At 37.5% G+C, this 67,165-nt stretch overlaps 2 pseudogenes; both read left to right on the top strand.

Annotated features, from left to right (window-relative positions):
- Nucleotides 1–21,120: 21,120 nt before the first annotated feature.
- Nucleotides 21,121–28,506, top strand: LOC122154933 (annotated as a pseudogene).
- A 641-nt stretch (nt 28,507–29,147) lies between these two features.
- LOC122153255 lies at nt 29,148–66,906 on the top strand (annotated as a pseudogene).
- The last annotated feature ends 259 nt before the right edge of the window (nt 66,907–67,165 follow it).

Below are 67,165 nucleotides of genomic sequence, written 5' to 3'. Positions count from 1 at the left end.
AATTCCATCCTTTCTCACTAACCTAGTGAGAGAGAGATTATACAAAGCCACAAAAAATGTGACTGAAAAATACTTCAGTACTAGCATTGCTAATAAATCACTGATAAAGACCCACATAAAATTTTCACATTGTTTTGTCCATGGATAAATACAAATCAATACACCAAATATATAGCCATATAGCTGCCTGCTGGTACACCACAGTTACTAATATATCACTGTGCACAACATTCAACACATGCTCTGAAACAATCAACGCAAGGTTCCAACCAAGTATCTGGCATAATCTTATTGCTGTTCTGATCAAGTTGAATTGAGGCTTGAAAATGTGAGGGAAAAGCCTAACTGCTAGTTTTCAAACACTTCAATTTCTTTGCATATTTCTTAAAGTCAAGAGGTGTTAGGCAGTCATTCAAATATGGAAATGAAATATGCAAAAAAAACCTGAGCAGAGATTAGGTACACTCTGCTTTGACATGCCAAGAGTCAAGCGGCTGGCTCTGGCTTAGGAGGCCTATTCTTTTGCTTATATTTTGCTTTTATTTAGTTCAAAGCCTGACAAATCTACTAAATAGATTATGCAATTTCCATGTCTAACACAAAGGAAAACTGATTTGGAAAAATAAGAAGCCAAAATGGTGTATTAACTTTATGTTCATGCTTGAAAGCATAATACAATCTGAAGTTGACAGTGCTTATTTGACACAATTTTAGTATGTCAAGGGGAGCACAGAAAGATAAATCAGTATATTGATTTTTCAAAATGTGTTAGATACCTGTCTGCTGCTAATTAGTTTCATGTGGCTTTTTAGCTGCTGGAAAACAGTGGTCTGCTCTCCTATCCCTCTGTACCCCAGCAAACCCCACAAAGACAACATGCAGTAAAAGATTAGTAACTTTTCATGAGTCTGGAACAAAGCTTACAAAACTATCACAATATCTCAGTACAATGTCCACAGACATATCTCTAGAAAACAAAAAAACAGCAATAAAACAGTTTTCCTAAGTCCCTGATTGTCAAGCACAGCAGCACAGGAGGAACAGAGAAAGCAGTAAATCAGGCTCAGTGGGTGAGGAGAAACACCTGGATCAGTTTAACACAGCTACTGACATTACCTACTCTTTGCTTTCAGTGGCATGCAACAATATTTTTAAGAACCAGACCTAGGGATGGTGGCAAAATGCTGCCATACCAATCCGATTTTGGCAAAAATATGGTTCATAGTTCTTTTCTTATAGACTTTGCCCAACATTCTTGAGACCCTTTCTCACAGGCTTTTTTATATTATCTTTCCAGCTTACCTACTGTTAAAGGCTCATCATATCTACAAGTTCCAGCTGAATCTCTCATTGAGTTCCATATGCCTAACACCATCATTGAATGTGAATTCATTAATAGGAGGTATGAGAAAGCAGCTAGTGTGTAATCACCAGCACTAACTGTATCTTGCAACACTACCATGTTTCTAGGTGACCTGACACCACTAATACAACACAAGTAACACCTTGTGTGGAGTCCAAAACCACACATCTGTGTGAAAGCAGCAAGCAATGGAATATGGTTTCTATTACTCCCATTTATACATATAGCTGATTTTAAAAGTACTGACAAATTAAAAAGGCTCTAGTCTACAGACAGAAAAAGACCTGTTGTGTTTATACATGCTCTTTTGATAAATTGCATATCTAAATTTGCAGATTTGATCAAACATCCTGCTAGCTTTACACAAGGAGATTTGGCAAGTACAGAACCTGAAAGCTGACAGCAGATAAAAGCACATTAGCATTATTTGGCATTTCACTGCTCTACTGAGAAAACTCATTTTGTATCTTCCTTGCCTCTCAGTAACATTCCATTTTATTTTGTGCCTAAAAACTACCAAAACCCATCAGATCTATTCAGGAGTCTCATTCTGGAAAACAAAACATTCATTTTTCAGAGTATTTTTAAGAGGGTGGGGGAGGTTGGTCTGGGCTGAAAGAGAGAGACAGAAAAACTGGATGACAGGCATGTTACTTATCAAGTTTTTTTTTTACACTGTTACCTAAGTTCCAGCCAAAACCAGATCTCAATTTGCTAGTGATTAGGAAATCGATACCTTTTACTTCCCTTCCTCCTCCCAAGGATGCTATGTGGCTAATTTTCTTCATGCTTCCAATTCTCCAACTAAGTGGCTATTCTATGCTAAGTAAACTACAAATGCATATTGTATGCAGCTCAAGAACAGTAAAGGTGACCTATATTTCCTGCTCTGGAGGAAAAGATGAAGTATAATATATAGTATAATGGATAACAACTACAATTTCCCTACAGCATTTATAGCTCAACGTAAGAAACAACAAAAACAATGATGAAGAATTGCCCAAGATTCCTTGTAACATAGGAAATACGGGGCTTTATTTGGATAGGTAGACTAACAACCAAGTACTGATAAAATTTTTAGCTCACCTCTCCTTTTGATGAATAACCACTTTTTGCAAAAAGGCTGACAGATTTACTTACAATAGGGAAGGAAGGAGAGAGTAAAACCCACACAAGCAAAATGAAGTAGTCACTGGAGAATAACCCTGCTGGGTCCAGTGTTCTTTATGACCACTCCAGTGAAACATTCAAAACCTATATTCATGGTGGCACATTACACGTTCATTGTAGTATGCTGCGTCAGTGGAATTATTGTTATGCTTAAATTTAAGTAAGTGAGGGGGTGTCTAACTGATCTCTCACAGGCTGACATTCTACCTGCTCTCTGGGCAGTTCTGCTTACATGCAGCCAATTGTAATATATGTAACTGTGTGGGTGCAGCTTTTGACCATAGGCAGTATACTCCTGAACAAGGGTTATTGGCTCAGGCTCAGAGCCACACTCATTGAAGTACATTGTTTTGGACAGCTTGAAGTGCACATGGGGAGAGATTACATCTCAAGGCAAATGATGCCATGGACAGCCTATTGTATTAGATTAAGATCAGAGCATTTAGCATCTTGCAGATCTGAACTCTAGATTTCATACATCTGGCTCCACAGCCCAAACTGTACATACATCTAGACTTTACAGATGCAAAGCCTTCCTTAAAAGTCTTGAAGAGTTATCTGTCACTCCTGAGGTGGAATTCATGATGCTATTAGCTTTCTTGCTATAAGTACTAATCATTCATTTGGCTGTAAACTACATTTTTTAAATTGCTACCTTTCAAAAAATGTTTGATGCTCTTCTGTGCTATTAAAAATTACATGCTGCACTGCCCTATGAGGAGCATTAAAACTATATCTCCAATATTAAAGGAAAGGAGCCAGAAGGACGAGAAGCTTATGAGCTGTTTGACTGAAGACTCACTATGATCTACCACCACTAAAAACCTGCTTGTGTAGTTTAGGGTAAATCTGAACTGTGGAAAAATCTATGACTACAATTTCCTTAAATTAAGGAGGAGACAACATAATGGACACAAAGTAAAATTTCAGAATTAAGAAAATCGAGAGTTTTAAATTATAAAAAACTGTGAAATCATAAAACAAGTAATCAAAAGAATTAGGATCCTGAAAGATTGAATTAGTGAATCTCAGGAAAATTTATGAATTGGTTTCTTTCAGCCAGCATTCTAACAAATCCAGTGTCTTTGTGAAGGATATCAGTATCCATAAAACCAAAAGAACAGATCTAAAATAAGGGCTCAGAACTAAAGTGTGAATAGAAAGAATTTAAACTATAGGTGAAAAAAATCACAGCAGACACGTAATGTTACTGCTGCCATTTCTCAGTGCAACTTTCAGGTTACTGTCCAATACGTGCAGAGAAATGAGCAAAGCAGTTCAAAACGTACCTTATACCAAGACCAACCAATAACCACACTTTTTCCCTCCACTGAAGTCCACCATGAAGTCTCACCTGGAAAAGTGTGAAAGAAAAAAGAACATATACAAAATGGATTCTTTTTTAAACAAAATATAGGAAGAGGGTACTTTCTTCTATATTGGTCTTCTGTCAGTGTTCTTGTATTCTGTGCCAATTCAGAATCAGAATCTGTTCTTAGCTATGCCAGAGTTGACTATAATGGAGTTACATTAAACTCACTGCTGAAATTCATAGGTGCAGATAGGGCCTGACATTTTAAAAGCTAAACAAAAGGTAAGTCTCTTCAAGTACAAAGGCTCCAGGATAGGCTTAGACTTCAGCCTAGACTCCAACACCCATAAAAGGTACAGAAAAACTGGGCAAGTACTTTTAATCATGCGATCCGTAGGTTAGAATATGGATTTAATGTTGTCATAAATTAACTTGATATGGCCGGAATCCTTGTCCCTGAATAAAATGAGCCCATTGCTCAGAGAGCCCTGAATGAACTTCAAATCCCCCATCATGAAAAAAAAAAAAAAAAAAAGGAAAAACATGGACAAATCTTCTCCAATATTTGACAGAAGGGGAAAAAAAAGATCCTTTGAATTACCTAGGAAAAGAATTACAGGTTACATCCCCAGAGAAAGAATTACAAGATTTACCTCCAGCCATATACACAGGTTAACTTTGCAATGGAAACATACCTTGCATTCCTAGATCATTCTCAGGGTAAAGAACTGCCCCCCACCATAAGTACACCGATGTAAGAGGAAAGACAGTAGGATCTCTCATATATAACAAGTTCTTTTCTTTCTTGCACCACCTCCATACTCACGACACTCCAGCGATTAGACTTCATTCAAAAGAATTACTCCAGATGAACATCTGGGCAGATAAATGTAGAACTGGACTTTAATATTTTAGGATCATCATATGGCTGACAAAAGTTATTTCCAACTCATCCTTGGATATATGAATGTACAGTTATGAAATTAGGTGTGGGTCTCAGTAATTTCAGAATTACTTGGTTTACTGAATACATTTAGGGGCTTTGTAATAGTTTCATAATTTTACCTAACAATCCTTCAAATTTTCTCATCATTTATTCTAACATAAGCAAAGCAGAGAAGCTGAATTTGCATTAGGATAAAAATGTGAAATATCTGCCTACAAGTTGATTTCCCACCCTCAATAAAATTTATCTCCTTGTCCCCCTTCTCTTCTTCTCAGCCTCAGCTCCTATGCAGAATTAGGGCTCTAAATTATGATGAGAGACTATAACCAGCACAGGTAATAGGAGGAAATAGTCAGATCATTCAAACTCAAAACTCAAAGCAATTGTAAATGTTAGAAGGCAGATGTTATCTAACCAGAGGACAGTTGTGGGCCAAAGAAAGGAAGACTAGGATGGAATCATCAAATACATTTTCATATAATAATGGTACAAATAAATAGCTTCTGACCACCCACACCTCTAGTTTTTGTGGAAGAAAAATATTTTCTTTTCCAATAATGTCCCCAGAAAGAACAGTGCTCATATCTCTTTTAATGCTGAACTGCTTCTTTCATGTTCTTGGACAGTACTCAATAGTCACAAACACAAGATCCTTAATATTGGATTAAGGGATTATGTGCAGTGGGTTTTGCAGCCTTTTTAATTCTCTCACTCCTATCACACCAGTATTTACTGAGCTGAAGTGTGCTGGAGGCAAGTTCAATTTCCATCTCTGCTCAGGGGGGTGATTAAATTTAGCTGATGCTGAGAAAAAGAAATTCAATGCAATGAACATAGCAAGACTTGACTGCCAATCCTATGAGAAAGAATTAGTACCACAAGCAAAGCAGAGCTACCAAAACACCTGCAAAAAAACTTACACATAGAAAAAGTAGGAAGGAAATAGAAAGTTAATCTTTTTCTAATAAAGCAAAACCAAAACACTATATACCCAGGACTTAAGCACATTAAACTCAGTTGTGTATTTCAATACCAAAGAGCATTCTAACAGTACAATTTCAGATTCATTTGAATAATTCTTAATTTTGAGAGAGTTGGAACATAATTTGAGATTAGGATTTTGTGGTTAATATGCATCTTCTAACAGTACTGAAACGGAATCCTAAATGTGAGTTTCACTGAAGTTTAGAGTTGATTCAAATTTTGCAGCATTTACTTATTCCTGACAAAAAGACTTTAAATGGCTACCTCTGTTAGGGAGAGCTATTTGAATATTTTCTTCTGGCAAACTGGAGTAACCTTTCCTATAATCTGAAACTTTCCCACAAACAGAAACCACATCCACCTCAAAGGCATGGTGTCCTCCCTCTTCTTAGAATGAAGGATTAGGATGTATTTTCCAAGACTAGTAAACATGTGATAAGAATTATTTTTTAAAAAAAACTGCTTTTCCGCAAGGAGGAAAACACAAAGGGGTTTTGGTTTTGTTTGGCTTTTTTGGATTATTTTTTTTTTTTTTAAGAAAGGAAGCAGATCCTCTAGAATTGAGGTCTGATAACTTGAATAAAAACTAAGGAATAACACAGGCCAAAAATTATCTAATCCCATTATTAAGGAAAATCCCAATTTTCATTAAATGGTGATTTTGAAAGCACTTCCATTTTGAATTTGGAAAAAAAAAACAAAACAAAAAAAAACAAAACAAAACAAAACAAAACAAAAAAAAAAAAAAAAAAAACTTCTAATTAGGTAGAATTACTTATAACACCTATATGAGATCCAAGCATTTCAATAACAACAAAAAAAATGTTCAACACCAATTGCACAGAACCATTTTTATTTAAAAGCAGTTCATTTTGATAAATTACCACCCACAACACGTGTGGTTTAATGTCTGCTTTAAAGAATGATTGCATACACAATTAATTTACCATTACCTCTGTGCACCTAGAAACCTTGGAGCTGGTATATAGATACTTTTGCTTTAGCAAGGCTTTTTGGATAATCTGTACTCCCAAGTGTGCTATTTGTACCAGCTCCTTTCAGAAGTTGTAAATAGTGAAAGCTACTACCTATCACTGCCATTCCATCTGCCTTGAACACTTAATGACTGGGAACCTATCCATTTCCTATGTCAAGTGGCTCATATTAAGTTTGGGATTGATTTGCCTAAAGATCACAGCCAAAATTGTAACAATGATGACCAGCGATTTACATACCTAACAGCCATAGTGATTCATGGCTTGTAGCAGAAAACAAAATATCTCACCATACCAAGGAAACTGGAAAGCTACAGACAACAGCCGTTCTTCATGGGCAAGAGTGCACTGCCACAGGAAATTGGTGCAGCTCTTGCCTGATATTTATGCAAGCTTTTCTATACATATAAAATTCTCAAAAACAGTTTTTACTAGTAAAAATGCACTATTGCGTGTCCCATCTGTCTAAAGCAGCATCATGGTTTGTCCTTTTTTCTGTTCATTTAAGCAAATTCAGATGGTATGGGAAGAAACAGTTAGCAGAGGGTACAGTCCAGCAGCCCCTTCCAGATGGACAATGCTAATAGCAGCATATGAATACAAAGACCTAAGAGGCCTCCAAACCCTGTATTACTTTGTTTTTCCCCATTAACACCCCTCTTGAGTTAAACTGAATATACTATTATGACCCTAAATTGCCACATCACTCTTAATATGACTAAGCAGCTTTGCATTACTATAACTGTGCAGGTAATTGTGTAATTGCTTATAAAAATAGTTCTATTGATTGAAAATAGTTCCCAGTGTTGGAAGTCAATGATTCAGTTTTACAATCTCTTGGATATTTGCCATGAGTAATATTTCATGCTTACTTTGTGAGTTTTAAAACGAAAAAAAGTTTTCAAAAAATGTTTTAAAGCTGGAAACCAAAGTCTTGATTCTTTCCCTTAAAAAAAAAAAAAAAAAGAAGAGTCAGGGGAGACGCTTGGACACTGTTAGGGAATGTTTTTATTACATCCTCAGCAGGAATACTAAAAATCTGGGATTCGACAGCCAAGAGACACTTCCTTCACCTGTGAAAGCCCAGCATGAGATCTATGCTCTTCTTTGCCACATAAGTGAGGAGTGGGAGTTTTACCTCCTTCCTGGCCTGACCACCTCATAAAAGACCAATCGCTGGAGCCAGCAGAAGGCATTCAGTACATTACCAGTTTTTGTAATCTTTGATCCAGTTCAAGAGGAGTTATATTGAAGCTTGCTACATTACCAGGGGCTCGTATCAAGGATGTCACTGAGAGACTACCCAGCCTCGTACAGTCCACTGTTATCTACTGCTGTTGTTTCAAGTGGGCACAAGGGATACAGCCAGGAGCAGGCTAAGGAGTATCAAGTAGGATTACAGAGTATGGGAATGGCAATAAGGGACTCTAGAGCACTGGAAGTTTTCTCATCAGTCCCAGTCAAAGGGGAGGGGTTTGAAAGGACCAGTCGACTCTGGCAAAACAACAATTGGTTACAGGACAGGTGCCACAGGTGGGGGTTCAGCTACTTAGACCATGAGACTTGCTTCGAGAAAGTTGGTCTACTGAGGGATGATGGGGTCCCTTTGTCAGGGAAGGGGAAGAGCATCTTTGATCATAGGCTTGCCAAGCTGGTGAAGAGGGATTTAAACTCAAGTTGCTGGGGGAGGAGAATCTGACTCCATTCCCGCCAGTTTGATGCCAGTGCCAGCAATAGATGCCCAGAGCCTGGAGAGGGGTCACAGGTCTGCAGAAGAGCACCTGAAGAGCAGCACAAAAGAATTCCAGCTACTCCAGCCAGTAAATCAGCTTCATCAGGGACCCAACTTACAGGTCTCTATGCAAATGCACATAGTATGGGGAACAAACAAGAGGAGCTAGAGATGTATGCACACTTACAGGGTACGATCTTACTGGCATCATGGAGACATGATGGGATGGCTCCTGTGACTGGAGTGTTGGAATGGAAGATACAGGCTCTTTAGGAAGGACATGCAGGGGAGACAAGAACAGGGGACACCCTCTGTGTCAGTGACCAGCTCCAGTGCCTGGAGCTCTGCCTGGGGATGGATGAGGAGCCAACAAAGAGCTTATGGGTCAGGATTAAAGGGAGGGCAAGGACAGGTAATGTTATAGTGGGGGTCTGCTACAGGTCACCCAACACAGAAGACCAAGCATGAGGCCCTCTACAGACAGATAAGAGCAGCCTCACGTGCACAAGCCCTGGTCCTCATGGGGGACTTCAACCACCCTGATATCTGTTGGAGGGTCAACACAGCAGGGCATAAGAAATCCAGGAGGTTCCTGGAATGCATTGATATCTTCCTTCGCCAAGTGATAGAGAAGCCAGTGCAGAGACAACCTACACTGGACCTCATTCTCACCAACAGGGAGGGGCTGGTAGTATATACGTAACTCACGAGCAGCCTTGGCTGCAGTAACCATGAAATGGTGGAGTTCAAGATCCTTAGGGCAGCAAGGAGAGTGCACAGCAAGCTCTCTACCCTGGATTTCAGGAGCACAGACTTTGGCCTCTTCAGGGACCTGCTTGACAGAGAACCATAGAATAAGGCCCTGGAGGGAAGAGGGGCCCAATGCAGCTGGTTAATATTCAAGGATCACCTCCTCCAAGCTCAGGAGTGATGCATCCCAACAAGGCAGAAGTCAGGCAAAAATGCCAGGAGGCCTGCGTGGATGAACAATTTGCTCCTGGACAAGCTCAAATACAAAAAGGAAGCCTACAGAAGGTAGAAGCAAGGACAGGTAACCTGGGAGGAATACAGAGAAATTGGCCAAGCAGACAGGGATCGGATTAGGGAGGCCAAAGCCCTGATAAAGTTCAATCTGACCAGGGACATCAAGAACAACAAAAAAAACTTCTATAGGTACATCAGTGATAAAAGGAAGCCTAGGGAAAATGTGGGCCCTCTCCAGAAGAAAACAGGAGACTTGGTCACCCAGGATATGAAAAGGGTTGAGGTACCCAGTGACTTTTGTCTCAGTCTTCACTGGCAAGTGCTCCAGCCATACCACCCAAGTTGCAGAAGGCAAAGGCAGGGACTGGGAGAATGAAGAACCATGAAGTAGGAGAAAATCAGGTTCAAGACCATCTAAGAAACCTGAACTAGAGTTAATCTTCTATAGGGCTTCATGTTTAGGGATTCAAATCTTCCATGCTTCTAAAACAGAAGGTTTTCTACCCTAGATACTCTTTCACCTAAAGCAAATGTGCAGTGCCCAACGTTAGAGAAACACAACATAGTGAATACAATGACGTCGTGGGTGAACAGTATGGGCAAACATTCTAATTGTCTAAAAATCTCAGACTTAATTAAAACAGTATATAAAAACTAAAAAAAGGCTGTTCTACAATCCATAACAAGCCAAACATTCTCTTATGTAACCCCTGTTATATTTATGTTGAGTGTATTAACTGAAAATTGAATACATCAAATTGATTTGTGGTTTTGAATTTCAGGATTCATATGATTTATTTACTATGCATTTGATAAGTATTTTTTATTCTATCCTCCAAAGGTATTAGCAGTAAAATCTTTCAAGAATTAAGAGGCCCTTCTTACAGATGACATGGAAAGGCTCCATCAGAACAAGTATTTGATAAATAGAAATTAATTAACTATTATTTAACTTCATCATGAGTGTCAGAGGCCCAAAACAATACTTAAAGATTATGTGTGCCCCCAGACTTCTCCCAGGAAACTGGTGAATCACAGTAGATTCCCTTCATTGACAAATATATTCATAGAATTATCTGAACACATCTGTTAAAAACATTTGAATGACATGAAGTCTCCTGCTGTTAATTCAGACTGATCACTTGTTAAACATAATTAAATGAGACAGGAGGGAGGTTAACTGATGTTTACATTAGGATGTATAAAATAATGGAGAAAAGCAGTTTAAAGAGAGGTTGAGGTACTATTTGAACAGCAAAGTTTATACATTTCAGATGAAACACATGAAATAACCATAAGAAAAGTAATGTTTCCCATATTTTACTCTCATGTACCTACTGATTTAACAGATTTCAGTGAGTGAGTAATATAAACCACACATGGTGGACCCTTTATTATTTCTGACAGCAGACAAATTATAATCTCCCATCATCAAGTAATGGCTGCTTCTAAACCCTATTATTGCACTTTACTGCCTGTTTACAGAAACAAATGCATTACTAGACAAAACTCACACTCTTGAATGTATATAGAAATGTTTTCCACAAATTTTGTCTTCTGTATACATTGCCCTTCCTTTGAATCTCAGAGCAGAAGGAATCTAGCCAGATTAAACTGAAAGAGTGTAAACCTGAAATGACAGTCAGACCAAGTCTTTTCCAATTTTTTAAACTCACCATAATTTTGTCTGTTAAATGACTGTACAGCTTTCTGGGCTAGATCTCAGAAGTTTACCCAGAAAATCTCATCTTCCTCTCTTGTAATTGTTGTTTACCCAGAAAGTTCTGATTCAGGAATTCCATTTTAGGAACACAGCTATTGCTACTGCAACTCCAATGTCTTTCAAGAGTGGTACCTCCACAAGTGAAACTAATATTACCTTTAACTGCTGAATTTTAGGCATGGTGTTTTCCTGCCTTCTGGCATATTTAGTCAAATCTGTTTGCCTTCCCTGAGAGTTAATCAACTTGTTGATTAGTAAAAGGTCCATCAACCTGACACTTATCTGCTCATCTCAAAACACTCTTGTTCCTTCACTTTGGAATAAAAACAGGTAGACAAAATCAGAAGGGAAGAATATAGCATCAAGAAATATCAGGAGACAGACTACAAAACTACAAAAGAGATTTTCAGCTAGCAAAAGCATGTCGTTTCATGGGTTGCAAGAGAACTGTTCTGATTAAAACCAGTTGAGACTAGCCTTATAATTACAATTGTATCCATTTAGAAAGTTAATATTATGACTATTTCTCTTTCTCTCACCATCTGTGTCCAAAATCAAAAATAAAAATTCTTTAGAGTTACAACTGGGGTTCACTTAAATGCAGTATCTTCAGACAGTGACACATTTAGAAGTGTTTTTTGCTAAAAAGTGCTCTTCCCTTTGTCCATAATCCAGGCAGTAACTTCTGTATAATTAAACTAGAATGAAAACTGGCAAGATATCAAAATGACTTTTCTGTTAACACTGCATCAAAACATTAACCATCTCAAGCCAGGGCAAAAGCTAATTTATGACCCTATTGCACTTGTTCCAGTAGAGGAAGAGAGAAGACAGACTCAGTAACTCAGTAACTGAGTTCTCCCTAACAGGAAATTCATTAATAATCTTTCATTCCTCTCCCCACCGAGCCCAGGTGAATGTGTTAATTTATTCAATGCTCACAGACCCTAATTTATTAACTTTCAAAGTTACTGAATGCCAAGTTCCACATTCATGAGGAAGAGATGGAATGGAAGATGGCATGTAAATGAATTTATAGGACATACATAGAGGAAAAAGCAGTGTACCAGCTGCATATACAAGGCATACCTATGTCTACATTGACAACTTTCAGAAAAAAACTACCACCACAACTGAAAAAGGGAATAGATAAGACTTAGGGAAGAAATTCAACATCTGGAAAAAATTCAGAATTTCAGAAACTACACTGTTTCCCAAAACTCAAACATCTACATTTTTTAGGTACTTGGCAAGTTTTACAATTACTGTTTCTTGGTTCCTATTACATTTTGATTTCTGTGTTTTCATAACACAGACTGAAACCCTGTAAGAACTTTAAGATTAAGATATTTAAAACTCAAAGAATTAATTCTATTTAGAAAACATTTTTTTCCCCCATTTTTGTTGTACTTTAGTATTAAGCAAATTTAAAATTGGACCTGACTTTTTTGAGAGCAGTATCACAATAATAGTAGTTTTATTACTGGCTATAATTATTCAAAGGTAACTTTCCAATCACGAAATTGAATAAATACACAAAGTGAAAGGTTGATTAAGAATACATGGCAGGAACTGTTGAATTAATCATCATACAGAGACCTATACAAGGTTTATATGTCATTTAAATAAAGTTCAAACTCTGGATTATTATATTAAAAGAAGTTCTGAGTCAGAGCTACTGTAAGAACTCAGGCTGAGGAAGTGCCTCTTTACTAACAGGTTCAGCATTCACAGACCTGGTAATGAAACCAACTGGATACTATTTTAATCTCCCTAGAAAGAAGAATGCTAACAAGATGTGTCTTCAGGCTCAGGGGAAGCAAATCCAAAATCAAATGGTATATAATTAAACTTGTTAGTTATCTCAGAATTCCACAGCCATGATATTCTTTTGAATGCCAACAACAACCTAATTAAACCTATTCACCCAAGTTTTTGATGTTTGTTTCAAAGCAGTAGTTAAAACAGCACATCACAACACTGAGTAGTATTTATTGTATCTCAATCTAAAATACCAGTTACCATGAGTTGTAAAGGAGAGTGGAAATGCAACACAGGTAGGCATATTAAGCCTGCTGAAGTTTTTCCTATTATGATTTATTTTCAGTCTGTAAATACACCACCTTGTAAGAGGCATGAGCACTTATCTTTTGCTCTTTAAAACTTGAAGCATTACTGCTTCACACTTATTATATGTGCAAAAATCACAATCTTAATGCATAAACTTAGTATGTCCTTCTGTGGAATGAAAAACCCATAATGCAGATTCCTAACAGACAGGGGTCTGAGCCATAACTGTCTCATTGAGGTACAGTGTTTTTCACTAATTAACTCCACAATAGAATTCAGCCCCTGAATAAAATCATGGTTACTTCAGGAAGCAAACCACTATCTGATTAACAGATGGTATTTGGACCTACATTCTTTAAAAAGAAGTCTCAAGCTCTATTGTGAATTATTTTAATACCTTGACTGCTTGCTCCCCATGTTTTCTTCTTACAGTTATTACTGTATCCTGGAAAACTAGTGTTGGCTATGAAGTATTAGTGCTAATTGTTTTCATCTTTTTATTGGTTGTACTGGAATCTCTTAAGAAATCACTCATGACTGTGCTCCAAGATCATGGGTTTGCTTTATAAAAGAATAAAAAACAACTTTGAATATTAAGCTAGGAAAATGATAGTAGAATTTTGTAGTGTACCCAAGTCCCCGCAGAGAGCCTCAGTTCCCTTATTCAAGATGTGGGGATTATGATTTGAGTCTTAGCCTGAAAGGAGTTGAACTCAGCTCTCTCCCCTCCAGAGCTCTACCTCGGTTGGTATAAGGGGTGCATGCTCCCAGCAGCTGTTCTTTAGAAAACAAGTCCTACTTCTTTGTTCGGACAGTGAAGGAAAAGGGGGGGAAGTTGCTTTCTCTTTCAGTAGATTATCTATAAATTTGGAGTCAGAAACAGATAATCGTGACCCCTTTCAGTTCTGAGAAGGGTGACTAAAGCCTGAAGAGATGCATAAAGCCTCTCCAAAGCATCATATTTATAACATATCATGGCAGAATTTACACATCACTCAGTTAAGCAATTCTTGCTGAATGAATGGATTGTTATGTCTTTTTAACTTTCAAACATTTTACCCTCTGTATATTAACTCTAAGCATCAAAGAGCTCTCAAGCTCACTCCAGACAGCTAAAAGTAAATTGTCATAGCCCCTAAATTTTATATATTTAAGGACACCTTTTAAGATGCCCTTACAGTTTCTTAGACAGATACAATTTTTTTTTTCAAATTGACAAAGGAATACAAATAAATTTACAGTTTAATATGGATGCTTTGAACACTTATTAACATTGATAGCTAAAGCAGCAGTTTCCTACAAAATACAGAAGAGAAGCAAGTTTCAAATGCAGGTGAGCAAGACTCTTTATAATGGTTATATAAATGTTTTGCTAGAAAACACACACTAGTAGAATCTATTCACTATCTAAATTCATAGTATATTTTCTAAGGAAAACTTATTTATATGTAAAATAGGATGAAAATTGTTGCACCAATAATCTAGTGATATTGCAAAGTTACTAACATAAAATACAGGGAAACATGTCTCAGAGACACTTCATAGGTAATCCTGTTTACTTCACCTAAATACAGTGTTTTGATTGCTGATGCAAATTTTTACCTTGTCTTTGTCATACTTTTCATAGATAGAAAAAAGATGTGGAGACTGAGTGACTAAGTGAAAATAGAAGCCCTATCCAAAATAATAAACAGGAAAACAAAAACAACAAAAAATAGTTTTCAAGTGAGCAAGTTTGTTCCTAGAATAAGGTTGTTTATAGGAAGTTCTACATCTCTGAAAAAAAGAAAATGCAACAAAGTTATCTACAACAATGGAGACTGACCCTAGATGTCCAATTTACAGTGAAAGAGTATTTTAACTTAGAGAAATTATTGCCAAAGAAAATGGTTGATCTAATGGTAATTCATGAAATAACAATGATAGAGGTGGATTTATCTTTATTGGAAATCATCACAAAGTAAACTTCATAAACCTGCTTCCCCATTATGCTTTGAGTATTATTTCAAACGAAGAATGCAATTGCATTATGAACTCAGTAGATACAAACTAAACATACTGTTTCTGAGCATACTGTTATCCTCAAACAAGCCAATTATATCACAGCCAAAATAGCATAATATAGGAAAGCTTGATTGGACATTGTTGAAAAAACATGGCCTGAAAAGTTGTATTTTTTAGAAGTGATAAGCAGTAGCATGGATTTTCTGACAGGACTGCAATACAGAGATGGATTTTTGAACACAGTTCCTTATTTATTGAGTCTAACATGGCAAGCTCCTCCTGCAAAGAATTTAAGGGTGAACTAACATGTATGGCTAATCCTAGAGAAATATTGAAACTTCTTCTGTGTATCCCTAGATCCCACAAAACCTCCTAGGCATTTCCCTAGTCCCTAACGACAACACTGCCATCTACGCTCCTGAAGGATTTTGATTTCAGAATATTTACTTTCTAAGTACTTGATAAATAGCAAAGAATATGTTCAGATAGTCCTTCTCTAATAATTTGAAAAGGCAAAATGTCAGGCCTCGTTCTCTATTTCCTCATGTTTTGTAAAATACTGCTGAATCATTATACACTGTTTTACACTGCTACTGCAGACTAGAGGGTTTACCACAGTGGGAGAAAAAATGATCGAATCCATTTCATCTACAATGAGAAGTGCTATAACACACACAGCTAGGGAAAAGCAAAATAGGAACTGACTGAAATTTATAATCGTCTTGAAGTAATTGCACTTGCTCAGCTTCATCTAAGAATAAAACCATTACTTATAATTGTTGTGAATTAAATGCAGTATCTAATAAATATAAAAGTTCATTTTATCACTCTCAGAAATACAGTAAAGGTTACAGATCTGCAAAGTGAACCTCCCTTTTATTCATGACAATCGTTGGTCCATTTTATCTGTCACTTAACCAGATATTAACAGAAACAAAATCCCCAAGAAGTTCTACATTAAACAAAACCTCCCCTCCCTTTCACCTCCCTATCCCTGCAAGAACGGACAACTTTAGATGCACAGCAAGGAGAAACAAGCCTGTTAAACTTCACAAATCTCCAACAAGCCCAAGCAGGGGAGGGTGTTTGAAGCTCATTCCATCACACTACTGCCACCTGGTAACGCTGTTGCAGCAATCAAAGATCCAAAACTCCAACAGCCCATTTTTTCCACTGTTGCAACACCAGAGACATCCTGATCTACACAGCTGTGAGGGGAAAAAAAAAAAAAAGTGGATATATTCAACATGAACCATTGAATCAGGTTCAGTTAATAAGGGTAGTACAGAAACACACAATTATGCATAGTTAGACCATTTAAAGAGCAGGCACTATCCTACAGACATTCAGATTTCTCTGCATAACAGTTGACAAAAACGTGTAGCACAGGCCAAGTTGGCCCTACACAGATCCCAAACAGGCCCACTTGAACTCTTTATCAGAGCTGTAACGTGCCAGCAAGCATCGCCACTGCTTCTCATCTCACTAACCAAGTATCACTGCCTCAGATATCTGCAGTTGTGGTCTGACAGACTTGTAGGAAATGGACAGTTCTGAGCATCAGCACAAAGGCTGATGCTGGTTAAACCCAGCATGTATGTAAAAGACGCACAACTGCCACACCCTCTTTGACAGAAAACTAAGCTTTCTCCTCAAAAATAGCAACCAAAAAACACCACACTGATTGTACTGACAGATAAGAAATGGTATACCAACATCAATTAAAATTATAATAAATTAGAGATACAGCACCCAGAAACAATCATGGTGTCCACTGCAATTTTTAGTCAGTCACACAGTGCCCCAAACCAGAGAAATACCATCACCTTCAGTAGCAGAAATCATAATCACAAAGACATTACATTCCAGTATCTGAAAAACTATCAACTTCAATTTCTTGCACTTCTCCTAACAAAAATCCTCACCATGCCACTGTAAAAGCTTGTGTTCAAACTGTGTTATGTTTACAACATCAGTTTAGCACTTAGATTAACAGGTGATATAAAATTTTTTACCCCCTTGGGGTTTTGCTGGCCCATACCAACATTGCTGCCACTGCACAGCTACAGTTAAATGTCTACTGAATATTATCCTGTAACTCCCAGTGATTTTCTGAACTCAGAGGATGTAAAATACAGAGTTCACACCTCAGGATTCAAACTCATCTGTGGCCTTAACCACAGCAACTCTCTACTATAAATCAGGACTAAAACCAGTTTGTCTGCCAGCATATAACCTGGTTTACATTGAAAAATTATGATGAAATGACAAAGGACCTAATCTTACTTTCACTGAAGTCAGTAGCAGAACTCCCACTGACTTCAATAAGAGCAAAAGCCAACAGTAGATCTCCAAAAATGATTATTATTCTCTTCAGAGCACCATATGCATTTCTTATCAGCCCCCTGCAGAAGGATGATGGTGTCTTAGCTTTCCTTTAATATTGCCTCATAGAAAAGCATCTCAGACTGTCAGCACTGATCTAACCTCTATGACCACCTGAGGAATACAGTATGACCTCAGCATATAACCTGAAGAAAAGAATCAAGCCCTGTGGAAGAAGAAAGAGGCATACCAGCAGTAATGACTCAGAGATAACCTTGTAACTAATAAAAAAAGGTCACTGCTATATTTTAAGGAAATCTTGTTTATTGTGTAGAGAGGAATAGATGCTTATACATCTAAGATTCACAGAATAGTATTTGCTTTTATATATACAAGTATTTTGATATTTCGCAGGGAATTTGCAAGAAGAATTTCAATCAAATGGAAAACTATATTCTGAAAGTCATGCAGAAATACATTTTGATCCTCTCTGGGTTAAAAAAAAAGAGTAAAAGAGAAAACTTTGTTACACAATTAAAGCCACTTGTCATATGTTTAAGCATAAAAATTGTATGTGGCCTTTTTGGAACTGCAGAAGAAACAAATGTCAGAATGGCTTTTGAACAGAAAAGGGTGATATAAAAGTAGTTATGTAGTTAATAGACTTTTCACAAGATTTAACAAAAGTAACAAGACAGAACCTGCACTTTTCAAGTACCTTTCCTCTTTAAGTCATTTAGAAGCAGTCAGAGCGAGCATTAGTATTTAATTCCTGAATCTAGTATAAAGGAAAACTTAAAGATCATATACTCAGACACTTTAGTTTTGACCATGGTATGCAGTTTCAAACCTATGCCATACCAAATCCAGTAAGAATCTACTAGCTATGCTTTCCTCTTAAGTGAGCTGACAGAACACCTGGCAGCTGCTTGCTGGGACAAACTTCACACAGAAAGCAACAGTGCCTGATTCCTATTGCACAGGCCGGGATTCAGGTAAATTTGCCTTGCCTGCTACACAGTAAAGAGCAGCTTCACTGCAGTAGTTACAGGTGCTAGTTATGGGTTTGGCCATTAAGGCATTCTTCCAGGAAGACACACATAGCACCTGAACCTGGGCCTTTCCCATTCAATAGTTGTTTGCACAGAACTCAACAGAGCACATAAAGTACGACTTGGAATGGGAAGCTCTATTCAGATTGCCTGTCATTCCTTTCCCAGTGCAAGCAATTCATTCACCAATGAAACTGTATAGAAGAAAAAAAAAAAAAAAAAAAAAAAGAGAGTGACCATTGCTACCTGGCCACAGCAGAGACAATACAAACCATTAACATACCTCCTTTGGAAAGAAAAAACATTAATACTTTAGTTACTGCTCAGCTAATTAACCCATGCTACTGACAAGTGTTCATCAGAGTAAGATTCTGCATATATCCATTTCCTACTTTTCTGTATCAACAAGAGATCATCACAGCACCTTGCTGAAGCATCCTCCTGCACAGAGGTACTCTTTGCCCTGAGCCATTGTACATTTTACAGGTGTCCTAACTTGTATAATTGCAATATAGGTGCCCCCAGTTTTCTCCTTCTTTGCTGAACAAGATTGAAAAGATAAAGCAGTTGCCCTTTCTTGAGCAGCTACTTCACAGTACATCAGAGGTAGAAGGATAATTCAATTCCATACAATTTTTATAGAAGTGAATTACTAAACAAATCAAGGTTTTCCTCCAATATGAAATATGGCTATCAAATAAAAGTGGATTCAAGTAATCTGCAAGTACTGTACCTCCCTCTGCAGTCAGTATGTAAGTTGTGCAAATACATCTGCAAAATGAACTCTTGCATATTCCCTACAAAGATCAGTATGTCAATAAAGAAAACCTCTACAAGTTAAAACCCATAAATAATAACATTTTTATATTATCTTACTTGTTGAAATCAAGGAACACAATATGGAAACTTAAATTCTTCATGTAAGTGCTATGCCTATTAAAGGATGGGGAAATGCATGGGTTTTGCTGCTGTTTCAGAAAGGGTGAGATTCCTTGATACTTCTGGCACTTACTCTCTTGGAACTTGACAGAAATTTGCAATGTCCCATTCTAAGAGTGTTTTCCTGTTACTTCTAATAAATATCCAAAATAAAGTGCATTTTTTAAAAGTTACATTAACTGATCCATCAATGACAGAGAAGTATATTTTATAGTTCACCTATTGCATCTTTATTTAACACTATTTATAACCTTAATAGAGCCTTTTACCAAGATTTGTACAGCATCAACTTCTTCACATATATACCCTGAGACAGCATTATTTTCCCTGTTGAATTGTTAGAGAACACTTGACACTTACCCTTGGGCCAGCTGTAGATATTTGCTAAAATGTAACTCCTTAACAGGCCTTTTTTCTTTTTTCTTTTTTTTTCCAAACCTCACCTACTCTCTGTATTTGTTTTATAACCTCCTTGTTGAATACTAGGTATGTGTTTAACTTTACTCAAACAGTAGAAGTTCATCACTGACAATAATGAACAGTTAAGGAGCCAATTCACATGAGCAAGTTTTACACATATGATGAGGGCTCTAGATGTTGACATAACTTCAAGTATCTGTTCAAGTAGATAGCACTGCACATAATACCTGAGGGGATACAAAAACATACAGCACTGCGCTACTATATTTCTGTAAAACAAGTCTCAAGTAACTAACTTACTACAAGTTACCAGGTTCTTCTGCTGTAGTGTGACATCTGTCCTTCACATTTTAGTGTCTGAACACTGTTGCAAACTAAGTTACTCACATTATGGCCAGCTGTCTCCTTAACACTGGTAGCATCACATTACAAAACTCAGAACACCTTTATTCCAACTTAATTTACATCTGCTTTTTCCCTTGGACATGTGAAAACAGTTTTTTAAAATAATTATCAGATCTTGCAATATTTTTCTTCTCTAAAAAACTTTGTGCCTTACGGCAAGAGCATCTCACCATTAAAATACAGAAGACTAAACTGCATTTTCTACTGCACACAATGAAAACAATGAAGGCAAATGAATGTCATTTATTTATTTTTAAATCAAAATTAAGCTTTTGAAGATCCATTCTTCTGCTCTCACCAGAGGTCTGCAAGATCCTTGTATCACAAACACTCAAGACAGAGTACTAACAGCACTTCATGTTTTGTTTGATAGGATTCGTCTTTGCTCAGGCCAATACCAGCCTGTTCAAAATAAAAGTCTGTTTCCATCACATTAGGTAGAGGGGTCTCTCCCTGGGAAAGAAGATCCAGAGTTAGAGCTGCAAAATAGTATTATTATCTATTTGAAAAATTAAATCTGTTATCCACTGAATGTTATACTTCACTTTCCTGTAGCACCACTCATTCTCTCAAAGTGCTTTGTGGACATGCATTCCACTATCATCGAGAAAAATTAAAAATAGGCGATAATTTTGAGCGGAGCTGACGGCGACGGGAGGGGCGGTTGGGTGCCCCTGGGCCGGGCCGGGCCAGGCCATGGCCGAGCCTCCCGAGGAGTCCCCGCCGGAGGGTGTCCCGCGGGAAGGCCCCGGGGAGCACTTGGAGAGCGGAGACAGCCCCGACCGGCCCGAGCCGTACGCTGCCCACCCGGCTCAGTGGGGCCCCGGGCAGCCACCTTCTGAGGGCTTCGAGTCTGAACGAGACCCTTATCAGCCTCAGCAGTCGGAACCGGGACCAGTTTTCTTATCAATACCAGGGGGTAAGGCGAAGGAGTCAGCCACAAGGACCCGACCAAGACCCCTACCAAGCACAAGGCCGAAGAGGATGTGTCGGCCAGACCCATGCACCAGGAGAAGCACTGTAGCAATCCCAGACCCCAATTCAACACCACTGCGATCTGCAGAGAGCAGAACATGGCTCTTACAAGCTGCAAGTGCCAGCAGTAGACATCGGCCAGAGATCCACGCTGGTACAGGACTCTCATCAAGCATCCGAGGCAAGGCAAAGCGTGTGTCAGTCATATGTGCTAGGATTAGACCCTTCCCAAACACAGGAATCAATAGCTGCCTATCAGACATATACAGTAGGACAAGATCCCTATCAAGCCTATGAACATGGGCATGGCCCCTCTCAGACACATGAACCAGGTTATGGTCTTTATGAGCCAAGATACAATCCATATGATGATCAGATACCCCATCCCGAATCCTGAATGCTGGCAATTGAGAATGCAAAAGCCACTTTACTGAAGAGCAGCACAACATCTGGCCTGAACTTGTAAGTCTGAAAAAGGGACACAACTGAAAGGGGTAGGAAGTATGAGTGGAGAGAAAAGCATTGTTGGTAAAAGGGCAAAGGGTCATGCTAAGAAAGTGAGGGATACCAGGGGGTTATATATAGAAGGGGGGAATATGTTATAAATGCACTAGTTCATTGCTATGTGATACTTATATGTGTCCAGCATCTTTCTGAATCAAAATTCCTAAGGGAATTTATTATAGAGTTAAAAGGGAAACTAATTTGATTAATAGCAGGTTTAAAATCGGCTTCAGCTCCTGTGGCAGATACAGTGTATACCAAAAATGGAAGATGAGACTACTCCTAAGTATATTACAAAATCAGGCTAGTTTCAAGACTAATTTCTCATAATACTCCATGATCCCCTTTCATCTAACTGTTCCAACAATTTCTCCAAAGATCCAGGTGATTAGAGACTACTTTTGGTATCAAAAGCATAATATTCTAAGACTCTTTTATAGTAAGCCAATAATACTTATATGACAGATATGATCATCTTGCTAATGTGCTTACAAACATCCTGGATGAACAGCCCAAAAATGCAGTAGACATAACTGAGAATATCAGCAAGGATGTGAAATGGGCTCACTTTCAGAAAAAAATGGACACTCTTCAAGATGAACATGAGATTCTTCCAACATTTGAAGCTGCAGAAAAGCATAAAGCTTTGTTCCTCAAGGCAAATGGGGAAGGAGATGAAGCACTAGAAGAAGAGATAGTGAGTTATTATCAGGGAAAAACAGATATTGTATATACCAGAGAATGGGTGAGATGGAGGGAAGGGAAAGAAGGGAGGAAGCTGTGGTCTCCTTTATAGTATTGCTTCTCATGATCATATAAATAATTGCAGCCACAGTACTATGTACGCTCTTCATAGTTGAGTTGGTCCCATGTCTAGTTGTGAAGAAAAAACCCCCATCTGGTTACTTAGTTGGGATTTTTTCCTGTAGTAGATCTAATATCCTGAGCCTTTAAAATCCTAGATGTTCCAGAGATGATGAACAGAAAATAAAGTTTACAATATCTCCCATATGCCCGTTCAGCAGGTAATATTGCATCCAAATTTCTTTTATCTAAAAGTAACATTTCTTTACCTAAAGTGACCCTAATTCTGGACATCAGTTCAAGAATATTGTGCACAGCAGCTACTGTAAAATAGAGAATGGAGAATTTTGTGATCCTTCCAGCTCCAGATGTGGTTCCAGTATGTTCTTCTCCAACTAAAAAAAAAAAATGTTTATAATGAAGAACTACTAGAATAGGAAATTCACTTCTTAAAACAAGGTATTTTTCAGTATTCAGTTGCTTATATGCAGAAGCATTCATACCCAATGAAAAGTTAAGACAATTCTTATAATAACCAAGGGAAACTAATCAACAAGATGTTGATTTTCATATGAAGTTGCCAGTACATATTAAAAATGAATTGCCATTGCAGAATACAAATACTAACAGCAGAAAAGATAGTGTCTTTAATCTTTTTCCATAGACTATTACTTATTTTACAGTAACAGCATACAAAAGTAAAAATGGGAAAAAAATAAGGTACTTCTGAAAGGAATTTAGATTTTTTTTTTTTATTCCTGTCTATCTTGCTTTCCTATAAGAAACCTGGAAGGGCCAAAGAAATTCCATACGAAACTAGTACAACTCCCAAATTCCCTACCCTGCCATGTACAACTTCTAGTATCTTTGTCTGTGTGATATAGTCACCTACCCCCATGAAATGTGAGAAGGGTGATAAAGCGAATATAAATACTTAATGAAATCTTGGTTATTGGCGTAATTCTGCTTCCCATGAAGACAGATGGAGTCTTATAATGGACTTCAGTAACAGCAGGGGCCAGTATTTTAAAAGATGCAGGTAGCTTTTTGTCAGGGTTTCCAAAAGAACATTTACTCCTGAGAAATTTTGCTGGTCCAGTGTCTAAATATATAAAATATGTGTTACATTTTCCCCAAATGCATCTGCCACAAACACAAGGAAACACAGTGACACTGTTTGCAGGCATCACGGGCCTCTTACATAGCTGACATGCCCTAGCACTGAAGTTCTTTGTAGATCCTGTGTAAGAATTCTGATTTCACTTACTTTGCAGTAATTAGGAGTTTGAATTTTGAATCCTGTATTTTAAAATCTGTGTTCTCTACCTGTAAAATGGTATTTTTAATTTTTCTCGATGATAGTGGAATGCATGTCCACAAAGCACTTTGAGAGAATGAGTGGTGCTACAGGAAAGTGAAGTATAACATTCAGTGGATAACAGATTTAATTTTTCAAATAGATAATAATACTATTTTGCAGCTCTAACTCTGGATCTTCTTTCCCAGGGAGAGACCCCTCTACCTAATGTGATGGAAACAGACTTTTATTTTGAACAGGCTGGTATTGGCCTGAGCAAAGACGAATCCTATCACATATTCCTTGCCCTTAAAAAACTAATTAGTGTTCAGCCAATCCAAAGCTGTCGCTTCTGGGGCAAAATTTTGGGCCTGGAGATGAACTATATTATAGCTGAAGTGCAGTATCATGAAGGGGAAGAGGAAGAGGAAACAGAAGAGGAAGAAGTTACTGAGGAGGGAGGGAAAGAGACAGGTGAGGTTGAAGATGAAGATGAGGAGAATGAAAAAGACAAACCACCAAAGTCCACCTATAAGCCCCCACCTGTCATCCCAAAAGAAGAAAATGGGACTGGGGCTAATAAATATGTCTATTTTGTCTGTAATGAGCCAGGCAAACCCTGGGTAAACTTGCCTCCAGTGATGCCAGCTCAGATTGTCTGTGCCAGGAAAATCAAGAAGTTCTTCACTGGTAGGCTGGATGCTCCTGTTGTGAGCTTTTCTCCTTTCCCTGGAAATAAGGCCAATTACCTGCATGCGCAGATAGCTCAGATCTCAGCAGGAACCCAGATCTCTCCCATTGGATTTTACCAGTTTGCAGAGGAGGAAGGAGAGGAGAGGAGGAGGAGGGAGGAGAAAGAGACACATATGAAGAATACTCTGATTTTCAGCCTCTTCATGTGACTGAAATGGTGGATTCTCTCTCCACATAGGTACACCACATACGGGTATTCTAAAGCAGGTATGTTCTGGCATAGCTCACACTGACCTTGGATACCATTCACACTGTAGTACTCGTAGGGTTTCAGAAGGTAAATGTCTCTCCTCACCTGCACATTTGAATGGGAAGATTGATGACACGGACTCCGATGTTAAGATGGAAGACCCTTTATTATTCAGAAAGCTGCGTTTTTATCCCCCTACAAAGTTGTCCATGCCCCCAGCAAAAGTGCTTACCATACATTACTCACACATCTATTCTAACATTTGATTGGCTAGCTTAACTATGCATGTCATTTTTTCCCTTGTCACAATGACTTGCTTTTTTACTTTTTTTGCTCCAGGCATTAAGTCCTCTGTTGTTCACTGATAACTTCCTTATTTTTCTGTTATTCAAAAACCTTATTTTCTGTTATTCCAAAACCTTGAAGGTCTGTTGTTATCTTATTTTTCTGTTATTCAAGGTCTGTTGTGACCTTATTTTTCTGTTATTCAAAACCCTTATTTTTCTTTTATTCAGAAGCCTCCAAGGGCATCATGGCCTTCGTTGACGTAAAATGTCTCCACATTTGAACTATTCACCAGAAATGGTATTGGACTGAAATATTTTTCTGCAGAAAATATGTTTGATATAGTATATAGTGTATAAATATGCTGTACATATTTACATATGTTTATATCTATATGTGTGTATATATATATATTTAGGAACCTTCTAGGTTTAGTACTTTTTTCATTATGTGTTCTTGAGATCGAAACATATCTTTAGGTAACAGTATGGAGTTAGGCCTTGATAGATAACAAAAATTTCTTTTAATCTTCTATATTAAGTTTTCTCTTTTGAAGTCTTTACTTGACAAAAATGTTTTAAATTCTCTTTTCTCAGGTAGGGTGCTAACATGCAGATAGCTTCTGATTGCATGCTAAATGGAACCTATTTGATGTTTTCTTCTGGTTTGTTTTCTGTTGCTTCCTTTCTGCTGTGAAGCATGCAAATGAAAAAGCTTAAAAGCTTGTGATATCAGGGTAGTGCTGAAAGGAGGTATTACTAATTTGATGATCATTGCTGGTTGACTTGCTGGACAGTCTACCAATTCAAGAATGCTAGTGTAAAATAACAGCAAATGGTAGGAAATAAGGTTTAAAATTATTACCAGCAAAACAATAGTTGTAAAAATAAAATCTATGTGCATTAGAATCTTAAGAACATTTTGTTAGGTTCCTCTGGTAGCTAAATAACAAGGCAGACTTTAAAAGGAAAGGGCAAAGTCCATCAGTTAAGCATCTTAGTTTGCAGTAACTGATCATCTAGCAAGAATATAAACCAAATTGGCAAGGAACTGATGACTATAAAAAAAATCTTATGACAGACATATAAGGTTATTCTGAAATAGTAAACAAGGATGAGGGAGGAATGAGGGATATAGGGAACACTCTGCCAAAAGGATATAGTTCTGCCAACAATATACCAACTATGGAATATACATTTTTTTCTTCCCTCCCCCTCCCTTAACTGGGTGTGCATGTGCCTGAGCCAATTGTTTTAAGTGGCTTGCATTCTTTCAGTGATTGTTACATGTATTTATTATTTTTCTATATCAATTATAGGGTCGCTATGTTTGGCTTAATCCTTTTCAAAAATCAGAGGAGGAAGAAGAAGAAGAATAGGAAGAGAAAGCAGAGGATCCAGATGACCTACAGCAAGAAATAGGACCTCCTCTTCTCACTCCACTCTCTGAAGATGAAGGTATTCATGGAATATGAAGTTTTTGATAGAGAGCCATTAGGTATGTTGGCACTTAGGTAGTAACTATTTGAAGTTGTAGGACTCTGATGCTTCATGGAGCAATATAGTTTGTCCTTGTAGGGTAAGCACATTCTTTTACAAAATTGTTCAAAAGCAAAATGATTGACATAAAATCTGAAATAATTTGGTTTACTAGTTAACAGTCATGTTGAGAATAAAGGGAAAAAATACCTCAGACATATCAGGCTACTGCAAGTTCAAGACAACTCATTACTTTAAATACATCCTGCTATTTCTTCATCATCTTTTTAGGCAAAAATAAGTGTGTGTGCACATATAAATAAATAGATATATATGTACACACATGCATAGATACACAAATAAGAATTTAGATGCTGCAGCATATTACTGCAGCAAAGCATGGGAATATGGGAACCTGAATATTAGATTACATCATTAGTAAATTATTTTCTTACTCTCTGTTCTTTAATCAAGGTGAAATGTAACTATATAATTTATCCATAAGTGATAAAAAGTCCTTGACAAAAGAAACAGTGGTGAGTGCTATGGAAATTCAGGAGTGTGATCTTTTCTGTACGTGGCTCTGTTAGCATTCCTGTGCTACCTACCCCTATATCCAAACCACCTGTTCAAATACAGCCCCTATGTTTATTGTTTATGACTTCTGCCTCTTCTGTCATGCAACTTAATATAACCATTGCTTGAATTCTGTGAAAGGCTTGCCGCTCAGTCTAAAAATTTTGTGGAGGCTCCTAAGTCTGTTTATTCATAGACTCTGTGTGTTTGGCTGCGTCCAGGAATTCAAAAACATCCCTGCCTGGACAGCTCAGCCTTCTACAAACCTGATCCCGCAACACGCTGTTGCAGTCCTCCAGTCTAACCAATGGCCCAGAGCGTATGCCTTTGCATCTGGCAGGTGAGTAGCTAGCTGACACGGTTACAACACAGGCTATATATGCTAAACACAGACTCCTGTCTAATTAAGTCAAAGTTGCTTTATTTTTAATTGATTGACTGAATTTTAACTATTCCAGAGACTGACAGAGAAAGGCACTCAAATGTGCACAGTAACAGTAAATAAATATTTAAGACTGACAATGAATGACCATTGGAAAGTCTGGTATAAAGTTAATGGATGTAAATGCCCAGTTAGTATTTGTGCTGAGTCCTTGATTTAAACCCTCTATTCCTGAGTCTGTTGTACTTTTTAAAAAACAGCTACATGCTGTGGCTCTAAGGTCCATTTGTTTCCCCTACACATGGTACAGGCATTACCCCTCTGTGCTTTAAAACGGGCACTGGGGTTGGTGTCAGAAATGGTGCTACATTACCAATGTCAAGTTGGAGTCATAGTGCAATACAGGGCCGTGACAGAGTACAGCCTTCATCATGTTAGCACTTGGAGGCTTTTAAGTGGAAGATATCTTAATCAACAGTTACAGCAGGTAAAATGAGGTGCACCACAGTGACTTTTTGCACAGCACAGTAAAGAAGCCTGACAGTGTCTCCACTGATGGTTTGTCATGGGGAGAACGTGTGATCTTTCACTTTACTTTCTCAGGAAGTTTGATAACATCCACTTTGGGTGGGGTCACAAATACAGTCCAGAGAACCACACTCCCACACGGCCTCCACCAGCGCAAGCAGAATGCCTCAGCGAGCCAGACATCACTGAGAAGAAGAGACCCTCTCTGGAGGAGGATCTGTCTTTCAAGGCTGTGAAGGAAGCAGCCTTAGCTGCAGCTTAGGAAGATGAGAAAGATGATGAGGAGGATGAAGAGGAGGAGGAGGATTAAAATATGGGGAACAGATATATTTAAAGTTCAAACATGAGTAGAATTTTCAAGAAGTAGTCATTCATTAGTTGACCTTAAAAGAAATGCAATTGGAGCACGCCGCCTTCTTTGGCTTTCCGTAGGCTCTCCTTTGCTTTCCCACCCTGGGGTGAAGGCTGCATCGCTTTCACTGGAAGACACCCCAGCGAAGTAGCCCTTTTTTAGAAGGGTAGGCAGACATAGCCTGCTTCTGTGTCCTGAAATAATCCTGCTTTAAACTAATTAACTACCATCCACCAAACGTTCACGCAGTTTTTCTAACTCGCACTTCATTACCTATATAAATTTTACTCAAACAAAACAAAACCAAAAAAAAAAAACTCAATTACATACCCACGACACTTTTCTGTGTGACAGCCGACCCTAGAAAGTCAGGAGCCAGGTGACGGAGCTGCCCCCCCCCCCGCCGCAGCCCCGGCCGGCACCATGGCAGGGTGTGTCGCGTGAGGGCTCTGGGGCTGCTCAGCGATCGATCTCTCACTACGCGCTCCCTGCTCCCCCCCGCCAGCCGTTGGCGAGTGGTACGCTCCGCCGCGGTGTCCGCCCTCGCGCGGGCCAATAGGAAGCGGCCTCGGGAGGCGTTTAAATTTCGGTGGCAGTTGGTCTGCTGCGTTGCTCGTCTGGGTGCCGGCGGCCTGGGAAGGAGCGGGCCCGGGCCCGGGCGTGCGGCCGCGGGGATGGCGGACGAGGGAGCCGTGACGGTCTGCGTGCGTGTGCGGCCGCTCGACGCCCGGTGAGGCGCTGCCCGGGCGGGAGGGCCGCGCCCGGGCCCCCGGCCTGAGGGGAGGCTGCCCCGCGGCTCGGCGTCCCGCCGCCGCCCTGAGCGTTGCCGTGCCCCCCCCTCGCTTTCGGCTGGGCCCCTGCGAGCGCGGCTGCCGACCTACGGAGATGGGGAGGCGGGGGCGCGAATGGTGGAGAAAGGAGAGAGCCGGGGCTGGCGAGGGCCGGCCGGGGGGCAGGGCGCGTTACAGGAGCAGAGCCCTAGCCGGGGAAAGCTAACAGAAGATATCTTCTTTTAGAGAAAGTGCTCTAGAAGATAAAGTGCCGCTCCACTGGAAAAGTGAAAATAATACTATTTCCGAAGTGAATGGTACAAAAGTATTCAATTACGGTAAGAATATGAAAGCGGTTCTTTTTTTGATGCTTACGTGAAACTTTGTTACTGTGCTGCTTGAACATAGCAACTAACATCAAGACCTTAGCTTTTGCAATGTCCATGAACTGTTTTCCCAACTTGATAGTTTTGGCGGCATGCCGCTGGGGCACACAGGATTTCTAGTTTAGTCAGTACCAGGAACGTGCTTCTGAAGTCAGCTTCCCGGTGGATGTTGCTTTCCCTTTTCTGATTTATGCTGTAAAGCAGTTTCGAAACCTGTGATCTGGATTCTTTCCATATAAATTCCAGTTACAGATGGACTAGATTAGGGCTAGTCCAGACCTTTTTGGGGAGAAAAAGGTGGGGGAACCCAAAATGGAAAAGTGCCTACTGTAGACGTTAGAGCCTCATAACTAACTGCTTTGCTCTTTTTAATATGAATGTAGTCACTGTGAAGATGTTTCCCAAATTATAAATTTAATAAAAACACGCTGCAGACAAGTTTTTAGCAAATAATCTATTTTGTCAGGTTTACAATCTTCATATATAAACAAGCCATAATTGTTTTTAGGAGTAAATGGGATGACTATTTAACTGTGTCAATCATTCTGAAGTTTTTTTGACTTGTCTGTTTGTTCATTGTTCCTTTCTTGGTTCTGGGTTTAATGTTTCTTTTTTAAAAAAAGCCTGAGTTAGTAGTGTCACAATTGCATTTTTTTAATCATCCTACAAATGATCTAATTCCCCACTTACTGGATTTGAAATCAGCAATACTGAGTAAGGTGACAGGCTATTTTTGACTTGGCAGTACAATGGATTCACATGCTTTATTTCAATTTTACTTTTTTAAGATCGTGTCTTTCACTCAAGTGACAACACTCAGCAGTTATATGAAGGGGTAGCTGTTTCAATTATACAGTCAGCTGTGCAAGGTTATAATGGTAAGTTTTAAAACTGTGTTTAAATCCTTTTTGTAGTATATTTCACAGGTGATTAGTAAAATTTAACAATCTTTCCAGGCACAATTTTTGCTTATGGACAGACTGCTTCAGGGAAGACGTACACAATGATGGGAAATGAAGATTCTGTGGGCGTTATCCCTAAGGCTATTCAACATGTTTTCAAACTTATTTGTGAGGTGAGCAATTTCATTAAACTGAAGTGACTGAAAGGACTAATAATATTTGTGATTGTTACCTAAAACTTAATTTTTAGTATCAAGGTGCTTATGAGGGAAATAAATTTATATTAGACCATGTGTTGCAATTGCTTTGCTAGCCTTGCAAAGATGAGCGGCTTAAAAAAAAAAAAGATAATGGGACTCTCAGTTGGAATCAAATCGTCAAATCAGAACAGCACTGAGGGGGGTTAAACTTGCAAATATACTAAACCTTTATTACAGGTATAAACAGATGTTCAGTCATTAATGTAGTAAATAAGGTTATATGAAGCTTTGTGTTTATTCTGCAATTTTAAAACTTAAAAAAAAATAACAGTAATAGAGACTTTTTTAGTGGAAAGACTATGACACTAAATTTACCTATTTCAGGCTTTCAAAAGAATCTTAGGCTAATTGCTCAATGCTAATAGGAAGTAAGGATAAAGTATAAGTTAAAACAGTGATTTCTAAAATGTTACCTGCAGAGCACTTCCTTCTGCCTTGAGGATTTCAGGTAATCGTTATCAGTGACATGAAATGGTCACTGCTCCTTTGAGGAAGTGCAGAGTACCTTAGGGGGTCTACTAAACCTGAGAAAACTTCCCATGGTGCTGTAGGCCTTGAGTCCATTGTGCGGCCTTTCCTCATTCTACCAAGGACGCAGGGGAAGAAGCAGCAGCAGCAAATTGAAGCAAGCAGAGAGAGAGGACTAGGTATGCATAAAGGGAAGAGCCTAAGCAGGAGGAAATTAGATATGGCAAGGGCATTTAAGTTCTAGAGCTATTGTCACACTTCTTTAGGGCAGTTATCTTTTATAACCTACTAAAGGTGATAGACCATCAATGCAGCTGGAATGAGGTAGGATAGAAGGAAAAAGGATTCTATATTGGTGGGTGCTAAAGTGCAAAGAGAATGGCTGGGGGGGGCAGGACAGGGAAGAGATCTGTGGAGTGATATCCAAACATACCTTTGAGTTAATACTTGTATTAAAAGGTGTTAATTGATTAGTCTGTCTTTTTTTTTTTTTCTTTGAACATTAGATTCCAGATAGAGAATTCTTGCTAAGGGTTTCTTACATGGAAATCTACAATGAAACCATTACAGATTTGCTTTGTGACATCCGGAAAAAGAAACCTCTGGGAATTCGTGAGGATGTTAATGTAAGTGTTGTGTCTGCTTGGAGTAAAAGAAATTAAAAAACAAAACACCCCTTCAGAGGCATCTAGTTGAAAACTGTGTCAAATTGTGTAATTGTTATCTTCAGAATTAGCAGAAGGGCACTCTATGTAATAGAATAACAACAGTGAAGCTGGGCTTGCTGTTGCTGGTTTATCTTTATAAACATTTGTAAAAGTATACTTAATCCCCTAAATTTTCCAGGGGTAGTATATTTTATTTAGCTTTGACAGTGAATGCTTGGGAGTTGTCTAGCTAATAAAACTTCTGTAAGCATGTTGTTAAGCACCTAGCTTCAATGTGTTAGAAGCTTTCAACAGATGTACTGTTCCTTTAATACCATCTTCATATCATCTACGAAGTTGATAACACTTCTACTGAAATCCTAGAATAGCCATCACACTAGAACTATTCGGTAAGATGATCAGTAGGGGAAAATAAGTATATTAATGCCATCTTTGGTTTGTTTATATTGAGTTTTGTAGCAAATAATAAAAATTGGTGATTTGGCTTTTGTTTGGGTTTATTTTTCTGTCAGTGCCCTAAATGTTCAGTGTTTTGGGGACTTGGGAAGAAGGGAGACTTATCAGTTGTGTGACTATGGCCTTAGAATATTTCCTGAGTAATATACTTCTGGATTCCCTCAGAAAATATCCAGGATATTTCTCTTAGCAGTTTTATATTTAGGAAAATTTCTAGATCTCTGTTTGATTCTTGTGCCTTTAAGCTATAGTTCTGGTAAAGGTCTAAACTTCTCCATTCCTTTTGTTCAGAGTAAAAATGCATTAGGCTGATGTTGCTTCCTTTTAAGAAGGAAACAAACTGGCATAAATACCATGATAATTGCTGGTAATGTTAACTTAATGTATGGAAGTGCATTTTAGAGTTCAGTAAAATTTATTACTGTTTTTGTTCTGAAGAGGAATACCTATGTAGAAGATCTGATTGAAGAGGTGGTGGTTACCCCAGAACAAGTTATGGAATGGATCAGAAAAGGAGAAAGTAAGTTTTTTAACCAGTGTCAGCTGATACCTTAGAAAAGCATTGATGAATGGGTTCTCTAGAATCATGGGATATCTCTGAGATTATATCCAGAAATCAGTGTTTTTCAGGTAGCTTTAAAACTCTGCTTTTTGTCTGTTATCTCTAGTTTATCAGAATATAAGCAGAGGTATTCTAATATTGCTTTTTGGCAGAAAATCGCCATTATGGAGAAACCAAAATGAATGAACACAGCAGTCGTTCTCACACTATCTTCAGAATGGTAAAAACTGTTTCACTATTAGGAGGGGTTCTATTATTTTTAGAAATTACAAATTTTATTCCACTTCTTTCTAGATCATTGAAAGCAGAGAACGAAGTGACCCTGCAAATGCAAACTGTGATGGAGCAGTGATGGTATCCCACTTGGTAAGCTCTATTCCGAGAAGTTACTGAATTCTCTACTTAAATGCCTATTTACTGTTGCCACTTTCTTGGGAGACTGTTACTTTATAATGATGCTACAAGTATGCTTTTTTGTATGCTTCTAGCGGACATTTCTTAGGCAGAAATCATGCTTCTGATCATCTGTATAGAGAGAGATTCCTGGTGTGCTATCTAGAGGATATCTTCCCACCAAAGGCAATTCTGACATGGGAACAGTTCCTAGACAGCTCATGCTGGGTTGGGGAGTATTATGCCCTTCCCAGGAGTGCAAGGGGCTATTGTCAAGAGTGCTCTTGCATTTTGTTAAACACAGCTTCCCCTACAATTGTTCCTGACCACACTGACGAGCCTAGTGAAATAACTTGCAAAGTGGGTAACTTTAAGGCTTCTCTTACACTTAAATTTAGTTTTTGTTAAAAGAACATGTGGCCTACAGCTGCAATGGCCAGAAGATTAATTTTTTTCAAAAGTAAGCCCACTTAGTGTCTCTTTGGATTACTAGTATATGAAATATCCTAAGCTCAGGTGAACACACTGCTGATCCCTAGGGGAGTGCTTTGGTTTCTGAAGCCTCCTTTATGTAACCTTTCCTTGATTCTCAGAAAAGAGTCCATATCAACTGGAAGGATGAAATCAATATGAAAGCATTCGAGCTTGCTGAAATCTGCATGAGCATTCTTATTCAGAATTGAGAGTAGCATTAAGTCAATCACATGCATTGTGGAAATAGCCTTCTGTTCTGGCTTCATGTGAAAACCCTCTGGGCTCTGAGTGTAAACACTGCTCATGCAGTACCTGAACAACCTCCTGCCCAGTTTTTTTTTCTCACCATAGCTTATGGGATCTACTCTTCTTACTACACCACCCGCCTTCCACCCTGTCTCTCAGTTCCAACTGACTTTATAGTAAGCTCTGCTAACGTGGGGGGGTGGGAACAAAGATTGGTGGTTAGCAAAATTGTAAACTGACCCTCAGACTAGAAGGATGGTTGTGGGTAAATGAAGCAAGAGTGCGGAACACCCTGTTGGGAGTGTGAGAAGCTGCAGGTCAGAACAGCAGCTGTGGAGCGTGGGATGAGCGAGTGGTCAGTAAACAGACTAGATCTGAGGGTCAGTAGGATGGGAAAAACAAACAAAGGATGTAAATGGGGATAATAAATTGGAGGGTGGCAGCATTTGCTCTTGGCAATGCTCCCCTGTTGCAAACTGAAGTGAGTTTATCATTATTCGGTGCATTGGACTGAGACTGGCAGGGGAGAGGGGGTTTTTTGGCCCTTTTGGTCTATTGCTGCTTGGTGAAGTTAGTACAGGATTTTACCCTTCTGAAACAGAAACCAGTTAGTGAGAGCTACTTGCTCAGGCCAATCGTTATGTGAAGCTATAAAGTTCTAGTTGACTTTGAACCAAATTCAGAGTGAGGCTTTTCCTCTGGTATTTAATTTCTTCCTTTCCTTATTCCCACAATGACAGGCAAGGAGAGACATACAGGGTGCTAGATAATCTCATCTAGGCTTTCTTTCCCATGAAAGACTGGACTGGATGATCTGTGACTTGTGAAGCTTTCTGTGGCTTGAATCTGTCGTTAACACTTCTGTACTGAGAAACTGTTATCTTTCTGTTACTGAGGCTAGGGGGAATTGTACTGCAAGTCTGAAATACTGCTTAGGGTGCTACGATAGAGTTCATACGTGTTTACTCCATTGTCTTACATAACTTGAAAGTATTGGTTGGTATGTGTGTAGTAGCTATGGATTGCTTCCAATAATGACAGAGCTGTTTATTTCAAATGTAATTTAGTTTATGAAATTCTTAGCAGAGATTTAGAATTAAGGGGATCTCAAACTAAATTGCTTCAGAACTAACCTGTGAATATTTAATGAATTTGCAGAACTTGGTAGATCTGGCAGGCAGTGAAAGAGCTAGTCAAACAGGATCTGAAGGTGAGTGTTAAATTAGGCTCTGCTGATGACCACTTCTGGTAATTAACTCTTATGAGAGACTATGATAGAAAGGAAATTTTGATCTATGTGCCATTGTGTTACTTACTGTTTATAAATCATCCCTTTTCCCCTTGGTAGGGCAGGCTCTACCCAGGAAGTACTGAACATGCTGTAAAGTGCAAACAATTAGTAGTGTGGCTTTTCTAGAACAACAGATCCAGCAGCAGTCATGCACTGAACTAATAGAATTGAGATGAATCAGTAAAGATTAACCTATAGTAAATAAATCATTGGAAGCTCGTAGGGACTCATACAAAGGTGAAGAGTGAATAGATGTCTCTAGCTAAAAGGAAGCTTGATTGTTAACAATGACAGCATGAAGCTGCACAGAGATGCCTTTATCATAAAATAAGTGATCTGGGAGGAACACAAGTTAATATTCTCTCTTACAAGGAATGACTAACCTAAAAGTTGTATCTAAGGCTGGTATGTTATGCTTACACATGTAAATATGGGCATTTGCAAAATTTAAACAGGAAACAAAAATAAAGTTCTTATTACCCCAGCTACTTGCTATGTAAAAATTATTCATATTTATTTGTGATAGATTACGATCTTATTTTGATGCATTTTAGCTATTATTAAGAGTTTGATACTGGGTGCTGATGGGTCATAGTGCATTGTGGAACTTGAGATTTAATTCTTGGATAATCCCTCTGAGCATAACATAGCACAAAAGCCTGACAGGTTGAAAATGTATCTTAGTGTGCTTTTAAAATAAAATAAATAAATAACAACAGTATTTACTGTGTGATACCTAGGTGTCCGACTGAAGGAAGGCTGCTGTATAAACCGGAGCTTGTTCGTTCTGGGTCAAGTTATCAAAAAACTTTGTGATGACCCTTCTGGGTAAGCACTTGTATTTGTATATGTGTTTTAAGAGAAGTTGCTAATACACTAAGAAATTAAAATCTTTTATATCTAATCATATTTTATGTAGGTAACTATTTCAAGTAACCTATTACCTCTAGAAAAGATATTTACTGTGTGTTTTTCCTCCACAAAAATATTAATTTTCCTGATTTTTTTTTTTTTTTTGTTTTTTTCTTCCTCCTTGTTCATCAGCTTCATAAACTACAGAGATAGCAAGTTGACTCGAATTCTGCAGAATTCCCTTGGAGGAAATGCTAAGACAGTTATTATTTGTACAATTACTCCTGTTTCTTTTGATGAAACACTCGGGACTCTTCAGGTAAAACATCTCAACTTGTTTTAGGCAGTGTTCTGACTCTGGGCTTCATTGTAGACATATTGGAGGGGTGGAAAATGTAATCTGCTGTATCTGTAGTCACTTGACTCTTCTAAAGGACCTCTGCGGACTCGGAAGTACTTGTTTTGTACACAGTATCTTTTCCCAGTTGTCATCTTGTGCAAAGTTGTCTAATGAACTTTCTGGCAGTTGGAGCAAAGCTCCTTCTCTCACCTTGCAGGCAGGAGATAACCTCTGTTTCCTCACTTTCCTCTTCCAAACACAATTAGAACTACAAGTCTTCATTGACACAGGATGTTAGATGGGTCCTGGAGGAAGTTAGGATAATTAAACTATTCACGAACTGTATTGTTTAGGTAGGATTGTCTTCCTTTTTGGTGGTCTTCTGAGCTTTTTATTAAATAAAAAATAACTGGCTATATTTTTTGATTAAATGTTGGGCTTTTTAGGTAATAATATCAAGTGAAGAAAACTTACATCTTCAAAGAATAGAATACATGGAAAAATAAGCAAATGTAAATATTTGTGTCCTTGATTATACATTGTTCTTTATTTAATAAACTGTCCCTTCGATTCTGTTGGGAAATATGAGACAGCATAAGTATTTTGATATATTAGTTCTCTTAACTGTTGCCTATGAAAGAATATTCTTGCAGTTTGCCAATACAGCCAAAAGAATGAAGAATACTCCGAAAGTCAATGAAGTACTTGACGATGATGCCCTTCTGAAGAGATATCGCAAAGAAATTCTGGATTTGAAAAAGCAGTTGGAGGAAGTATGTAATAAACTTATTAAAATTAATCTGTCCTTAGTACTGATAGCTATTTGGAAACGTTCTGTTTTAAACCAAAGCCAGTTAAATTTGGAGGGGTAGGTACACTGTTTAAAGTGATATTTGTCATTTCTGTTGAGAATAGAAATTGAAAAGGCAATGCGAAGTTTAGAACATCTGATGATAGTCAACATATGTGTGTGAAAGCTAACACTGAATGCGATCAACTAACTGAATTGCTTTCTTTCTCTAGGTTAATATATTTAAGAAAAAAAAATTTATCGTGCCTTATAGCACTCTAATATTGCTGCAGATCAAAAGGAGTCATTGATTGCAATATAGATTATTGAATATCAGTTACAGATTCCAACTTAATTCATATTATTCTTCGTTATTGATGTTTAACTTCAGTTTGAGTTGCAAGAAGTTGAAACTACTTAAGATCACTGGCAAAACTTACGTCATGTATAGGCAGAAGATACATTTAGAAAATGAACAGTAGCAACTTCCCAACAAACGGTGTAGTCTCACGTGTTTGCCTGTTTCCAAAAACCTGTGGAGTTGAGGAGCAATCTTGCAAATCTTTTTAGAGCATAGATAATAAAAGATACAACACAGGAAAATGACAATTCTAAACATACTCCTTTTGGTGAATTAAAACATCAAAATAGACTTTTTACAAATAAGTATAGGAAAAGTTTGAGCAAAAACGATTGACCTCTTTAAGAGAATTAATTTGCAGTATAAACTTGCACCTAGAACTGTTTGCTGTCTTCTGAGATAGTAGGTAGTAAAGAAAGTACTTGAGTACAGAAGAGTTTGGAAAATCCCGTGTGAACTTCAAATTACTCTAAAGTATTGTAAGCTTATGATAAAGTTGTCCAAAAAAATAGCTACTGTAATGCAGTTGCTTTACAACAGAATAAATTTTCAGTACTCCAAATCTTAAGAGACCACATGCATTGGAGTAACTTGCTCTTATTTGACAGCTGAATAGTAGTTCTCAAAGAGCTTCAGGCTTCTGGCACCGTGGAAGGTCATGTTAAACTGTGTTACACTTGAAAGAATGCTTTTTTTTGGTTACTAGAAAAATCTGAGGCGTATTGTGTCTGGGAGTTCTGACCCCTTTAAATACTAAGTCTACAGGAAAATTGTATATTTAACAATGAAACTGAGAATTTCAAGATGCCTCTTCCAGACTTAAAAGAATATGTGTATGTAGGTTTTTTTCTTAACTGTTAGTAATTGTGTATCTTTAGGAGTAGTTTGTGCTCTTAAAATGTCAGTTTGATTAATATTCTTTTTATGGAAGGTGTCTTCGAAGACTCAAATTCACGCAATGGAAAAAGACCAATTGGCCCAGCTGTTGGAAGAAAAAAATTCTCTTCAAAAAGTACAGGAAGATAGGATACGAAACTTAACTGAGATGCTGGTGACTTCTGCCTCCTTTTCTTCAAAACAGAATGCTAAAGTAAGCACCTGTTCTAGACCTTATTTGTTAACTCTGAAATACTTTGCAAAAAGTAATATTAAATGCATGGGATTATACTGACAATGAAGAATAAGTTTGATAGGCAAGTTTCACATAATTTTTCTTATTTTTAAAGGGGTAACTTTTAAAATAACTTCTGAATGAGTACCATTTCGATGTTGCTTTGCAGTGAACAGACCGCAGAGACTTCTGCTTTCAAACTCTTATGCTGTAGTTTAATTTTGAAGAAACTGTAAATCACTGTCTAGTCAGCTGCTGGTATGTTGTAGAACTAGCCTAATGCAACATCTACTCTTTACTTAGGACTTTGGTTCTATCACTGTTTGTTTTTTTTTAAGGCCAAGAGAAGAAGAAGAGTTACTTGGGCTCCTGGTAAAATAAACCAAGCGAATGTGAGCTATTTTGAAGACTTTGAAAAACCAAGGGTGACAGAAACAAAAAAAATGAAGCTGTTGTCACTACAAGATGTGGAGGATTGTAAGTATCTTCAGGAAAAATTAAGGAAACTCTGCAAAGCAGCTCTGGAATGAGAATCCCTTTTTTATTAAATCTAACTTAAGGAAATTAATTTGCTGACAATATAAAACCTACATTTTGTTGGCACTATACTACTCAAATTATGTTCCATTAACCCATTTTTGAAAGTTACCTGTAGCTCATAAGGTAATTAAATTTGACTCCCAGTAAAGAACGCTGCCTGAAAGAGAAGTGGTTTTAGCACTGTAATACTGGTAGTTTCTGTTGGATAACTTCGCAAGCATTACCCTTTGGGACACTAAGTATAAGTTGTGTCTCCGATAGCAGAAATAAAATAAAAAAAAATAATAAAAAAAAAAAAAAACAGGAAAACAAAAACCTCACCAAAAAAAAATCAAGACAAACAAATGTCCCTGTACATACTTTCCAAGAAATTACTTTTTTTTAATCCCCTCTTCTGGATATTGAGCTTTTAATTTGTAAAACCAAAGGTAAGAGCTGTGAAGTAAAAAGCAGGGTCTATGAATACTTCTGTGCAGCCTACCCCAACCCCCCTTTTTCTGTAAAAGTAGCCAAAGTTGTTATTTGATGCAGATTATCCATCCAAACCATGTTATCCCCTAAAAAAGAGGGCAGGGGTGGGTGGTGGTGGAAATAAGGTGGTGTGTGTGAAATTCCAAAATCCTCAACAAGAACAGAGAAGTTATTACTCAAAGATCAGATTGAGATATTCAGATACGGAGAAATTCATTAGAGGAGCAAGGGACAGAGAAAGCTGAACTGTAGACAACAGAATAATTGCACGATATTGTTGCATTTTCTTACAGCCTTATTACCTATCCTTCTGTCAAGCTTTTTTGCCTGTGTGTGGACTGTCAGGGGCTTTTCTGTATGGGGGGGTGGTGGTAGTGGTGCTTTTTTAAAAATCTTGCAGGATACTGTTGAGTGGTTCTTTCCTTGACACTTAAACACTTTTCCAAATCCAGAATATATACTTAATTACAGCCTAGGTTAGTATTAACTTGTGATAAGGTGGTCAGCATAACTGTCGGGACTGGACTTCAGTGTTGTTCCATTTTGTAAGAGAAAATAATGATATTCAGAAGTCCTACTTGATGTGCCACATCTTTGCCATTGAATGATTGTTTCCAAGGTGATAAAACTCTTTAGGCAAATAATTCTTGATGTCCAGTTTAAAATCTACTGCTACTGTGTAATTTTTTTAATACATTATTCTTCAGCTATGTTAGAGAGTTCTGAATATGACAACCAATGTCTTATGGTTCCTGACCAAATTTCGGATGTAGAATGGACTGCTGGACCTAACGTGAATTGTGTAACATCATAATCTATTTCGGTTGTCTAATACAGTGCATACACATTACATGCTTCTCAGTAAGATCAGCCTTACTCTTCTGTAGAACAACAATATTCTCCTATATATCTGAAGAATTATTGTAACTGGTTAGAAAGTCTCTTGGTAATCTCTGAAGTTGTAGGATAGTTCTACGATTCTGTGGTTTTGTGATGAATGATCTAGTAAGATTTGGTATTTAAACAGGACTAGCTATGAAAAGACAAGCAACAAAGAATATAATAAACTTGCTTGATCTTGTAGATCAGGTAAGTGAAAGCAACTCTTTTTCTAGAGTCAGAGAGACTTCGAAGAATCTGTGCAACTCTGTGAAGCATTAGCACCAGAAAAGGCAAGTCTGTGTATTTTCTGGAAATAAGACTGACATTGCAACATCATCTTCTAAAGTTTCTTGGGCTGCTTCTTCAGGATATGGCTGTAAATGAGGTCAATGTCCTGTGAGCTAACTTAAATAGCCTAGCGTTGGAAAAAGAGCAGCTGAAATTGGAAATAAATGAAATAAAGGAGAAATTGAAGGAAAAAATAGAAATGGATGAATTTGAAGCACTGGAAAAACAATCACAAAAAGATCATGAGGTAAGGTACATTGAAATAAATGCAGAGAGATAAGAAATCTCTATGCTCAAATGTTTTTCTAGAGTTTATTCAATGTACATACACCTTTGTGTTGATTCACAAACAGATGGTGTTATAAGCTACATTCAACAACAGAATGAATGAACCCAGGATTTAAACTGGATTTACTCAGAGTGTAAAATTCAGACTTAAATTTTTGGAGAGTAGCATAGAAGTCTGGTTAAACGTATATTTGTGTATATATGTATCTGTATATTGGTTTTATGCATGATCTGAATTTCACTCTAGGTTGCTGTAAGAGTCAGTTGTTTTGCTGCATAAATACATTTTAGAACTGTTTTGAAGTCAAAGTTTAATTGCTAAACCATATTTCAAATATTTGTTGTACAAAATGCCTTGGCTTGCAACCCAAGATAGCTCTGGCTTTTGGTAATCCATTGAACTATGACAGCATTAACTTACAATGTATTATTTAACTTCGTAATAAAATATTTAAAAATAATAGAGAGTAGTAATGTGTGTGGAAAACTGAAACATTGTATTTTGTGCCAGGAAGTCAGAAAAGGTAAACCTACCTACTGGATAACTTACAATATAGGAAATGGTAAATTTCAGTTCACTTCACTTCCTTGTGCTATTAGTGGAGATGTACCTTGTTTGTCCAAATGTTTTATGCTCTGATTCTGTAACCTAAAATGCATATTACTTGCATTAGGTTCTAGCTGTGTAGGGGTTAGACCGTGAAATAGGTCACAGTGCAAAAAAACTAACCAATCAAAACCAACAACTTGAGGTATTAAGACAAGGTTGCATTATTCTATTTCTTTCCTGATCCCTTTTCTATGGATTACTTGTACACACTAGTCTGTTAGTATCCTCTGACCATGAAATTAGGCTTGAAGCTGAAGTTACAGCCTTTTGCATTGTTGTTTCGGGTTACAATTTAACAAGATCACCTCTCATGTCCATTGTGTTCTCTACAAAGACTTACGCATCTTAAACAAAATGGATCCATAGTGGATTACGATTCAGCTTGTAGTTAAGATTCTTTTTAGAAGACCCTTTTGATGCTAGACTAATTGTGCTGTCTTCCTTATCAGCCAACATTTAACAAATACTCAGTTACGGTTTTCCCTGCAAAGCTTTTGTGTATCTAATAACAGATGCAATGTTCTAAAGTAGCTTCTATGACAAGAATTGCTTTTTTCAAATGGTTCGTGTTTTCAGATATGTTACCTAAAGTCAGTCCATAAAATGTAAGCATTTGTTGATAGCCATGTGGCAGATGAATTACAGCGACACCGAAAGGTCACACACTTCACTAAATACATTCATTTTAATCACCACAGACAAATACAGCTAAAATTTATGATTCTGAATAATGACATTACATGACTTCTGAAAGTAGTACTGTACCATATCTTCTACAACCATCCTCTGATTTTAAGATTATAGATTGGGTTTTCTTCTCACTATACTCCTAACCATATAGAATTACTCACAGGAGAATGTTTGTTTTAAAGCTTTTCACTGATCTTAAAGATTGGATTTTCTCCTTACTTACAATTGTGACTCTACAGAAGTACCTGTAAATGAGTACTTACTGTAAAGCTTTTCTAATAAAGACCAAAAGAAGAGAGTTCTTCAGTTTTACAAGTGCTTTTCTATCTAAGTCTTCTACTTGTGCCTCCTTCCCAGCGGATGCCACTGAATGTCTTCATGGCTTGCTTTACCTCAATTTTGGCACCTTCTTATTCTTGTGAATAGATTAAATCAAATATCTGCTCTGTGTCATAAAAAGCTGATTGAAATTACTAGAATCTGAAGTATCATATCTGTACAATTCCTGTATTAATTGTTTTGATCACGTTACTCTTGTTTCTCGAGCTGTTACATGTTAAATTGTACCTGAATCCTTTCTAATCACTGGGAAGCTAAAACAAAGCTTTGCATCTCATCTATCCATTTGAAAGAATATGTAGCAACTTGCTTTAGCTGTTTAGATATGCGTGTGCATATATGATTTGCCCACTAATAGAAAGAAATCACAACATAGACCTTAGTTGCATGGTGTTGGCAACTGAAACTACTGGTGTAGGTGCTTTCTAACATACTCTGCAATTTTGCTTCAGTTTGCTCCACAGATACAACTAATGCGTGAAATTACCAACTTAAAGAGTTTGGTAATTTCAATGCTGGAGTGTACAGTGAGGAACTTGAGTCGAGCTATAAGGAGCATATGTCTAAACCCCATGAACGCTTACTATATACAAAGCAGGTTTTTGTTAAAATCTTGCATGAAAACCAAACTGGGCACTAGAACCTTCCTTACCCCCTTTTTCTTCTCTCCAACTTTTAGGCAGAAATGAACTCCAAACTGGAACAGCTGAAAGAGAAAGAGAACAAAATAAAGCTATTACAGAATCATGTGGAAGAATTGCAGAAAGTGGGAGTAGAAAAAAAGGACACACCTTCAGTGGTAAATTTGAGCTTTCTGCTGAGTTGAGAGGTGGCTTGGGTTTTTGTTGTAAATGGTTAAATTTAGGTATAACCTTGGTGTAATTGAAATCATCTTCCCTACAGATGTTAGGAAATTTTTTTTACAAAGCTTAAAATGGTAATTATACAGCAATACTCCAGTGAAGTTAACCTATAGGAAATGCTGCTCTTCATTCCATCTCTCAAGCGAGACTACTACTGTTCCTTTTAGTGCAACCTCACCAAGTTTTCTGAGCCTTTATTTATGTTTTAACCACATTATAATGAACACACTTGCTTTATTATTACTATATATTTGGGTTTTTAAATTATTACTTCTTTGTCTTTTTCAGGTTGATTCTGATAAGCTAATTGAAGAAATTCAGCAGCTGAAGAAATCCCTCTTAGGCAGTGAAACCCTAGTCTTGGATGCCAAAAAGGAATCTGCTTTTCTCAGAACTGAAAATTTGGAGCTGAAGAAGATGGTAAGTACTTGTTAAACTGCGTTTATAGCTGTATAAAATGCCATTAAAGGCCTATCTGCTTGCAGACTAGTGAAGGAGACAATTGGTAAACACCAGATGTGGTAGAATATTTGGAGAAAGCTAATGACTCATGCTCCAAGTAGCGTTTTTATTATGGAATTGATGGAAAAGGGGTCTTCAGGAGAAAGATAAAAAGAAAAGAAGAGGCTTATTCCACAGGAGTGGGTGGTTAGTTTTAAGTCTGCCAGTAGAGAGAGCGAGCAAATTAACTTTAGGGAGTTACTAGGATATAAGACCAGGACACGCATACTAGGACATAAGACTCCAAACCTAATTTTGCTAAAGAACAAAAGGAAATAAGAGCTGTGAACTCAGAAATGGGATGGAGCTTACTTTGGGCTTTGAAGGAGTAAAGACAAAATAATAGAAGCAGTTATGGCCCTGAGCCTTTTGGGTAAGGTTTGTTTTGTTATAGGACTGACAGGAATGCAATTGTTAAATTGTGGCTTATTCTGCCATATTTGTTAAGACCAAAGTTGTTCAGAGTGACAGATGCAATATTTAAATGTTAAGCAAGTAGACTTTTATTTTGTGTGTGAATTGCATGTTGTTTTGTTTTCCTGAAGAATGAACTCTTAAATAAGTACAAGCAAATGCAAAAGGATGTTCAATTTTATTAAAGCCAAATAGAAACAGGAAAAGCCAGTTACAAAAAAGTGCAAGCTGACTTGCAGAAAGAGTTGCAGTCTGTATTTCAAGAAAACACAAGGCTAACTTCACTGATGGAGGGTAAAGTTCCAAAAGGTACTGTTTCAAGTTTGGCTTTTTTCCCCCTGCCCCTTTCCTTCCTTTTCCCCATAATGATTAGGGAGCAGGGAGACCTTGGCTCTTGTTTTCTCAAATACCGGGAGCTTCTGTCAGCATAAAAATATTAGAGTATCTGGTACTGCAGGCACATAGTAATTGCTTTAGCACTTCCTTGAACTCTTTGGAAAAGTGCAACTTAAGGTATGCTTTGAATTTTGCACAAAGACAGTCAAGTTAACAAAGGCTGTCGGGGAGAATCTAAAATAAACTGGATGTCAACCTAACAAGTGATGGCTGAATTCAGACTAGCGGTTTCATATTTAGTTGTTGGCCACTCTCAAATATACTTTTCTAGAACGATACTGATACGACATCTAGAATGCATGATGAATTTTCTGCTTAATTTAAAACATGCTTTTCTTCTCTCACACTCCTATTAATCTAAACTTGTTAATTCTCTAGATCTGCTCTCTCTTACGGAGCTGGAAAGAAAGGCAGATAACTTAAAAAGGGAACTAGACAAAGCACTGAAAGAGAATACACTTCTGCAAAAACAAGTAAAGGAGCTCTCAGAATTTCAGTCTCTACCAAATACTGTCGAGATACAGCAGAAAGAGGTAAACAAAAAAAAAAAAAAACACAAAACTTTTTCTTTGCTTTTATATTGTTCTTGACTGGTAACATATTAACGGAGGCCTACTGAACATGAAGTTTTAAAGCCAAAAGTTGTCTTGAATCAAATAACCTGAGATTTTTACAACTAATTTGATTAAGTAACTGAGGAGCAATAATATTTGCACCTAGGAATAAAACTAAGATCACATGTTTAGTCACAAAATCTATTATAATTAATCAGGAATTTCTAGCTGAACATTTGCCTGCTTGTTTGTCTTGGTCACCATTGATAACTGTGTGCATATGTATAATAGTGTTTGATCCTAGTTTACTGTTCTAAAACTGAATCTTTGTCTAATTGGGCAAAGAGAAATTTTCAAGATGTCTTAGCAGAAATGCTGCTTGAAGTGAAAGATTTAACTTGCAAATCCTGGAAAATTGGTCAGATAAATTTTTCTGTTTCCTGGCAGACCAGGGCTTAGTAGACGAAGTTTGCTATAGAGGTGTCTTAAAGCATTTGTTTGCAAACACTTTCTAGGTTTCTTTATCCTTAAATACCTTCTACTAAGTGTGTGCAGTGAAAATTCTCCAGGGCAAGTAATCTCACAAGCTCGAGAGTGCTTTACAAAAAGTTCCAAACCCTTTTGGTGGTCTACTTCCATTAATAAAACTTTAATTAGGTGTTAAGAACTCTGTAAAGTCTCTGTCATGAAGAAAGTATTAATACATCTAAACACTCACTTTAGAAGTCATAGCTAGGAGTATCAGTCCAGTCTTAACTTTAGATATTTCACTTTTCTATTTTTAAGAATATCTGAGGAGTTAGAGGAGAGGTTTCAAGGTTTTAGAAGGGCCTTGTCCGTCTGTCTTCCCTTTGAAGGATTATTTGCTAGACAGCTCCCTCCCAACAAAGCAAAACCCAATGCAATGTGCTGTGTGCTTGCCTACACTTTATTTCCTATATCTGCATCTGAACATGTTTTTTATTATGCAGCTATGACAAATACTGATTTAGAAAATGCTATTAATACTGTTTTTCTGTTGGCAGATTCTTGAAAAATGTGAGGAGCTACGCTTATTAAAATTGGAATGAGAAAAGCTGCTTTCTGAAGTAGCTGAAAATGAAATAAGACTTAAACATATGACTGAAGAAATTGAAAAATCAAAAGACAATCTAGCAGATGCACAGCTTAAGTACATAAAGTCTGATCAGGAATGTGTAGCACTTAAACAGCTCCATGAAGAACTAGAGCAAAAATATGTAGCTGCATCAGAAAACAATGAACAAATGAAGCTCCAAATAAATGCTCCATCAAAAGAAGCACAAGACTCTAAAACAAGTTTGGAGGAAGTGAAATTAGAGGTCAGTGTCAGCTTGTTCCTTCTTACATATCGGACATGAGGAATTCACTTGTAGCATTAAAAAAAAAATAATATTTTTTTTTTGAGAAGTAGACTTAAAGATATAAATAATACTGTCATTGAAATTCCTCTAGTACGAGTGGATATTACTTATTCCATGCCAGGTGTATAAGGTTGCAGAATTATGCAGCTCAACAGTCTCTTCATAGGCAAAGAAATGTGTGTGTTATTCCAGGTTACGTGCTCTCCTGTACTTGACCTTTTAATTCTTTTCCCATTCTTAAGTTACATCTTCATTATGCAAAATGTTATTTTAAATATGCTGCTATGACCTAGTCTATCTAAAGTCATAGAAACAAAGATTCCTCATTGGGAGCTGGAGTCTGCTTAGAATAGATCTTTCAAACCAAAGAGAATCCCCACATCAATTGGCAATCAGAAAGAAAACAAACAAAAAAAAAATTAAGAAAAGGGAACTAAAGATGCATATTTTCTTCAGTGCTTTTGGCATTGATGGCTGCCATGTTCCAGCTATGTATTTGGTGGCTCCTAATTTGATAATTCCTAAACTAAGCTACAGTTTCATGTGTGGTGTTATGTTTTGCTAAGACTTTTGCTGTTAAAGAGAAACCACAGGAAGGTTCCCTAAACAAATCCTTATTTAATGTGGGCAAGAATATTAGCAGTCACTTAGTGAAATGATGAACTTCCTCTTCTTGCTGAAAACTGGCATCTCTCACCCTTCCTAAGTTCCCATAAGATTCTGTGAGAACATGTACACATTATGGCGTTTTGCATTACAATTAAAGTGTCTGGCCTTTTCCTTTATAAACTAAAGCTCTCTAGCAAAATGAAAGAACTGGAAGGAAAGACAGCAGAGTATGAACGGCTTCCTTGAGATAAGAAAAGATTTTATTGGGACTCAGGAGAAGTTAAATGAAATGGAGCGACTAAAAGAGCAAGAAAAGATTATGGAGTTGAGACTGGAGGCCAAGGATTTGGAGATCCAGGCAGTTCTTCAGCAGCTTACTGAGTGTTGGGAAGAACTAAAAACTCTAAGCCAGGAAAGAGATTGCTTGAGGCAAAAAGAGGAGTCTCTCCAAGCTGAGGCAGACCAACTCAAAGAGGATACAAAGGACACTGTTTCAATGGTAGGAATTCTGCCTTTCTAGAAATGGACCATATGTGTTAAGGGAAGAGTGTAAGAACGCCTATAAACTATACTGAAATATATATGGGAGTAGGGGAGTGGGGGGTTGTGTGTTGTTTTTTTTTAATCAAGGAGTGCTTACTAATGTTGCAAAATACTTGACCTTTCTTTGTGGGTTTTCTTTCTTCTATTCAAGAACATTTTGACACAGGAAGAACTGAGAAATACAGAGAGTTCTCTCAAGCAATCCCAGGACACTGTCAAGAAGCTGGAAAAAAATATTTCTGAAAAAAGAATCTCAGATTCTGAGTGTTGAAGAGGCACTAGGGAAAACCATTAAAGAACTTGAAATGCAGGTAAAATGTTACATAATAATCCAAAGTAAAAATGTTTTTAATTTGTTTTTCCAACACTGAAAGAAGCAAGCCTAGTTAGTCTGCTTATAATCTTCTGCTTGTCCTTCAAAAATGTCTAGTCCTTTGATATAAAGTGGGCAAGAAAGTAGTACTGCCTGATGCAAGTCTTTACCAGGTGCTGATGTATTTCTGTAGAGCTTCAAGCTGGAATGTACACTAATAAACCTTTGTTTAACTAGTGTGCCCCATGCTTGTCAGTTTGAGTGGTGGCCTTAGATGGCAAATGGAAGAAGAGATGAGGGTGTACTTAGGGGTAGGAATGAGGTTAATGGTTTATAACACTCAGTCCCAATGAGAAGTGTAACGTGCGGTTGTAAATGGCAGCTCGGTTCTCAACATAGAGCAGAAGGCTGATCCACTGGTTTCTGTGCCTGTTGGTTCAACAACTGACAAAGAAGGGTGCTGAGAATATTGCGTGTTACACAGTTGCTTCAGTGACACAATTTCTCTGTGGGGAGAATCTGTAGCATGTGAGATTTGATTTTTCTTGAAGTGTATCAGCTGCTAGACCCAGTAAGTCAATGGTTGTCAGTTCAGCATTTGTGTGTTTTGGAACAGATGCATAAAAGTAATCCAACAGGTGTTTCTTATTTGTCTTCTTCAGACTTTTTCTAGACAAAAATCTGGTCGATACTGCTGAAGAGACTGGTAAAAGGTTAGCATTTAAAACAAAACAGGTGACAAAGGCTAAAGACTCGGTTCTGGAGTTTTTCTAGTTTAGTTACAGTGGCTTGGTGTTAAAAATGCTGTAGCAGAATGAATCAAACCAAATTTTTGCGTTGCATGTTGGTTTTGAATTGATGTAAATACTGTCTTTACACATTTTTTGTAGATATCGCAAATGACAGAAGAAATAAAAATCGTGCACATCAGAGAGAGACCAGCTTGCTGAGGAAAAGTCAGAAAATAACTGTAGAGAAAGCAATCAGCTTCAGGTGCAAAAGGAACAAATCTTTTTCCTTAGGCAAGAGAACAAGTCATTGCAGGACAAGCTGAACAGTTTACATTTGGAAAAAGAAGAGCATGGGGAAGGAACTTCAGTAATTATGCTAGGGCTATAATGGAAAGCATGCTGCTCTAAACTTCAACTTGAGTGACAATAAGTTGCAAAACAAACTGGAGGAAAAGGGTCCTGCTACATGTCTGCAGATGATTAACACCTAGGATTACTTGCTGTTTACTTGAAATAGATTCCACCCATATTGTTGTGTATGGACAAATAGTAGTAGAACATGAGAACCATTTTTCTGTAAATAGAATTTTAACTTGATACAAGATAGTGATGTTCTGAGTTGATCTGTACAGAGATGTGGTTCTTTAAGTAGTTAAAGCTAAAAATGGCTTGTCTGGACCACATGGGTCTGCTTTTTCAAAGCACAGGTAGAACTGACTTTTTGTCCTTGCAGCGAAAGGGACATTGCAGCCAAAGTTTTCTGTAATTTGACATGTGGATTTCTGTGCTACATGTGTATGTGCAAAGTGTGTGTGTGTGTGTGTATGTACACTTCAGAAAAAGTGAGTATGTGCACGTATTTTAATATTTACAGGGGGGAGTGGGCAAGTTTCAAGGCAATAACTGTCTTGGCACCATTATTATCTACTACTGAGCTTAGAAATATGGATAAGGTCTCTATAGTTTGATTTGTGGTGTGGGTTTTTTTGTCGGGGATGTCTTTGTTTTGTTTGGGGTGTGGGTTTTCTTTCCGCCCTCAGACTTAAGCTATGGCCATGAAATTCTACTTCTAGTAACTTGTTTCAGAAGTTCTCACTTCGAATTTTACCTTTACACGTCTCTTAATATGCAGGTCAAGTTTCTTGAAATTAGTTCAGTTGAATCTTATTATTCTGGAAAAAAAATATTAATATCTCTAAAACATGGCTTCTTTAAAACACTGCTTCTGTTTCGTTTTATATAGTCAACCTGCTGAAGGTCAGGTATCTTTCTCTTAAAGCTACTTCCCCTAAGTGTGTTGACTTGCTATCTCTGAATAAAATAGATCCCTCAGATTCAAGAAAAATCTATTGAGCAATAACTATTTCTTCTGAGAGAAGAGCTGAGCCAGGCAAAAAGGAAATTGCATGAAATGGAGGAAGTAAAGGCCAATGAATGTCAAAGAGAATCTGAAAAAATGGAGAGAAGCAATTTTATTCCAAAATTGCCTGACTGTTCGAGAAGCAAGCACTCTGACAGAAAGTGGAAGATGATAATCTTAAAATACAACTAGAGAATCTCCAAAATGAGAGAGAGCAGTTAAGAGAAACCATACAGGAGACTATTAGCAAGGTAAGAAAAGTAGTCCTGTTCCTTTAAGAGAATAGCTTTGGTAAATGTCTGTCTTAAATTTTGGAAGTGTTGTTCAGACTTTAACATACTCAGCTGTGTTGTGTCCAAAGAATTCAGAGATGCAGGAGGAGTTGAAATGTGCTCATTACTCTCTCGGACATCGGGAGGCTATTGTGGAGCTGAAAGAAAGTATTTCGGAGAAAGAATATCAACTCTTAGAAGCGCAAGAGGCATCGAAGGAAACAGCTGACGAACTGCAGCAGGTCAGATGCAGTTTTGCCAAGTAAACTAAAAATTCTATCAGGATGGGCAACCTGTGTCTTCTGCAGACTGCCGTTTGTAAGGGTTCAGTAAATGTAAAAACGAAACTTCACTAAAAGTTTTTTCCCTTTTTTTTTCCTGTACTGCTTCACGAGAGAATTCTGTAGAAGCAGAGGCAGTGAAAAGATGGTCAAATGCAATTTGACCTTGCAAGCTGCAGCCCTCACTTACTCGTTACTAAACATGCCTTAGTACTGAACGATGGAATATTATTTGGAGTACTGCTCTTTGACCTCAGTGCATTTCCCAATCTTAAGACTTTTAAAATTCTAATAATATGTCTTTTACCTGTGTAACTTTGAAGACACTTGAGCATCTAAATGACAGTTTAGCTTATTTAACTTGCTGCACTATTATAAATTTCTTGCCTGCTTATTATTTTCATGTCTTGAAGCTATTTACAAGATATTAACACTTGTTAGAATCAAGCCTGTCTGCTGTGCTTACAGCAGTGGAGTTATTTTCATGGAATTATAGTGGCCTGTAGGCTTTTGCACACTCAGTTTTGTCTACCAATGAGACAGATGCACTGAAATTGGATTGACTTTTAAGCAAAATTGTTATCTCTTTCTTTTACTGTAGCAGTAAACTAATGGAGGTGTCTTCTGTAAAATAATCCTGTTATAACCCATACTTATAGAAAGTGCTTGTGAAATATGATCCCATAACACTTCTTAAATTGGAACCTGATTACTGGAAAAACAGAATTTAATAAATTAGACTGTTACTGTGTTTTTTTTTTTCCCCAAACTAACTAGCAAATTACTTCTATCCATGCTAGAGATTATTAGAAATGTTAATGCTGGTTCTTATTTGTTCTTTCAGCTCACTGAAGTCACTGAAAACCTGACTCATGTCTCTTCTGAATATGACAAGCTACTGTCAGAAAAAGAAGAAATTGAAAAAACAATGAATGACCACATCTGTCAGCAACTTGACAAAATAGCTTTACTTAATGAGGAGAAAGATGAGCTACAGCAAATGGTAGAGACTTGTAAAGCAGAAAGAGATCAGTTAGAGGCTGACTGTCGGGAAAGCAAGGAGAGAGTATGTATAAAATCTCTTTACAACAATTATTTAATTTGTATTTAATTTGTAATTAGGTTCGTACCACTCTGAATTTTGGCCACGAAGCCTTCCGCTTCCACTATCTCTTGCTCTCCCTTCACTTGTTCATAGCAACAGTAAACTAAAAATTTGTTTACTAATCCAATTCGGATTTTGGAACCTATCTCTTTTTTTTTTTTTTTAATTCCCCCCTATCCTCTTCCTGCCCTTTTGGTCCCTGTGCTGCTCTGGGTTTAGGCATAGTTCTCTGTCACCTGCTGGACAAACCTTCCACAAATGCCAGTTACATCTTTCACGTGCAGTCCCTCTGCATTTAGTGCTGAACAGTAGAGGTAATCCAGGTTTACTCATGTCTAAGGGCTTAATTCTCCTGCCACTTCAGCTCCATCTGGATTGACGAAGAGAAAGCTAAACCCAGAAAAGAAACTGATTAGCTATCCCAGTTCTCCTTCCAGGTGCCTGATTTCCTAGCAGATTAGTGATTTCAGTATTCAAAGTATTTTTATGAAAATATGCTTATGCTGACATGCTGTTTCAGACAAATTTGTTCTAATATACAGTTAATAAAAATTAAGCTGATAACTTCTAAAATTGAAAGGAAGTCTGGTAAATAGTTGTGTTTTGTTTTGTTTTTCCTAAGAGAAGCTCTGCAAACTATTTTAAGAAACGCAAAAGCTTTTGTATAAATTTTGGCAAACCTCAGGGAGAACCACTGATCTCTTAGGTATGTATAGACCAACTAATTTAAAAACCAGCCAATTAGGATTATCAGATGTTTAGTTTTAGATTGGCATCTTGTTACTAAACAGTTGGACACATTGTTCATGTAACTGGTTGCAGCTGTCACAAGAATAAGAGTATCTTTCATGGTGTGGTGGTGTGGTTTTTGTATGTTTTGTTTTTTTTTTTTTATTTTTTTAAGTAGTCACATACATAATCTGTTCCCCCCACAACACTTTCTGTTTCCTCTTTATTTCTGCCTATTTCCTTTTTTTTTTTTTTTTAAAGGATAGACTATTCCTAAAGATTGCCTTCCTTTGGAGTTCTTAAACTAGGCATGGGAGAATGACAACTAGTTTTTTTCCTAAAGTAAAAGACTGATTATTCTGATAGTTCTCTCCAGAAATTCAAATGCTCTGACTTATCATTCTTAACTCCTGATAAGCAAAACTTGGTCATACTGAGAGAACATCCATGTAATACCTTGTTTTGTAGTCCTTAAAAGTTCTGACAGAAATGGAAAACCTACAAGAAGAACTAAGGCATCAGAAAGAGCAAGCTGATATCCAGAAGAACATGTTAACAGATGGAGAAGAGAAATGGCAAAACACTGAAGAAAAACTAAATGAAGAAATAAACAAACAAAAGAAAAGGCAAGTATAGTAAAAAACTCTTAAAAATAATTTAGAGGAAGTCCCCTCAAGGGTTTATAAGAATAACAGGCATTTACCCAGGATGATTTCGGCTGTTTTATTGGACGAATAGATGACGTCATGGTAATACAATTTAGCAACAGAAGAGTTTTTGCTAATAGTTATGCTTATACTTTTCTATATTATTTAATGTATAATTCTGTATTTTATAAAATGCAGGTTTTATACTTTTAAAAACTATGTTTTTAATAGGTAGTCAAGTTGAATGAGGACTTAAATTTGGTAACTAAGGAAAGGCACCAGCTGCTGGGAGAACTGAAAGAAAAAACTGAGAGTGAAAGCAGTAAACTTCAACAGTGGGAGGAACAGTGCGACTTGTTAGCACAGGAGAGAGATCAGCTCCAGGAGATGCTGGAAGGTATTCAAGCAGAGAAGAGCAAACTGGAGATGAACCTGCAGGAGAGTGTTGATAAGGTGCTTTATCTTTTATCAGAATACAATAACCTATAAATGTTTGGTAGAAGAGGATGGTTAATTCTTGAAGCTGTCTGGAAAAATATCTTGCAAGTATTAATGTTACATACCCAGACTGAAGAATGTTATCATGCTTTACCTTCTGTCTTCTGCAAGTGGTATTTAAAGATGTGTGTAAATTCTTTCCAAAATGTTGTTGGAGACTGCTTTATTTAAGAATAAATGAGGAACCAGAGAATGGCTTGCACTACCAAAACACTTAACAGGCATTTTTTAAATCAATTTGATAAAATGGTATCTTGTGTAGTTGACTCCAAAGTTTTGAAACTAAAGCTGACATTGACACCTTTATTTCTCTTCTGGGTAAGGCATATTTTCACAGCAGTGGAGACAAGGGAATCGGGTGGTATCCATTGAGCAGCAGTCCTTGTGCAGATAGTGAGTAATCACTTCAGATGTCTGTAGTTAATTGGAAGCTGTGGTGGGAGGAGAATCTTCTTACTCTTGCTACCAATATCTTCAGATTCACCCGGTTTTGAGTATCAGTTGTCTTGTAAAACTTCAACTTCACTGGAAATTCCGATGTTCAGTGAAAGGAATGCTAGTTCTGTAATAAATTATCAAAGATCATTTAGCAGCCCTCTGACAACAGTCCAACTCATAAAATTTTGTTGAGTAATAATTTCCAGATAGTTCTTGATGTGAACCCTATTCAAATTACATCCCTGCTTTGTTTCTCATTTGTGTAAACAGGGATTGCAGAAGGTATGTCCAAATGTGTTTGTAGCATGCTTAGTCTAATTATTTCCCTTAGAAAGGATTTATCAGTATGCTAGTTGGCAGGCTTTGCTTAGTGAAAGGAGAAACTTTCAAAGACAAAACTTGAAATTTCTTGTACCCAAACTAAAGCACTTTTTTTTTTTTTTTAACCAAGTATTTTGACTCCTATGAAATATTGAATGGCCTGGCGGGTGAGTTAGATTCATGTGTTATCTCAGAACCTATTTGTATATTTAGTGTTCTATTTTCACTCCAGATTCTTGAAACTGAGAAGGAATTGAAGTGTCAACAAGAACTTCTCAGCAATGAGAAGATCAAGGCTGAAGAAAGGGAAGAACATTCGTTAAAGGTTCAGAGGCGGTCAGAGATTCTGGAGGACAGCCTAACAAACAAAGGTAAGGAGTTCTGTTTTTAGTCTAGCTATTCTGTCTTTTGCTGTTTTATCACTGATGTGCTAAACTTTTGCTCAAGATAAATCTCATCTCATTTTTAGTTCTCAGTGCATCATTTGTATGGGTGCTAAGCAAGCATGAACATGGGCAAAGGATTTTGCACAATCTTCTTTAGCGATGTTTAGAAATAGCATCCTCAACTTGTTTCAGCCTCATAACCAGTTGGGTTGGTCACTCCATTAGAATGGGTACCAATTGATCCAGCGTGTGCAGGCTTAGTAACTATAATGGGTCAGTAATTATACATGTATCTATTCCAACTTCAAAAGGCACTGTGTAGACAATATGAACCTAAGTGGGTTTGGAATCCTTGGTGCTCTGCACACTTTCAAACGGTATCTGTTAGTCAGGAAGTCTTGCACTGAGCTCTTGCCAACTCACTCTTTGCATTTTTCACTTCGCTTTTCACCTGTCAAACTCTTCCTCTGTTTGCTAGATCAGAGTATAATTAAGGATTGCTTCAGATGAGTAAATGTGTTACTGCTCTATTCGGTAGAGCAGATATAAAGACAATTCCCCTGCCCATCTCTTACGCTAATCTTCTATTGCTTTTAATTGTCATAGCAGACATATGTTGACTGCCTTCTTGTTTGTTTCTTCTTGCTTTACTGAAGACCAAAGTTGACTAAAGTCAACTAAAGACTAAAGAGTTCTCTGGCTGTCATGCTATTCCTCTTTGAATTTATTTTGCTGAGTGATTAGAACCCCAAAATTATTTTTAAACTTCTCTTGCTGTTAGTGTGAATCTTAGGGTTCTTGGAAATTGTGTTTGTATTTCACACAACTGATTTGAGTACTTCAGGGGGGCCAGGACCAAATCATAATTCTTGTTTCTTCTCCACTATTTATTATAGATTCAACAGTTAACTGAGATGCTAAATAGCGTATCGTGTGAAAAGACCAGTTATTGGCTGAAAGAACTAGTCAGTCCTTACAACTTAAGGAACAAATCTCATCAAGTTAATCAAGAAAAAGATGAGCTACAAAAACTTCTCCAGGTATGTCAGTTCTGAGCGGGACCAGCTCAAGATAGAATTGCAAAAAAGTTCTGAGGTAGGTTGGTGTTGCAAGTTGCATACTTAAGTTACTGATAACTTCTTCTTGAATGGTACTTAAGCATATATGCTTTCGTTTCAGTGTGTTGAAACAAGTGCAAAACTAGAATGTGCTCTAGACCAGCTGAAGCAGAGAAACCTGAAGGATATGTCCATTCAGGTGAACCCACCAGATAATGCAGAGCAGGTGGCTGATGAACAGCCCGAAGGAAAAAACCTTAAAAATGAAAGTAAACTTACTTCTCTGCTTATGTTAAGGACTGCATGCGAAACCTTAACATTTCTTCTGGAGCATAAACCTTGCTTCTGTGTATAACATATAAATTGTTTGTCTGTCTTGCTAATGTGCTGCAAACCATGGGATCATCTGATTTGCTGTTGCTGTTCAGTGACTGGGCATCTTGTTCTGAGAGTGTCCCATTTCACTTCTCAGTTGAGACATCTCACTTGATTTCATCGCTGTCCAGCCACCCCAATGAAAATACTTAGTCACATAGAAGCACTTCACCATTTCGTTTTTGCAAAATTCCTCCCAAATCCTCTCTTCTGTTACTCTCCATCAAAATAAATTGGTTTTAAATAAATTAATTTCATTAAATAACTTGTCTTCTGAAAATAGGAAGGTCCTGTAATTCCTCAGAATTTTTGGTAATTAGTGATCCCTGAGTATACTTTCTCACAAATGTGAGAAGTACTGCTAACCTACTGAAAGCCAAAATAAACCAGGATTTATGAGTAGGTATGAAACACCTTAAAGAGTACCGTTATACTGCAGTCTGTATGTCTGTGCAGCAGACTTGGGCATCATGCTATACATGTTAGAAAAGCTCCTGAGCGCTGCTTCATTTAACACCAAATGTGGTAAAGGACCAAATTACAGACATCAGCTGTGTGTAACTTTCTCTGTTCACACTGTCCCTATCCTACAGTCAGCCATAGGGAGATTAATAATGAGGGAAGTAAACATCAGGTTAATTCCTTTTAATGACATTCTCCTGACTTGTGTAAGAGGTAAAATCTGCCTCTTGTGCAGTTTTCTCAAGTCTCTTGTCCATACTCTTGTTGAATGTGTGTGTGAGTTGGTGTTTTTACTGTGAGGTAAAGAGTTAAACTGGTGACTTCTTGCTTCTTTCAACTGAGAACCAAAGACGGCAGTATGCCTAGGAAGTCTTATACTTTAAAATTGTATAATCTAGCTTCATATATAGTGAGCTGCAGTTTACTGAGAAGTGCCTTGAAGCCTATTGAATTTCTCAGCCTGCTCACTGCTCGATCAGCATCTTCTTTTTATGGCAGAGTGCTAGACAAAATTCCATCATCCCTGTCCTTTCAACAAAGGACCAAGTAGATCAACTTGGGAGCCCATCCTACGGGCAGCCTAGCTGGCAAACCTGTGAACAGGCAACAGTTTAATTTTGGGGCCTGATCTACAGGTCTTGACTGTGGCCAGGCAATCTAAATCGTGAAAATAATTTGAGTTTAGGAAATGATCTTCTGGGAAACTAAGAAATACCTGCTTTTGTGTGTGGCTTGGTGCTTTTTGTCATACTCCTGTGGCAGGTCAAAACTGAAGTCTTAGTCCTATTAGTTTTTCTGTTGCAAAACCAATACATGCTATAGGGGGTTAGTACAAGAGTGATGGTTTATTTAAAGCTTCATGTTCATAGATAATCACTTCTTCTTATTGTGACTGAATTAATTTGTTTCACTTGCCTTTAGGAGCTTCTTGAGAAATTCCCAAACATAGGGAAGAGGTATGAATGTCTCTCTACAGTGTCTCTTAATCTAAAGAGTGAACTGAACATTCAGAAAGCAGTGATAGCTGTGGTACTGGCTCAGCTTTCATCGGAACAGAGTAAAGAAGTCAAAAGTCTTCAGACTGCAAATGAGAAAATAAACCGTCATCTCCAGAGCTTATTGAACAACCTGAAGGTACCAACTTAAAAGGCTGAATATGTGGATGCTTCATATTGTTTTGGTTTGGGGTTTTTTAATAAGCTCTCCATATTAACAGCTATATAACGGGATTCTATATACTTTAGCTTTGATTTTTGTGAATCTATCTTGTGGGGAACAAATTGATAGTAAATGCTTTATGATGCTGGAAAACTGGAACTAGTTAAGTTAACCTTAGTTTTTGACTGTAGGTCAGCTGCTTTGCACAGTATTTCATTAATATTAATCCATTTTAAATAGGAAATGATATTTCTCTAGTCTATAAATCAAGTTATGGACCCCTAAGTATATATTTTATTACGGGGGAAAGGGACACGTAAGATGCCTTGAAGATTCAGATTTACTCTGCAAAACGATCAGAGTAGTTTGATAACTTGTGTAGCTTTGCCGACCTTCCCCAATTCGCAGTTCAGTGGAGAAACTGATTCCAATTATCAGAAAATAGTTAAAGGCAATTGGGAAAGAATTCCTGTTATCATATGCAGTATTACAGTAAATTATAGTGTTCTTTCTGTTCTTATTTACCATAAAATGTTAAGGGTTGGGGCAGAATAGGCCCAGGGAGTGGGTGAGGTTCATGTCCAGTACACAAAAAAGCTGGACATGATCTTGAGAGTCAGTTGTCTCTAAAAATATCCATTGGCTAAGAAGTTTTAACAACTGTTCCAAAGAGCCTTATTGCATAACTTCATGCAGGGTTTTTAGGTGTGATCTTTTTTCTTTTTTTCTATGGTTGCTTTTAACTTCTATGGTTAAAGAAGCTTAAGATCTCGACTAGAATAAAGCTTTAGATCAGCGCAGTGATATTATTCTTGTAGATCACCTGTACCTTTCAGAACTCTTAAGAGAAAATAAATACAACAAAGAATACTTTAATTTGCTTTTCAAAGATTTACTGAAAGACTGTCTAGAGCCTTTTAGACATTCTGGCCTTTTTAGGAGTCTACAAAAAATTGCATACTTCAGAAATGCTGACCCAGCTAAAAGCCTTATATGCCATTGCTATATAGCACATGTGAATTCGACTTTTATTCAAGTTCTAGTTGTTCCTGGACACCGATGGACTGAGATAGTAAATAAATTGAACTATAAAACATGGGATTTCAGCTGGATGCAGGGTACCAGTTTAAAGCACAATCGTTGATAAATCCTGTGCTTCTACCACAGTTTCTTCTCAGTCGTGTTTGCTCAAAGAAAAGAGAATATTATACGACTGTTAACAAGTATGAAATGGAATTGCTTGAGGAAAAGAGAAAACAAGACCAGCTACCAGCTCAGATTCAGTGTCTCAGGAAGATTTATTTGAACCAGAATGAAATATCTTCTCAAGAAGTTAAACATCAGCGAAGTGCTGCAGACTTCGCACTTGGATACAGAGGTAGTATTTGAAACAACTTTCAGACAGAAAGACTTCAATATTTCAAGGCACTGGGTAATGTAGTAATGCTAATCTAATGGCATTGCATTTAGCTGTTAAGACTTCACCTATATGAGGGAGGAGAGAACAGAATTTGTAACTTTTTTCATGCTGCTGATTTTATTACACTGAAGTTTCTGTTACAGAGAGTGTCTCAAAGTAAAATTATCACGTTATTAAAATAGTGGGAATGTTATTTACTTATTTGCCTCATAGAATACATACTACCCTATACCAAGATGACTTTTAAAACAGTGAGATACACTTTTACTAACAATCTTTTTTCCCCTTTCCCCTTCCCACCTGTCCCAGGAATGTAGATTGTACTTCTCATTTTTCCCAGTACTGTGTAATTTAAGTATACAGAAATTTCTTTTACATAATAATTGGATGCTAAAACAGACTTCCTGCAAATATTGATAGCTAAGAGGGCAATATCTATATTTAGACATGTAGTTATCAAAGCAATATTTAAACTTGAATTCCCTCTTTTTTTTAAAGAGCATTTTCAAAGATGTATCAGAAATGGAAAGCCAACTTCTCTTCACAGAGGCAGAGTTACAGCGGGAAGAAACTGCTAGAAAAGAAACCACACAGTTCTGGGAAGCTTGTTCAGGAACTCCCTGTGACGCAGAGGAACTTCAAGAAGAGTTAAAGAAAGATAATGAAAGGCTTATGCAAGTCATTAAGTTCTGGACTCCTAGCGTAAAGGTAAAATTAAACCTTCTTTAATCAGAACTGTGTTTTGCATAAGCACTCTGTAAATGCCTCTAATCCTGATAGAAAACTAACCCCCCCCCCTCAAAAAAAGACTATTTAAAGCTTATTCATTACAATTGGCACTTACTATATTCATACTTAAGCGTAAGATGTAGGAATACTTAAAAGAAGACCATATCTAGTATAACCTTGTCACTTCCTGACAAGTGTGAAGTTTTCGTTTTTCATCCTGGCAAGTTAAGCCTGTGGGTTTCTAGAATAGTCCAGTGTGTATGTTTTCTCTAAAAAGGTTTCACTTTAGTCAGTGAATACATTCTAGCAAAAACTTCTGCAAATAATTGTTTATTTCTGTTACTGATACTCAAGAAGTCTTTCCAGTATAGTTCCTCTGTTGTAATGTTAGTGTTCCTATGAGTTAATGCAGAAATACTGGTAAATTTGCAATGCATTATCTTCTGTCTCGTGCCCCTTCCTGCCTCCCCTTCATTTGGAAATGAAACCAGTCTTTTGAGTGTTAGCTGATTGCATTTCGGATAGCAGACATCTTCAAATAGGACACTGAAACAAGAAGGTGAAAATAATACAGGCCAAGATACTTTCTGTTTCTTCACTTACCTTATTTCTAGAAGATTCAAAAATTACTTAAAATTTTTCTGTATGACGCTTCTTATTTTCAGAACCTCCTTCAGCTTTCTTCAGAGCTGGATGCCAAAACTACCAATTATTGTAAAAATGCTGATACTGAATTAAAACAGAGAAGAGAGAAAAGTGATGAGTTGCTCTTGCGGAACAACTGGCACCTGGTGGCTCTGCCAGTCTCGCATTAGAAGAAGAAAACTACACGCTTCATAGCAAATTAAAGGCTGCAGAACAAGACAGAAAGGTGCTAATGTTTGTTTCTCAGAGAAACTTCTTGGACGGTTGTTTTCTGAGTGAGAGTACATCAAACTGAGAAGTTGTCTGATGGCAACTGTAAATCTTGTAACACAATACATTGACCCTGATTGCATGTCTATTTTTGCAGCTTTTTTTATTCCCAGAGTGCAAGTTTGAGCTATTATCTGTAACGTGACTAATTTAATTGCCTGTTTTCTGTACACAAATAGGTGTCAGTTTAGAAGTCCATATGAAATGTTCCCATTTGTTTTGTTTAATTTAGTGTTGATTTTAATAGTGTGATACTCTTGATACTTCCTTTAAGTATGTGGTATTCATTATGAGAAACTGGAAGCTGGAGAAGAATTCTGTCTTTAATCCAGGAACTGAGGACTCATTTTCTCTGTCCTCTTTTTTATGTCACAGTTACCCTTGCTCAAAGCGCTTTTTTTAGACTTGAGTGTTCCAGAATACTAAAAGGTGACAGAACAGTGAGGTAGACACTAAGAGTTGCTGTAGAGCCTGTAGTGTTGGATTTTTTTGGTGTGGTTTGGGTTATTTTAGTTTTATTAAGAATGTGACCATGTGCCTGTTGCTGTTAGATCTCTTGGCATGACTACTCATAACTGATTGATGTATCTCAATAGGCTATGGAAATAAAAATTGAGAAGTTAGAAAGTGTCATAAATGAAGTGGGAGAAAATGTCAAAGAGCAAGATGACAGGATAAACAAATTAGAAGCACAGATAAGAATAAAACCAGCAACAAGTGAGCTCACCCAACTGCAAGCCAGAGTGAATGAGACAGAGAAGTGCCTCAAAACCTGCCTGAACAGGAGAATCAGAGTCTTCAGGTATGAGCAAAATACTCTTCTCATTCTCCTCTCATCTCAGAGGGAGCGAGTGAGCATGCTTGAGAACCGTTGTGGATGAAACATAGCTCTCTAACACTCAATTTATTGTTCTGTATAGCATTCTTAAATTAAAACACTACTTGCCTGTTTGGCATGCGGTTTCACATTCTACCGATGCAGCCTTCAGAGACAGAATTTAGAACCCTATGTTATATTAGAAGCTAAATTTATCATTGTACATGATGCATTTCTGAAACAGTGTAAGAAAATTTGGGACTTGGAAACTGAAGCATGAGCTGTTTTTTCTATGTAATATATTACCATACTGGTTCTAAACTTCTCAGACTTATATATGCAAACAAGTCAGCAAAAGTTGCTAAAATACGATTGCAGTGTAATACACCAGAATTAGGATACCAACTAATACTTATAGTGCTCGTTGATAACATGGGCGTTCCTTACTCCAGAATAACTTCCTGCTCCCAGTCCTGTACCTGCAAAATCTAGCAGATATTAGTCAAGATACAAAGTAAGCAACCCTTAAATTCATTGCTAAGTAACAAGCCTTTCTTCACACTATATCTTTTATTTTCAGGCAAAATTAGATAAAGGTGCTGAGTTGTACAAAGAAGAAATTGATCAATCTCAAAACACAATTGGTAAAATGTGATATGGAAAGGAATGAAACAATCCAACTCTCTCGAAATTAAGTAAGTTCAAACTTTACCTTGTTACAATTCTCAACGACTTAATTCTTAGCTTCTACTTCTATGTCTCTCTTTTCCACAGAATAAGAGGTGAGCATTCAGCTTTAGGTGTCCTAGGGTTTTTATTGTAGCTAGATTCCAGAGAAAGTAAAAACTGTATGCATCTCAGGTTGGTTACAAAACTTCCTTCCCTATACACCCACCAAAATTTCTCAACCAACCTATGTTCAGTCATAAATGAAGTAACTGTTCTGACTAAAGAAGGTGAGAGGAAAGCAGTAATTGAAAGCAATCTCTAGTTCACTGGAGAGAAGAGATACACAGAGAATAATTCTAGTTCAACTTTTGGGTTTCTGCACTTTTACCTAAAATACTGACAACTAGGTTTATGTAATCTTACCTGTATAACTTGGGTATGTTTTGTGTTTGATTTCCAAATGAGCTAACTAGCTCTTCTACGACTGTAATAAATACTGAACTGAAGATTTTTATCTTTTTTTTCTTCTTCCTCCCTTCCTGTCCCCATATAGAATTGCTAATTATAAAGCTCTTGCAGAACACCAAGAACAGCAGTTAACAAAGCTAAAAGAACAATTTAGAAGATTACAGCAAGACCAAGATGCTACTGGTAAACCCAAGACAAATATAAGTGGCTCTTTCATGTTAAACGTTCAGTGTTAAGGTTATATGGTTAAAGTCCAAATAGAGATGCAGGCCTTTTACCTCAAAGGGTATGAGGAGAATTGGGTGCATTGCAAGATGAGATGGAAAATAAAATGTTAGCTGCACATACAGTGCTTCACAGCAGTCCTTGTATTTATTTCTCCAGCCACTGTTTGCACTTGTGATGGGATAAGCTGCAGCTGTAGTAGCTCATGTTGCTATTTTTTCCTTGACTGACTTCACATATGAAAATCTAATTCTAAATATAATTGACACACATGAAACTAACTATTTTTACTCTAAATGGCCCAGTGAAGCATTTCTTAACTTCCTTAATATCTCCCTGGCAGTGTGAATACTGGGAGGTGTGCTTGTTTATAAAAAAAAATAGCTGTTGTAATGGCACTTGTAACCTAGTAAGGTTTTACATATAAGACCATAGGAAGGAATAAGCTAAAAAATATATAGACTTGGTTTTAAGCACTGTCTAAATAGCCCACACACTTATATAAAACTGTTTTCTAGTGGCACTGGAAAAAGCAGCTCCTCAGGAATCCCAAATGCTCCTTACTTGTGGTGGTGGCAGTGGTATTGTGCAGAGCACACAAATACTTGTTCTAAAATCTGAACAAGCTAAGCTACAGAAAGAGAACTTTCACCTGAAGAAACAAAATGACCTTCTACTAAGGTAAGTATAAAGCTGATCAGCAACATGTCAAATCATTGTTGTTATTTAACTATGCACATCACTTTCTTTCTGGGCGACCTGTAGCAGTGAGTAATTATTAATTTTAGATTTTTTATATTTTTTTACATTAAACTTTTCTTTAAGGGTAGTGATTTATTACTTATGTATATATCTCTCTGGCTATTGAACTTCAAATTGCTTTCTTTCGTAAGAATCACTTAAATGCTGAAGATAGACTTAAATTGTATGTTGGAAGGAATTTTAGCTTACAAAATAAAAAAAAAAGCCTCTGAAAGCAAGATACACAAATATGGTCTTGATTGTTGTGTCTATTCTGTGTCATCTGAAAATACAGGAACTGTCTCATCAGAACTTTTTCCTGACTTAAAGGAGCTACTTTAAAATTTTCTTAATTAAGTGCCGGGTTGTTTTCTGAGGGGTTATTTTGGGGTTTGTTTTTTGTTTTTTTTTCCAGTAATGAGTTTGAACTGAAAGAGGAACTTAGAAAATGGAAAGAAAGAGCACTAAAATGGAAAGAACGATCCTCAAGAGAAACCACTAGAGAGACAGTTCCAAGGTCTCCAAGGAAAACAGTGCCATATTCCCTTAAAGACCAAATGCCTTCACACTCCAAGCAATCTGTTCCTCAGGAAACTGTGATTCAGGACATATCAAAGCCTCTGCCACTGACTTATCCAACAAACTTCTTTGATGATTCCAGCTTGGGTACACTAGCAGGTATGTAACAGGGTGGTATTAACCTATACAGATTTGGGAGAGGTAAAGTATAAGGGGTAGCCTGCAAGTTGAGGGTAAATGCTCTGTCCTTTCTATATTCAGACCTGAAACTTGCATGATGGCACAATTTTCCTGAATAGTTAGTCAGCTGGCTGTTGAAGGGCTGACCAGCTGGAGCTGTGAAGCTTATATATGGGCTAGAGAACCTAAATACTTAAATGAATCCTTCACCTCCTGAAGAATAAACAAACTTTTTTTTGCTGCAGTGGAAGTGTTGATGACTGACTTTAAAATTGAATTAGCAGAATATCATTACTAGATAGCTGATGCTCTAAAATGTTTTGCTTTTTAACTTTACATTGATTGAGCACAGACTTCTGGGAAAAACTATTTGAAGTTAACTGCTGGTTAACTTTTTTCTAAACTTCAAGGTGGTAGACTTTAGACACTGTTGAATCTGCCAGTCTGCCTGGCTCCAGCTGCAGTAGTAGCTGTTTTGGTAAGTTGTGTTTCTCAGCCCTACTCAGGATTTCGTTTATCTGGCCAGGTGACCTCTGGGGAAGCCTTAGTGATCTATAGTAGCACATTAAGACTACTGCCTTCATCGTTACACTTGCTTCTAAAAACTTTTAGAAGGCCCAGCAGACATGTTGAAGAGTTAACCAGTTTTCAAAGTATTAATTGCAGGCTTCCAGAAAGAATATGATTCATTGCCGTTGCTTGGGACAGCCAATTTTGTGTTGTGTTGTGAGGAATTCTATTACCAAGTTACTCAGAGGCAAGCTTTGACAGTTGACATTTAAAACACTAGTCAAGATTAAATTGCTGTATTCCTACTGCCTGTCTAACTGGAAAAGTTTAATTTTACTTTGACGTTCTTTTCTTCTGTATAGATACACGACCTGCAGGAATAGAGCCCACAGAAGAACATCTTAAGCACTGGTTTGGGACTTCAGAGAAAGATAAAGCACCTGAATGTATCACCCAATAAAGGTGCTCTGTTGTAAGCTGCCTTTGCAGTGGCTACAGCCAGAATCTGCATATAGAAAAGATAATTGCTTCAGGTCAAAGCCATCAGCCTCTTGCACAAATTGTGATAAGAGCTCTGGTGGCATGCAAATCCCCTGCTGTCTCGGAGCTGCTACTTCCCACAATTGGAAAAGCTAGAATACAAGAGCAGAAATGGAAAAGCAGTGATGTTACCCACAGCCTGATGATCTGATGGTGTTCTACTTTGGTAGGTTTGTTTTTTGGATGACAAAGAAAAACCAAGGTATTGAAGAAAAAATGGAAACAGGCATGAATCAGAAACTAATCTACTGTGGAACTTCTCAATCTTAAATGTTTAATTCTGTCATTCCTAAAACAGCTCTCTTCTGGGTGGTCAATATTTGTATCTTGAGTGCTGTTGAGTTGGAAAGAACTGTACTTTTTGTTTCTCAGCATATGGTTTTTATACCATGCTTTCTCTAGTCCACAGAAACTGTATTTTCACCACTCTCTTAACCTCTCTCTTTGGACATTGCAACTGAAGTTACTAATTTTCTGTTTATAGGGTGCACAATCAAGGGTTCCTCTTAAACTCCTTACACTATTTCTGCAGCTCAGTGAATTATGGTATCAAGAGTAATTTTGTATTTTGTATCATCTTTCAATATGCTTCTAGTTCCTGCCTGAAGATGGTTACTAGAATTTTTTTAGTAGTAAGCAATGGACCTGACACTTTTCTGTTACTCTAGTGAATGGAAAATAAACTGGATGGTCAGGGCTGTATGACGGACTATTTCACTAGCCTGCTTTTGTGTATGTTTTGTATAAGAAGGTTTGTTTTGTCAATAACTATTAAATGCTTAATACATCAAGTTGTTTGTGCTGTTCATGTCACTTGTGCTATGATCTAAGGATGTTGATTACAGTATTCAGTGTCTAAAGACTATCTGTTGTAGTAATCTTGCCACTTCCATCATTATTATGCTTCTTGTCTGTGTCTTCTAACTTTCTGCAATAATTACTTTGTGCAGAAGTTTACTGTTGCACACGTCTGTCATTGGGGAGATCTATGACACAGACTCCAATGTTAAGATCGAAGACCCTTTATTATTCAGAAAGCTGCGTTTTTAT

This window comes from Tyto alba, unplaced genomic scaffold, assembly GCF_018691265.1.
Source record: "Tyto alba isolate M040663 unplaced genomic scaffold, T.alba_DEE_v4.0 Super-Scaffold_1, whole genome shotgun sequence".
NCBI lineage: Eukaryota > Metazoa > Chordata > Aves > Strigiformes > Tytonidae > Tyto > Tyto alba.
The sequence above is the reverse complement of the archived record's forward strand: the minus strand, read 5'-3'. Positions and strand labels throughout refer to the sequence as shown.